General features: G+C 44.3%; 2 protein-coding genes and 1 long non-coding RNA gene across 3 annotated transcripts; 2 read left to right on the top strand and 1 right to left on the bottom strand.

The window, feature by feature from the left end:
• The first annotated feature begins 12,703 nt into the window (after positions 1-12,703).
• Positions 12,704-20,360, top strand: GPX7 (glutathione peroxidase 7). The gene is made up of 3 exons (XM_027537243.1): positions 12,704-12,932; positions 17,676-17,937; positions 19,661-20,360. The coding sequence occupies exons 1-3, from the start codon at positions 12,798-12,800 to the stop codon at positions 19,822-19,824; spliced, it is 561 nt and encodes a 186-aa protein (XP_027393044.1). The 5' UTR covers positions 12,704-12,797; the 3' UTR covers positions 19,825-20,360.
• Positions 20,361-30,493: 10,133 nt separating this feature from the next.
• On the bottom strand, positions 30,494-32,751 carry LOC113890516. The gene is made up of 2 exons (XR_003510514.1): positions 32,189-32,751; positions 30,494-30,886 (listed from the first exon to the last, which is right to left on the bottom strand). It is a non-coding gene; the product is annotated as an uncharacterized LOC113890516 (long non-coding RNA).
• Positions 32,752-35,296: 2,545 nt separating this feature from the next.
• On the top strand, positions 35,297-66,482 carry SHISAL2A (shisa like 2A). Its single transcript, XM_027537242.1, has 3 exons — positions 35,297-35,765; positions 52,198-52,337; positions 66,211-66,482. Exons 1-3 carry the CDS (start codon positions 35,584-35,586, stop codon positions 66,453-66,455), a joined length of 567 nt encoding a protein of 188 aa, XP_027393043.1. The 5' UTR covers positions 35,297-35,583; the 3' UTR covers positions 66,456-66,482.
• The last annotated feature ends 5,037 nt before the right edge of the window (positions 66,483-71,519 follow it).

Here is a 71,519-nt window from a genome sequence, read left to right as displayed (position 1 = left end):
GAGAGTGAAAAAGTTGGCTTAAAGCTCAACATTCAGAAAATTAAGATCATGGCATCCAGTCCTATCACCTCATGGTGATGGGGAATAGATGGGGAAACACTGAAAACAGTGTCAGACTTTATTTTTCTGGGCTCCAAAATCACTGCAGATGGTGACTGCAGCCATGAAATTAAAAGACGCTTACTCCTTGGAAAGAAAGTTATGACCAACCTAGACAGCATATTGAAAAGCAGAGACATTACTTTGCCAACAAAGGTCCATCTATTCAAGGGTGTGGTTTTTCCAGTGGTCATGTATGGATGTGAGTGTTGGACTGTGAAGAAAGCTGAGTGCCGAAGAATTGATGCTGTTGAACTGTGGTGTTAGAGAAGACTCTTGAGACTCCCTTGGACTGCAAGGAGATGCAACCAGTCCATCCTAAAGGAGATCAGTTCTGGGTGTTCATTGGAAGGACTGATACTAAAGCTGAAACTCCAATACTTTGGCCACCTGATGCAAAGAGCTGACTCATTTGAAAAGACTCTGATGCTGGGAAAGATTGAGGGCAGGAGGAGAAGGGGGCGACAGAAGGTGAGATGGTTGGATGGCATCACCAACTCGATGGACATGGGTTTGGGTGGACTCCGGGAGTTGGTGATGGACAGGGAGGCCTGGCGTGCTGTGGTTCACGGGATCGCAAAGAGTTGGACACAACTGAGTGACTGAACTGAACATAGCAGAAACATAGTTTACCTTATACTTTAGATCACACATACCTGTTTCACAATATTATACTAATCCTTACTATGGGGGACACACTCAATATTTTCTATTCTTTTTTTTGTTTTGTTTTTATGCTGTTCTGAGCCACTGCTGCTGCTGCTGCTAAGTTGCTTCAGTTGTGTCCGACTCTGTGCAACCCCACAGACGGCAGCCCACCAGGCTCCGCTGTCCTTGGAATTCTCCAGGCAAGAACACTGGAGTGGGTTGCCATTTCCTTCTCCAATGCATGAAAGTGAAAAGTGAAAGTGAAGTCACTCAGTTGTATCCGACTCTTAGCGACCCCATGGACTGCAGCCTACCAGGCTCCTCTGTCCATGGGATTTTCCAGGCAAGAGTACTGGAGTGGGTTGCCATTGCCTTCTCACTAAATTGATTCTATGACCTACTAATGATTTGAAATACATAGTTTGAAAAACAAGTCCCTAGGCAACATATATACCACAACCCTAACAAAATTGCACAAAATGTGAAGTTGTCATACTCTTTAATGCCCGTATCAGGTTCCATGCTGCAGGTCAAAGACACAGGTTTGAATCAGACACAGTCCTGCACTCAAAGCATTCACAGCCTCCTCAAGGAAACAGGTGGGTAGGCAAAGACAGCCAGCAGTGGTTCTCAATCCTGGTTGCATCTTAGAATAACTCAGAAGATTTGTTTTTAAAGTACTAATTAGTGTTGAGTCTCTATTCCCAGACTTTCTGATTCAGTTGGTATGTGATGGGGCCTGGATATTTGTATTTGTATTTTTTATTTTTTTGTTATTTATACATGCACATATATTGATAACAGGGAGTATTATGAGGGAAAAACACATTGGAAACTCTCTTACTTTTTGGGCTCCAGAGTTGAAACAGGAGGGAGGGAGGCAGTGCACAGCCATAGGATATGATGTTAACTAATGAGAATCAACTAGGTAGATCCATGCTGGTGGAATAATAGACTTCCTGTGGACCCTGAAACTCATTATACACTCATTGTTTAATTTTGGTATGCTTTTAGCTAGTTTTTGTTAAAATATAATCACTTTACAATGTTGTGTTAGTTTCTACTGTATAGCAAAATGAATCAGCTATACATATACATACATCCCCCTTTTTTTTGGACTTCCTTCCCATTCAGATCACCCCATCCATTAAATAGCATTCTTTGTGCTTTACAGTATGCTCTCAATAGTTATCTATTTTACCTGTAATATTGATAATGTATATGTATCAATCCCAATCTCCCAATTCCTCCCATTCCCCTGGATATTGGTATTTTTTAAAAGCTCCACAAGTGATTCTAAGGCAACTGGTCTGAGGATCAGAGCAATAAAGTATAAGCGCTACATTAAAGGGAAGCACAATACAGGAGCATCAAACTATCTAAAGGTATTGAGAAAAGCCTCAAAGAGAAGTTGTTTTTTGAGCTGACTTTTGCACTGAATACCTTCTATTTGATCCTTTAGATCCACGGTCTGCTCAGTACACTGAAACTGTGCAAAGTCAATGGGTTCCTTTGCTCACTGGCTTCAGCTTAGGTATGGGCCAACACCCTAGCACGAGATTGGTGAGAGGGCAGGCAGGTAGTAATTCCCTGGCTACGTCCTGGTAAGTTTGCCTAGGGCTGGCTATGACCCTCCTTTGAAGGTAATTCCACTCTCAAGATGGCTTGATGAATAGGACTCTTCAGATTCCATAATCTCTCCCCTTTATCCCTACCCATTCAGGTCAAGGGGTATGAACAGCCCAGATAGCTTCCTGAACTATCCCTTGTCTTCCTCTATACCCCACCCACATGTTTGAAATTAGTCCCCTTGTGAATAAGTTCAGTTCAGTTCAGTCCAGTCGCTCAGTCGTATCCAACTCTTTCCAACCCCATGAATCCCAGCACGCCAGGCCTCCCTGTCCATCACCAACTCCCGGAATCCACCCAAACCCATGTCCATCCAGTCGGTGATGCCATCTCATCCTCTGTTGTCCTCTTCTCCTGCCCACAATCTTTCCCAGCATCAGAGTCTTTTCAAATGAGTCAGCTCTTCGCATCAGGTGGCTAAAGTATTGAAGTTTCAGCTTCAACATCAGTCCTTCCAAAGAAAACCCAGAACTGATCTCCTTTAAGATGGACTGGTTGCATCTCCTTGCAGTCCAAGGGACTCTCAAGAGTCTTCTCTAACACCACAGTTGAACAGCATCAATTCTCCGGCACTCAGCTTTCTTCACAGTCCAACGTTCACATCCATACATGACCACTGGAAAAACTGTAGCTTTGACCATACATGACCACTGGAAAAACCGTAGACGGACCTTTGTTGGCAAAATAATGTCTCTGCTTTTTAATATGCTGTCTAGGTTGGTCATAACTTTCATTCCAAGGAGTAAGCGTCTTTTAATTTTATGGCTGCAATCACCATCTGCAGTGATTTTGGAGCCCAGAAAAAAATGCTTCCTAAGGCCCACTTGACTTCACATTTCAGGATGTCTGGCTCTACGTCAGTGATCACACCATCGTGATTATCTGGGTCGTGAATATCTTTTTTGTACAGTTCTTCTGTGTATCTTGCCACCTCTTCTTAATATCTTCTGCTTCTGTTAGGTCCATACCATTTCTGTCCTTTATTGTTCCCATCTTTGCATGAAATGTTTCCTTGGTATCTCTAAGTTTCTTGAAGAGATCTCTAGTCTTTCCCATTCTATGGTTTTCCTCTATTTTTTTTGCATTGATCGGTGAGGAAGGCTTTCTTATCTCTTCTTGCTATTCTTTGGAACTCTGTATTTAAATGGATATATCTTTCCTTTTCTCCTTTGCTTTTCACTTCTCTTCTTTTCACAGCTATTTGTAAGGCCTCCCCAGACAGCCATTTTGCTTTTTTACATTTCTTTTTCTTGGGGATGGTCTTGATTCCTGTCTCCTGTACAATGTCACGAACCTCCATCCATAGTTCATCAGGCAGTCTGTCTATCAGATGTAGTACCTTAAATCTATTTCTCACTTCCACTGTATAGTCATAAGGGATTTGATTTAGGTTATACCTGAATGGTCTAGTGGTTTTCTCCACTTTCTTCAATTTCATCTGAATTTGGCAATAAGGTGTTCATGATCCGAGCCACAGTCAGCTAGTTGATCAGAGGGCAGACAGACTGAAACTACAGTCACAGACAACTAGCCAATCTGATCACACGGACCACAGCCTGTCTAACTCAATGAAACTAAGCCATGCCAGGCGGGGCCACCCAAGATGGCCGGGTCATAGTGGAGCAGTCTGACAGAATGTGGTCCACTGGAGAAAGGAATGGCAAACCACTTCAGTATTCTTGCCTTGAGAACCCCATGAACAGTATGAAAAGGCAAAAAGATAGGACACTGAAAGAGGAACTCTCCAGGTCAGTAGGTACCCAATATGCTACTGGAGATCAGTGCAGAAATAACTCAAGAAAGAGTGAAGGGATGGAGCCAAAGCAAAAACAATACCCATTTGTGAATGGGATTGGTGATAGAAGCAGGGTTCAATGCAATATTGCATAGGAACCTGGAATGTTAGGTCCATGAATCAAGGCAAATTGGAAGTGGTTAAACAGATGACAAGAGTGAACGTCAACATTCTAGGAATCAGTGAACTAAAATGGACTGGAATGGGTGAATTTAACTCAGATGACCATTATATCTACTACTGCAGGCAGAAATCCCTTAGAAGAAATGGAGTAGCCATCATAGTCAACAAAAGAGTCCTAAATGCAGTACTCGGATGCAGTCTCAAAAATGACAGAATGATCTCTGTTCGTTTCCAAGGCAAACCATTCAATATCACGGTAATCCAAGACTATGCCCCAACCAGTAATGCTGAAGAAGCTGAAGTTGAACAGTTCTATGAAGACCTACAAGACTTTTTAGAACTAACACCCAAGAAAGATGCACTTTTCATTATAGGGGACTGGAATGCAAAAGTAGGAAGTCAAGAAACACCTGGAGTAACAGGCAAATTTGGCCTTGGAGTACAGAATGAAGCAGGGCAAAGGCTAATAGAGTTCTGCCAAGAGAATGCACTGGTCATAGCAAACACCCTCTTCCAACAACACAAGAGAAGACTCTATACATGGACATCATCAGATGGTTGACACCAAAATCAGATTGATTATATTCTTTGCAGCCAAAGATGGAGAAGCTCTATATAGTCAACAAAAACAAGACCGGGAGCTGACTGTGGCTCGGATCATGAACTTCTTGTGAATAAACCTTTGTCTAATTATCCTAATCTGAGTGTGTCATCTGTTTCCTTTTGAGACTGATAAAGCCTAGAAGTAGGATGGGAGCTTGCTCTAAGGATAAGGAAGGGGGGAAAAAACATACTCAAGCAGAGGGAGCAGCATGAGCAATGAAAAAGAGGTATGAAAATATTATATTTTTGTTTAATTCCCTTTATTGGTGAAGGACATATTGTTAAATGCAATGTTCCGTTCTCAGTCCTATTCTTACTAGATTCATCAGCAGCATTTAAGCAATTTACTGCTCTCTCTCTCTTGGGAGAAATGTGTCACTTGACCTCCATGACACTGAGCTCTTTTGGTTTTTATTCTTCCCCTGGCTAGGGCTTCCCAGGTGGTGCAGTGGTAAAGAATCTGCATGTAATACAGGAAATGTAGATTCATGAGGGTTTGATCCCTGAGTGGGGAAGATCCCCTGGAGAAGGAAATGGCACCCCACTCCAGTGTTCTTGCCTGGAAAATCCCATGGACAGAGAAACCTGGAGGGCCACAGTCCATGGGGTCTCAAAAGGGTTGGACACTACTTAGCAACTAAACAATAACTTCCTCTGGCTATTCTTTCTCAGTTTTCTCTTCTGGTTCTCTCCTATTTTCCTGATGTCTTCATCTCCCTGAAGGTGAATCTTGGAGTCCCAAGGACTATCTTCGGTTCTCTTGTCTATACTAACTCTCCATCATCATCCAGTAAGTTTCTATCTTTGACCTAGATCTCTCCTCCAAATTCAGGCTTATATATCCAACCTAACTAGAGATAGGAGTGGTATCTGGAGTTGACCCCTTATACCAATTGTTACATTTTCAGGAATTTTTTCAGCCTCTTGTCAAACCTTCTTGAAAAGGGTGTAAGAGTCGTACGATCTGAACAGGTATCAGAGTATTAAGTTTAATACATGCTAAGTCACTTCAGTCGTGTCCAACTCTGTGCAACCCCATAGATGGCAGCCCACCAGGCTCCCCCATCCCTGGGATTCTCCAGGCAAGAACACTGGAGTGGGTTGCCATTTCCTTCTCCAGTGCAGGAAAGTGAAAAGTGAAAGTGAAGTCGCTCAGTCATGTCCGACTCTTAGCGACCCCATGGACTGCAGCCTACCCGGCTCCTCCATCCATGGGATTTTCCAGGCAAGAGTACTGGAGTGGGGTGCCATTGCCTTCTCCGAGTATTAAACATAGTCATTACTAAAAATTTAAATTATGTACATTTTAAAAATAAAATAAGTTATATTAAAAATTAAAATTAATCATTCTAATTATTTCAGTATATTTTATTATTTTTTATACTCTTGGGGTTATTTTCATCTATTCTCCTTGTATTATGGAAATACTATATAATAGTGTGCTACTCTTGCATCCCTTCCTAACTCCATGTTCAGTGACATCAAGTTGGTAGCTTGAAATCAACCATGGTGAGAGTATTATGCAACAGAAATTGACAAATGCTACCAATGAGAGTTTGGTTTATTGTTCTGTTGACTGCCAAGACTTAAGAGTGACAGAAAGGGCTTCCCTGGTGGATCAGTGGGAAAGAATCTGCCTGCCAATGTAGAAGACACAGATTCGATCCATGGTCCAAGAAGATCCAACATGCTGTGGAGCAACTAAGCCCCTGCACCACAACTATTGAGCCTGCACTCTAGAGCCCAGAAGCTGCAACTACTGAGACCATGTGCTACAGCCACTGAAGCCCACACGATCTAGAGCCCATGCTCCACAACAAGAGATGCTACGGCAACGAGAAGTCCTTGCACTGCAACTAGAGAGCAGCCCACTCTCTGCAACTACAGAAAAGCCTGCACAGCAATGAAAACCCAACACAGCTAAAAATAAATATTTTTTAAGTGATAGGAAAATATTAATAATGCAAAATAAATTTACAGTGTATTGTGTCTGGCTATTACATTGTAAATAACTTTAAAACTTGAGGAAATATTCTTCTACTATTGGAAAACTATTAACCCATTCAGCATAGAAGTCATTTATGTCTTTGTAGTGAATTCCAATACGTCTTTATTGTTTCACTTTCATCTCAGTTCAGTTCAGTTCAGTTCAGTCACTCAGTCGTGTCTGACTCTTTGCGACTCCATGAATCACAGCACGCCAGGCCTCCCTGTCCATGACCAACTCCCAGAGTTCACTCAAACTCATGTCCATCGAGTCGGTGATGCCATCCAGCCATCTCATCCTCTGTCGTCCCCTTCTCCTCCTGTCCCCAATCCCTCCCAGCATCAGGGTCTTTTCCAATGAGTCAACTCTTCGCCATCAGGTGGCCAAAGTATTGGAGTTTCAGCTTTAGTATCAGTCCTTCCAAAGAACACCCAGGACGGATCACCTTTCGAATGGGCTGGTTGGATCTCCCTGCAGTCCAAGGGACTCTCAAGAGTCTTCTCCAACACCACAGTTCAAAAGCATCAATTCTTCGGCACTCAGCTTTCTTCAGTCCAACTCTCACATCCATACATGACTACTGGAAAAACCATAGCCTTGACTAGACGGACCTTTGTTGGCAAAGTAATGTCTCTGCTTTTCAATATGCTATCTAGGTTGGTCATAACTTTCCTTTCAAGGAGTAAGCATCTTTTAATTTCATGCCTGCAATCACTATCTGCAGTGATTTTGGAGCCCCCAAAAATAAAGTCTGACACTGTTTCCACTGTTTCCCATCTATTTCCCATGAAGTGATAGGACCAGATGCCATGATCTTCGTTTTCTGAATGTTGAGCTTTAAGCCAACTTTTTCACTCTCCTCTTTCACTTTCATCAAGAGGCTTTTTAGTTCCTCTTCACTTTCTGCCATAAGGGTGGTGTCATCTGCATATCTGAGGTTACTGATATTTCTCCCAGCAATCTTGATTCCAGCTTGTGCTTCTTCCAGCCCAGCATTTCTCTTGATGTACTCTGCATATAATGCAAATGAAAATATCAGCAAACATTCATCCTAGAACTATACTCATTCAGCCATTAGTTGGCTACCAATACAGTTTGGCAAAAATTGAAAAAGCATTCTGTAAGTATAAATTGGCCATGTGGGATTTACAATAAGGAGTATTGTATATTTTATTATTATTTGTGAATTATTTGCTATGCATCATTTATAGCAGAAAACGTTATAACAAACTGATATGGGATATACACACACACACACACTTACACAGCTTTATTCCCTAGAGAGCCAGTTGTTAAACATTTACCAGCATACCACTACTAACAGGCAACTCAAACTTAACATGTCCAAAACTGAACTTTTGATTTCCCATTCCAAACCAGTTGTCCCTGCAGAATGATGATGTTTTCATTTCAATTAATAGCAACTTCACCCTTCCAGTGCCTCTGACCAAAAACTTTAAAATCATCCTTGACTCTTTTGTTCCTCTCAAACCTTACATCCAACCTGTCAAGAAATCCTTTTGCCTCTACTTTCAAAATACATTCAGAATCTGGACTACATCCCCCTGCTTCTGCTGCCATCACTTTGGTCTAAGACTCTGTGTTGCCCCCCTCCCCTCTTGGATGACTGCAGTAGCCTTCTGACTAGTCTCTTTATTTCAATACTGCAGTCAGACTGATTCTGTTAAAATAGAAATGTCATTCCTGTGCTTAAAACTCTTCAATGGCTTCCCACCTCACTCAGATTCCAAGCCTATGTCTTTATAGTGGCTATTAAGTCTCTGCCCCACTCCCATCCCATTACCTCTCTAACCCCATGCCCTGTTATTCCTCCCCTCCCTCACTCCACTGCAGCTACACTAGCCTCCTTGCTGTTTTCCAAACACATCATTTCCTGCCTCAAAGCCTTTTATTGTTTTCTCTACCTGGAATGTGACTTTTCTTCAAGTTTTCTCTTTTGTTTGCTCTCTTTTTTCCAATCTTTGCCCAAACCACTTTTCCAGTGAGGATTCCTGATCTTTGAAATAACGTTGCCATCCCTTCCCACCACCACCATATTCTCTATCCCTCTCTCTTGCTTGTCACCATCTAATGTACTGTATGTTCCATATTATAAATTTTAATTATTATCCTTTCCTGCTCCCATTAGAATGTAAGTTCAAGAATTTTTTAATCTGTTTTATTAACTACTATATTCCTGGCCATGAAATTAATGTCTTGTACATAGTAGGTATTCAACAATTTGTTGAACAAACAAAACATTAATAAGTATTCTGGGCTGTGCTATGCTAAGTCACTTAGTCATGTCTGACTCTTTTCGACCCCATGGATGGGGCCCACCAGGCTCCTCTGTCCATGGGGATTCTCCAGGTAAGAATACTGGAGTGGGTTTCCATGCCCTCCTCCAGGGGAATCTTCCCAACCCAGGGATCAAACCCAGGACTCCTGCATTGCAGATGGATTCTTTACCAGCTGAGCTACCAGGGAAACCCAGTAAGTATTCTAAATACCCATAAAAAGCCTCTTTGAGCTTATTATAGGAAAGAGGAGTATGGGGGATCCAGGATTGAGTCCTCTACTCCTCCAGATGCTCAGCTGAGAGTAAGGGTACATTTGTCTGTGCCTGGAGGTCTCATGTTTGTGTCAATGGACTACCTAGAAACAGCTGTGCTCTTTCAGAAACACCAAAAATTTATATAGTGGACTGAAAATAAAATGATAAAATATATGCGTGTGTGCTAAGTTGCTTCAGTCATGTCTGACTCTTTGCAACTCTATGGACTGTAGCCTGCCAGGCTCCTCTGTCCATGGAATTCTCCAGGCAAGAGTGGGTTGCCTTGCCTTCCTCCAGGGGACCTTCCTAACCCAGGGTGCCATGCCCTCCTCCAGGGGATCTTCCCAACCCAGGGATCAAACCCACATCTCTTATGTCTCCTGCAAGGGCAGGCAGATTCTTTACGACTAGCACCAGCTGGGAAACCTGACAAAATATATACTGTTGGCTAAAATCAACATTTTTAGATTTTATAGATTCCAGTATAGACAAGTAGTAAAAAGTCACCGGAACATTTAAGAAAAATGAGTATTTACTGAATAGCCAGCTTGTGCCAGGGGGGCACAAAGATGATCTGGGTATGATGGGGTGATAGACCATGGAAACAGACAACTACACAATATTATCATCAGCTCACTAACAGGAAAATGTCCTAAGTACAAAGGCAACAGAGAGGACAGGATGATTAAGTGCAGTCACAGAGGAGGATGTTATCTGAGCTGGGTTCTAAAGCATGAACAGGAAGGAGGGAAATGCCCAGTGAGAAATTTACAAGCAAAATTTACAAATTCACTACAATTTTTCCCCTCTCTGCTTACTAGAAATGCCTAGGTATCTGGATTGTAACAGGGAATAGGTTGGCCAAGCTTGCAAAACTCCCAAGTTTTGTGGGGCATAATTTGAGAACTCCTGGTGATTGGGACATGCAAGGAAAGGCTGAGTGAAAGGGACAGATGGCAGGAAGTGAGACCAAAAGATTCACAAGGGCAGGGCAGAGAAGAGGGGACCATTTTGTTCCACAGGACCCATCACAGCCTCAAGCTCCCACAAGACATGGGGAAGGAGGAGTATGAAGGCAGGAGTACATTATTTTTGCCTTGGCCCTTGCCTAGAGCAGCCGTTTTCCTGTTCTCCACACCTCCTTAAAATGTCTGCTTCTGAAGAGAGAAGCTGCCCTGGTGTACAGAAAGAGCTCATGTTCTGAATCTGAAGGCCCGGGTTTGAGTCCTATCAACTGTATAACCTTATGCCCAGCTTCAAAACCTTTGCTAGCCATACTCTAGAGCATGAAGTCCAAGCTCCTTGGCTTGGCTCTCAAGACTCTTCTTCTTCTGGTCCTTGATGACCCCTCCAGCCTCATCTATCGCTTACCCCTTCTCACCTAACAGCCAAGTACTTCTTCTGGATTCTGTGTCTTCACAGACAGTTACCTCGGTTGACATCTTTCCCCTCCTCCTTCCCAAGCTGGAGAATTCCCATTCCTTTTTGAAGACACGATCCTGGTGTTAACCACCTCCAGGAGGCTTTCCCTGGTGGCTAGGTTAGCGATGGTCTCAAAACCCCAGAATTTTCTCTATTGCAGCGTGTGGAGCACATCTGCTCTTGCCCCTTCCTATCCAGAGGGCTCTTTCTGCAACATAGGACTCACCGGCTCTCCCCTGCTTAAAAAAAAAAAAAAGCAGCAGCAGCAGCTTAGGGGAATTCCCTAGCGGATCAGTGGTTAGGGCTCTTTGGCTTTCACTGCTGAGCTCTCGGGTTCAGTCCCTGGTCAGGGAACAAAAAATACCAAAACCCACGGGGCCTGAGAAAAAGAAGCTTTATTTCTTGGCTTAAGTATCATAATCTTCTCTGTGGCCTGTCGGGACTGTGCGACCTCAGGCCTACCTGCCTCTCTGTCTTTTCTTCTTATCCTTTGCATGAAAGGCACCTACAGCAGTACCTGCTATAGAACCGGAAGAAGCGTTTGTTGAATGACTGTAGAAGTGCTTAGTCCATATCGCATTACATGAAAGCTCTAGTTTTCTCCCACCAGCCCGTGAGCCCCTGGAGAGTGTCAGCATCCAGGACCATGCTTGGCACTTAGTGGGGCACCATAAGGGTTTTCCAAGTTTGGGAGACACTGTGACATGCTTCCCAGAAGCCCCATCAGGGAAGATTTGGAACACCAGCTGTTGGGAATGCTGTCAGTGAAGAGTCTTTAACTGTCAGCCACGCACCACAGACACCTTGGCTCCTGTCAGACCTCTTCCCAGATGGCCCCACACCCCATGAGAGATGAAGGCAGGGATATAAAGGCCTGGTCTGGTCATCTTCGCTCACCTGGGGACAACTCTGACGGGCCATTCTAGCTCCAGAGCCCCTGCGGGGTCAGCCATGACTGTCCTTGAGCCTGCATGGAGCTCTGCGCTTCTGCCGACTCAGCTTCCTCGCCTCCCTCCACAGGTGTTCATCCCAAGGGCACTCCCCCACAAACACCCTGAACTGCAAATCTCCATCTCAGAATCTGCTTCCCAGGAATCCAACCTGAAATTGGGCCTCTGTCTTGTCTTCTTTCAGAGAAGGCAATGGCACCCCACTCCAGTACTCTTGCCAGGAAAATCCCATGGATGCAGGAGCCTGGTAGGCTGCAGTCCATAGGGCCGTGACAAGTTGGACACAACTGAGAGACTTCACTTTCACTTTTCACTTTCATGCATTGGAGAAGGAAATGGCAACCCACTCCAGTGTTCTTGTCTGGAGAATCCCAGGGACAGGGGAGCCTGGTGGGCTGCCGTCTATGGGGTCGCACAGAGTCAGACACGTCTGAAGCAACTTAGCAGCAGCAGCAGCAGCTTGTCTTCTTTGTCCCATCACTTTTAGGGAATGTTCATTCATCCACCCAAAGTTCACAGACACCATTCAAAACGTTTCACATCCATTTTTCTATTGCTATCATCCTGTCCTGTCTAGGTGGGTCAGGAAGGGAACGGATGAAAAATTGGGGCCCAGAAAGGTGAAGCGACCAGCCAAAGGCACTAATCAGAAGGGGAGCTCCCAGATGAAGTTTTTCCACTCCCTTTCCCTGCATCCTGGAACAAGAGGAAACCTCATTGAAACGAATTCGGATCTCAGTGGTCAGAACCCTGAAACCACGGCCCTGGGGTCGGGGAAGGGGCGCGGAGCCCAGCACTCCTGCAGTACAGATGGGGAGACCGAGGTCCAGAGCCCGGCGCTCCACCGCCCTCGGGGAAGAAGGGGGCGCGTCCTGCCTGGAGGGCCGCGTGGCGCCGGGGCCGCCCCCTCCTGCCTCCCGCCCCCGCTGCGCCCGTGCCCCCTGCCCTGCCTCTGCCCTCGCCACGCCGCCTGCTGCGGAGCGAGTCATGGTGGCGGCACGGGCGGCGGCGTGGCTGCTCCTGGCTGCGGCGGCCTGCGCGCCGCGGGAGCAGGACTTCTACGACTTCAAGGCCGTCAACATCCGGGGCAAGTTGGTGTCGCTGGAGAAGTACCGAGGCTCGGTGAGTGTCCGCCCGCCGGGCCTCGGCGCCGCCCCGCTGGACCCTGGCCCTGGAGCCGGGCGCCCAGGACCCTGCCGGATGGGGCTCCGTGGGGCTCGGGTCGTTCGGTCACCCAGCCCTGGCTCCCCGCCCCCACCCCGGCATCCCCCCCGGGCGTGGCGCCCCCAGATCCTCGGCCGGGTCTGTCCCATGACTACGTGGCACGGCCCGGCGTGCGCGGTGAAACCCGAAACTCTCGCTGCTCGCGCCGATTTCCCTCCCAGCGCTTTTGGGCAGCGGGGCGCAGCCTGTCACGCACAGGTTTAAAAATTAACAGTAGCAGCCTTTGTCTCTCCCATCCCCAGTTTCCGCGACCGGAACAAAGGGAGTTGGCTATATTAAGTGCATTGAGAACACTGTGGAAATGAAAGCTCGGTGCGGAGGAAGTTATCACTTCAGATGCACCGGGACCTTACACATCGTCTTTTAGAGCAGCGGTCCCCAACCTTTTTAGCACCAGGGACTGGTTTCATTAATGACAATTTTTTCAGAGGGTGGGGAGGGTGGGGTGGTTTCAGGATGATTCAAATGCATTACATTTATTGTGAACTTTATTTCTATTATTATTACATCAGCTCCACCTCAGGTCATCAGGCAATAGAGCCCAGAGGAGAGTACAGAGTTTAGAGTACTCTCTAAAACTTGGAGAGCCCAGTTTTGGAGAGTACACTAAGACCCAGAGATGGAGGGTCACACAGCGCTAGAAAGCAGGGAGCCTGGAGGAGAACCACTCACCCATCCGTGGTCTCCTCTAGGCAAACTTTTAAGATGGCAGCTCAGATTGAGATGGAAGAGTCATCCAGTCTAATTGCTACCTCCTTACAGAGGGGGCATCTCAGCTCGGAGAGGACTTGAGAGAGGAATTGTGCCTGGGTGAGTCTTTGAAACAAGAGTGAGTTTTAGCAAAACCAAGAAGAGCATTTCAGGCAAAGAGAACTGTCAGTGCCAAGTGGAAGTCACTCAGTCGGTCTCTTTGCCACCCCATGGACTGTAGCCTGCCAGGTTTCTTTGCCCATGGAATTCTCTAGGCCAGAATACTGGAGTGGGTAGTCATTCCCTATTCCAGGGGATCGTCCCAACCCAGGGATTGAACCCAGGTCTCTTGCATTGCAGGCGGATTCTTTACCATCTAAGCCACCAGGGAAGCAAGGCTCAGAAATAAACAGCAAGAAGGATGATGAGGGGTAGTGAAGTCCTCAAGCCGTTGTGCTTGAAGGAATATAAAGCATCTGCTGAAAGATGAGGCTGAAGAGGGTAGGGAGTGATCAAAAGGAGCCTTAAACACTTTATTCAGAGACCTAAATGTTTCACTGTGTGAAACAAAGAGCCCTCCAAGTTCATTTCTCAAGGTAGACTTGGGGCTGTGTGTGGAAAGGATAAGGAGTTGGTCTCTAATGGACAGGTAGCCCAGCCTCCAGGTTTGGATGAACCACACAAGAAAATGGCTGTTAGCAATCTTCCAAGAGCAAGGCCATCTTCAATGAAAAAAGTACTCTCTACCCCTTGAAATTCTCAATTATACTGGGAGTCCTGGGGACAGTAGCCCTTGTCCAGGTTCCCCCCCTCCCCAAGGTACTGTGAGGTTCAAATGACGTGCAGTGTGGAAACCCTTGGTAGAGTGCCATGTACTTGTGTTTCTTGGGCCCCAGCAGAAATCTCATCCAGGACTCAGGGAAACAGCCAGTCAGAGCAGGACCCATTCCCACTCGGGCCTTCCCTTCCCTCTAGTGCAGCTCATCAGAGAGAGCCCCAGGTTTAACACTTGACCAGCTCTGCTACTCATTAACTCATTTATTATTGACCACCTACTATATACTAAGTACCATGCCAGCCCTGAGGGTACAGGGGATGCAACGGTGAACAAAGTGGCCAAGTTTCAATTTAAATAGAGCTTATATGAGGTCGAGAGGAGACAGACAAGAAAAGAACAGAGATACGAACAATGTAATTTCTAATAGTAAAAGGTACTAAGGCAAAAAGAGACACAGACTGTTTGTTTTTAGAAGTAATAAGGCATCCAGGATGTGAGGAACAGAAATCCTGGAAAAAAATTACCCAGAAAGTGGTTCCAGAATTCTGAATGTTTTCATCCTCTAGGTCATTGGTAAATCCTAAAAAGCACTGGAGTGAGAGGCCTAGAATTCAATCAGAAAGAAATTTAAAAACAAAAACAAAAAATCCAGAAAGTCACCCAGCTGCTAAGAGGTAGTTAGAATTTGAGGCCAGGCAATCCAGTTCCAGAGCCCATGTCTTAATCTCCAGCTTTAGAGGGAAACCAGGAACAGTCAGGCCAGGAAGCTGTAAATGATACTATGAATTAACCCAAGTTTGCTCTGATCCTTTGGCAGTATGGTCAGTCCTTCACCTGCAAACAGCTACTGGCTCATTATGTATATTTTACTACAGGTTTTTTTTTTGTTGTTTTTTAATTAGGAAAAAAACAAAACAAAACAAAACACCGGCTTCCTTACTGCCTGCCGCAGGGAGACATAGCCATACGTGCCCTGGAGACATAGCCATGGGCAAAGTTGAATGGCTTGTGTCCTCAGGCACAAACTGGGAGACAGTCCTTTAGACCAGTGTGGAGTGTAGATGAGTGCATGACACTCAGGAATTCCCTGGCCTGTGCTGTGAGGTTATGTACGTGTAGGCCTGAGTGTAGTGTATGTGTGCTGCTTAGTCGCTCAGTCATGTCTGACTCTTTGCAGCCCCATGGACTGTAGCCTGCCAGGCTCTTCTGTCCAAGGGGGTTTTCCAGGCAAGAATATACTGGAGTGGGTTGCCATGCCCTCCTCCTGGGGATCTTCCCAATCCAGGGATCACACCCAGGTCTCCCGCTTTGTAGGCGGATTCTTTACCATCTGAGCCACTAGGGAAACCCCCCCAGTGTGAATGGTTTATTTATTTTGCATACACCTATGAGTTTGCATCTGTACTTATATATGTATATATATAAATTAACTGTGTGTATTTGGGTGTATCTGTGTTTTCGAAATTCCCAGGTGGTTCAGTAGTCAAAAACCTGCCTGCCAGTGCTGGAGACAGGTTCAATCCCTGAGTTGGAAAGATCCCCTGGAAGAGGAAATGGCAACTCACTCCAGTATTCTTGCCTGGGAAAGTCCCATGGACAGAGGAGCCTGGTGGGCTATAGTCTGTGGGGTCACAAAGAATTGGACATGACTGAGCACATAGGCATGTCTGTGTTTTGGTCACTTTAAAGATAAGCTTTTTGGATTCAGGCATGGAAATAGAGTAGGATTTCCCTCTTTCTAAAAGTATGGGCAGACACACAAGATGTAGGTTATACAAGCTTTAATGCTCTCAGCGCCCAGGGATCCAGCAGAGAAGAAAGAGGAAGACCTCCACCTAGTGAAGGGAGCTAAAGGGGTCTCACAATATGGCATACGATGACAAAATGGCCACAGGCTGGGGCCCCAAGAAATGGGTGAGGGAGTTACAGCTCAATGGTTCTCAGCATCCAGCCCAGTGGTTCTCAGCTGGTGGTGATCTTTCTCCCCAGGGGACTTTCAGGAATGTCTGGGGGAGACTTTTTGATTAGTAAGACTAGGCGGCTAGTGGGTAGAGGCCAAGGATATGGCTAAACATTCTACAGTGAACAGGGCAGCTACCTCACAACACAGATTACCCAGCCCCAAATGTCAGTAGTGCTGAGGTTTAGAAACCCTGCCCAGCCTGAGCATGTCTAGTGCCCTGAGCTGCCCCTGGCTCTCTATGGAGCCAACTGGTATAATCCTTCCACTTGTATTAAAAGGTGGCCAGATTGATAGGACTTGGCTGCCCAGATACAGGGTAAGATTTTAAATCCTGCAATAATATGTAACCAGAAGCTGAAAAATATAGCACATTGGTGCCAAAATTGTAATTGCAGTCATATAATCGAGTTCCATCAGCCAGCTTTATATTTATCACCTGAAGGCAATGAATAAATGTGTTATAAGGCAATTATTATTTAAAGGTTAGTCTAGTGACAGAAGGAAGTGGTGTTTTTTTTGCTGGAAGGAGAAGGGCAAAAAAGGATTGCCCTGAGGTTCTTGAGATCCTTTTATCAGGAAAACCATGTCTGTCTATGTACCCATTGCATAGGCGATCATTTATATGTGCACATTTACTCATTCACTTAGCACATACATTCTAAGACTTTTCCATGTTTCAGCCCCAGTGAAGTGAACGTAGCTCCTGCCCTCAGCAGGTTCACATTCTAGAAGGGAGACCAACAGGTATATAGAATAGAATGATGACTCCAGTATAGAATGATGACTGCTAGTTGACTGAGCCAGAAATTAAAGCCAGGTCTGCCTTCTTTGTCTCCTATATCACCTCCTGATGGGAGTTCGCCAGTATGTGTGCCTCTCTCTGTGATGGTGTTCTTTCTGTGTTTGTGGGCATGAGTAGTGAGTGCTAAAGTATCTTTGTGTCCTAGGCCATAGGCAGACCCACTGATGTCTATTGTGTGCTTATTCTGAGTGTTTATGTTTCTGTAAGCCCCTGCATGTCTGATTTCATTTGTGCCTGTGTGTATGTGTTTGTGTATATGTGAGAGCATCATTTACATGTGTATACGTTGTGTTCCTGCATATATGAGAGAATGCTTTCGTTGTTGAGGGGCCACACATGTGGGCATGTCAGAGCATGTGCCTCTTCTCTGGGTTGTGTATGTGTTTGGGTTTTGTCTTTGCTGCCCAGGTGTCCCTGGTGGTGAACGTGGCTAGCGAGTGTGGCTTCACAGACCAGCACTATCGGGCCCTGCAGCAGCTGCAGCGGGACCTGGGGCCCCACCACTTCAATGTGCTTGCCTTCCCCTGCAACCAGTTTGGCCAGCAGGAGCCCGACAGCAACAAGGAGATCGAGAGCTTTGCCCGCCGCACATACAGTGTCTCTTTCCCCATGTTTAGCAAGATTGCAGTCACCGGCACTGGTGCCCACCCTGCCTTCAAGTACCTGACTGGTGAGTCCCCCAGCTGGCTGGGCAGCAGAAGCCACTGGCTGGCTGGGTGACCTGGGGCCCCTTCTAGATGCCCGCAGCTGGGTTGATGGTCTATTCTAGCACAAATCTTTGAGGATGAACTGAAGAATATTCCTGCCTAAGAGTATCTCCACCCTTAATGCCTTGCAGTTTCCCCCAGAGTCACTCTGCAGGCCTGTCTCCACTCCTGTTACCATCCACAGGGGCTCCTAGAAGGAAACTGCACTCTCAGATTTTAGCTTCAAACAGGGGACACCACATTCCTGGAGAAGGCTGACAGGTATCTCCTGTCCTGAGTTAGAGGCAGTCAGTCTGTAGACCACAGGAGGTAAACCTTCTAAGCTAAAATACCAGCTCTTGGGAATTCCCTGGCAGTCCAGTGGTTAGGACTCAGCACTTCTACTGCCTTCCAGGGCTTGGATTCAATGCCTTGTCAGGGAGCTGAGCTCTCTCAAGCTGTCAGCATGGCAAAAAAAAAAAAAGCCCCAAAATAACAAAAAAAAGAAAAGATCTTGGTATTTGAGAAACAGATCCCTTCCCAGAATCCTGAGAACCACAAAATGGGGTCATTAGCCAATCTTGTCATTAAGTCCTGTTTCCTTTCTCAGGCTTTTCCCTTCCTTTGGGGGCTCCATTCTTGCCTTCTCCCACCTCCCACTCCATGCTTCTGGTTGCTTTCATATCCCTCACTGCCCTCCCCCAGAACCCATTTACCTGGAAGAGTAAATGACAAACAGCAGTGTTGCAAACCAAAGGTCCCTTCTTGAGGCAATTTGAATTTTGCTCTGTGGGTGAGTCCTAATATTTCCCACCCCCCACCCCCGCCCCGTGTGTTTTTATTAGTTCCTTCCCAGTTCCCATAGTTATAGATCAAACCTGGCCATGTTTTAGAAGCACCTGGGGAGCTCTTTAAAATACATTAGCCTGAGACCTACTGAAGCAGGACCCAAGAATCTGTTTAATTATAAGCCCCCGCTCCACCACCACCACCATGATTCAGATGCAACCAGTCCAAGGACTAACATATGGGAACCATTAAGATTAAATCAGGGACTTCCCTGGTGGTTCAGTGGTTAAGACTTCCCTTTACAGTGCAGGGAGTGCTAGTTCGATCCCTGGTGGGAGAAGCTAAAAGTCCACATGCCTCGTGGCCAAAAAACCAAAACATGAAACAGTGTTATAATAAATTAAATAAAATACTCCTAAAAAAAGGATTAAATCAGAGAGTAGGTTACAGACTATGCAGTAGTTTGAGGTCATTAAAACTTTTTGGTTTTTTGTGGCCACACCATGCAGCATGCGGAATCCTAGTTCCCCAACCAGGGATTGAACCCGTGCCCCCGGTAGTGAAAGCAGAATCTTAACCACTAGACTGCCAGGGAAGTCTCTGAGATCATTAATAAAGGAAGATCAGATATTGCCTTATCAGGCACTTGACAGAATTCTAAAGCAATGGTTCTCGACCTTGGCACCACATTGGAATCTCCTGGAAAACTTTTAGAGAATATTGATGCCTGAGTCTTACCCCCAGGGATTCTTCCTTAAGTAGTCTGTGGGTATGGACTGGACATCAGGACCTTTAAAAGTTCTGCAGTTCATTCTAACTAATAGAACCAGTGCTTCAAGGGAGAGATAGATACCGCTAATGGAGTTCCAGGAGACGGGACACAGAGAAGCACACTTTGCTCTCCTTCCTTTTCTCTAGAGACTTCTGGGAAGGAGCCTACCTGGAACTTCTGGAAGTACCTGGTGGCCCCAGATGGAAAGGTGATAGGAGCTTGGGACCCAACTGTGTCGGTGGAGGAAATCAGGCCCCAGATTACAGCGCTTGTGAGGAAACTCATCCTGAAGAAGCGAGAAGACTTATAACCACTTTCCCTCCTCACCCCCATCCCCTCCCCTGACCGTGCATGAGTGACCAAAGCAGACTGAAATGGTGCTACAAAGGGAGAGACCACTGACTCTCCTCCACTCTTGTCCCCCCACCCCATCACTCCTACTGGGGGAAAATTCTAATAGCTTGATTATTTGAATCTTAGAGCAACCTCTAGGAACTCCTGACCAGTGAGAGTTCTTGACCAATGACTCACCAGCCGATAAGAACCTCTAGCCCATGAGAATGTGTGGCAAATAGAAGCATTTCAAGCAATAATCTCCTACCTATAAAGCAGGGCCAATTCCTACCTCACAGGGCTGTTGTGAGGATGAGGAAGAAAAGCCTATGAAAGTGCCAAGGGCAGTGCCAGCTAACCAGGAGGCATTCAATAAATGGTTTTTGCATATGTACCAAAAAATAAGTTGTGATCAATAAAAACTTGAACTCAACATGAATTTAGAGCCATGAGAATCCAGGCCAAACATTTGTAGCTGTTACTGTTTTCATGTGTGTTTTTTTTTTTTTAATTACAAAAGTAATACAATTCATTGTAAAATAATACAAGATGATACAAAATAAAAAATGAAAGTATCTCCCTCATTTTCTGTACTCTTGGTCCCTGGAGGTAAACTTTTAGCAATTTGGTACAAAGTCTTCTCAAACTTATTTTAATCAAACCAATCATTATTGCCTGATAAGAAATTCACTGACCAAAAATACACTTCAATTACAGGCAAAGAATATGAATAGGTAATTCACTGAAATATAGAGATGGATAATGAAGATATGAAAAGATGTTCAGCTTCATTCAAGTTGGAAAGATTTTGTTAAATGATAATACCTGCTGTTGGTAAGGATGTGGGAAAATCGGCATTCACATAAGCTGTTGGCGGGACAAACTGGTACAGGGTTTTAGAGGATGACTTGTCAGTATCTTTTAAAACAAAATGTCTACACGCTTTGCTCCATCATTTCTCCTTTGAAAAGACTCCCAAACAGTGCAAATATGTATGTAAAATAATATATATGCACATTGTTCATTATAGTGAAAACTTTATGCAACCTTGTGTCCATCAGTATGGTTTTATAGCAAATTATGACACAAAACCAAATGATCCACTAGTACAGTTGTTCAGATAAATTAATTTCTGTGCTGAAAGTTGTCCAAAAGTGAAAAAAGGCAAGTTATAATGAACACGTGCATGCACACAAAACATCCAGCATAAACAAGAATAATATTTGTATTAAAAATGTCAATGTTAAGCGTGAGAGAGAGGGAGGGAGGGATGTAGACAAAACTGTTAATTGTTGTTGCCTGTGAGGGCATGGGGTGGGATAACAGGAGTCATTCACTTTCTTTGTTAGGTATTTTTTTAATGTTTACATTTTGTATGTAAAATATGTATTTCACTTTTATATAAATCTAAAAAAGAGGTATCTAAAAACTGAGGTGATGAGCAAAGTCACTGATCTATAATTTATTGACCAATGAGGATTTTATATCCACTTCTTCCAAAGTCACTCTTCTAGAAGCAGGAGACTCAGATTCAAGTTCTGGTTGTACCCTTGACTCACAGACTGAGCAAATGGTTCCTTCTGCTGTCTTCCATTTTCCCATTGGACAGAGAAAGGGTTGATCTGTGCTCACAATCCTCAAAGCCTACTTTAATATTCCTTCCCCAAAGCTCCTAGAGTAAATGAAGGCTTTCTGTGGGCTGACCACAAACCACCCTGTGGGGGCCTCCAGCCTGTCCTTGCACATTGTTCCCCATGCTCTGGCTTGCCACGTGATCATTTCTGTAGAGACACGGGCACACATACACACACACACACAGGGAAACCCAGCTGTCACAGAAATGTTTGTGATGAACATCTCAGAACCACATTCTCAATGGACATCTCTGACCTCACCCTGCTTGACCTGTCAGCCACATCTGACGTTGCTGACCTCACTGCTCCTCTTCCTGACACATTCTCTTCCCTCAGCTTTCCTGCCCCTGCCTTCTCTTGGTTTCCCCCATCTCTCCCGGTGCACCTTCCTTCTGGGTATTTGTTGGTAACTCTTCCTCCGCTGCCCACTCCTTCCTGTTGGTCTTCCTTGGGCTTCTAGGCTGGTCCCTTTCTCACTTCATATGCTCTGCCACAGCCATCTCATTTTTTCTCAAGATCTTGACCACCATCCACACCCTGATGATACCTAAATCTCTTCTTTGTATCTACGCTGGACTCATATCCACTTGCCTGTTGGGGCATGACCAGAGACACCTCAATTCAGTGTCTCCAGAACTAAGCTCATCACCTCTCCCTGACACACCTCTCTCCCTTCACAGCCTTCACAAACCCCTTAAGCCCTTCCTTTCACACATCACTCACAGTCTCATTCTTTATGTAACTGCCTTCCCTTCTCTCCTCAGCACAGTGCTTGGCCCTTAGTAGGTTAAACTTAATTGTATGGGAAGCATTTTGAGCACTGGCTCCATTCCATCTCTGCCTAGACCCTATCTGGAAAACCACAGATGAGCCAACAGTTTCCCACAGAAGTTTAGAGTCCAGCTGGGGATTTTGCAGTCCCTACTAGACCTTCTCAATAACCTCAGATATGCAGATGACACCACCCTTATGGCAGAAAGTGAAGAGGAACTAAAAAGTCTCTTGATGAAAGTGAAAGTGGAGAGTGAAAAAGTTGGCTTAAAGCTCAACATTCAGAAAACGAAGATCATGGCATCTGGTCCCATCACTTCATGGGAAATAGATGGGGAAACAGTGGAAACAGTGTCAAACTTTATTTTTCTGGGCTCCAAAATCACTGCAGATGGTGATTGCAGCCATGAAATTAAAAGACGCTTACTCCTTGGAAGGAAAGTTATGACCAACCTAGATAGCATATTCAAAAGCAGAGACATTACTTTGCCAACAAAGGTTCATCTAGTCAAGGCTATGGTTTTTCCTGTGGTCATGTATGGATGTGAGAGTTGGACTGTGAAGAAGGCTGAGCGCCGCAGAATTGATGCTTTTGAACTGTGGTGTTGGAGAAGACTCTTGAGAGTCCCTTGGACTGCAAGGAGATCCAACCAGTCCATTCTGAAGGAGATCAGCCCTGGGATTTCTTTGGAAGGAATGATACTAAAGCTGAAACTCCAGTACTTTGGCCACCTCATGCGAAGAGTTGACTCATTGGAAAAGACTCTGATGCTGAGAGGGATTGGGGGCAAGAGGAGAAGGGGATGACAGAGGATGAGATGGCTGGATGGCATCACTGACTCGATGGACGTGAGTCTCAGTGAACTCCGGGAGTTGGTGATGGACAGGGAGGCCTGGCGTGCTGCGATTCATGGGGTCGCAAAGAGTCGGACACGACTGAGCGACTGATCTGATCTGATCTGATCTGACTAGACCTTCATTCCTAGGTTTTGTCAGCTTTCTGCTGTTCCCAAGCCCCCTCCAATGGGCAAGGGTTCCCCTAGGAAAAATCTCACTTTAAGTTAACAACTCTTACCTCAGTCATTGGTTAAGCAATATCTGTTAACAACTTAGTTTTAAATTAATTCCTTGGTTATCAGCTAACACTTACATAGTTAATATTTGATTTTCTACTAATGCCTTCATTATCTTCTAACACTTTACTTGTAAGCCAAATACTGTATTTATTAGGTTGTATCTTAGCACTTCACAGTTTAGTTGGAGAAGGATTCATTTCTGGCTGTGGATACAGTAAGGGCCTCTGTCTTTTCACCCTCAGATGATTCTCATTCACTATCAACTGGTCCAGGTTTCAGAGAAAGAGTGGACCCATCCTGACTGCTTTTTAATCTCTCTGAGCTGGGCTAGAGTGTGGAGGGAGGAAAGCATGTGTCAGGGGATTTTCTATAAAATTATGGTTGGAAGAGACATTTGTTCATCAACAAATACTTCTTGGGCATTGCCTATGTGTCAAGTTCTGCATTAGGTTTTAGGGGTACATCAGTGAACAAAACACCCATGTCCCAGCTGTCATGGTGCTAAGAGGATAAAAGAAAATCCAAACATTAAATAAATAATTACACCAGTTATTATACAATTGCAATTATGATAAGCACCAGGAAGAAGTACAAGAAACTGTGACCATGTATAATACTGCAATGGGTGGGGTGGTCATTTCCTTCCACAGGGGATCTTCCCAACCCAGGGATCAAATCCAGGTCTCCTGCATTACAGGCAGATTCTTTACCATCTGAGACACCCCTACCTCTGCAGCTGGGCCCATAGTAAGTATTCAAAAGGCATATATTGACTGATTAGACTTCATTGTCATCATCTATGTCTATTTTTGAATGTCCTAGAGACTGTCTCAACCCCTGCCTCAGCTGGGTTCCCCCTAAAAGTCTCAAATCCTCCCATGAGAGACGTGACCAGTCTCAGGTAGATGGGAAAGCCTGGTCAGAAGGCCTTTCCCCTAATATCTTAGAATATGAGTGCTCCCCTCTGAGCACATGACCAATTGCACCCTGCTCTTCATTCTCCAGAGGGGGTCCCAGGGCTACTGTCATCCCTGGTATTAGGAACAGTTGCATGAGACATATTTTAAAAATTACTAATTTTTCATATGATATTCAAATTTAACTAGCCATCTTGCATTTTATCTGGCAATGCTAATCCAGGATTGAATACCACACAATAGGAAGTTGAACTATATAGCCTTCTGATCTGCCTTGTAACTCCCAATGAAAGCAGACTCAGGATTAAAGTCCAAAAATTGAATATACAGTTAACTGGCTAATCAATATAACAAATAACAATATCCCCTTACTAGCTGTGTAACACTGGCACAGTCACTTAATCTCCCTGAACCTCCATTGTTTCATCTAGCCAATAAAAGAAAACCAAGATTTTACCTAATAAGTGCTGGACGCAGTGTTAGACACTTCTGTGTGTGTGCTGTCTCCCCTGGAATATTCAGACAAACTAGTGCGTGAAAAAGCACTTTCTAAGTGGAAGTGGGCTGTAAAATATGAAATAGTATTAGCATTCGTGTAATAGCTATCTGCAGCTGATTTTCTTTACTGAAAACTTGAAGGGAAAGAAGTTTCCCTGGCTTGCTCTTATTGTAGAGAAAAAACACTGGGATCTAGTGCCTAGGGCAATGATTCTTAACTAAGGGTGATTTTGCTCACAGGGGACATTTAGCAATGTTTGCAGACAGTTTTGGTTGTCAAACTGGGTGATGGGTACTGCTGGCATCTGGTGAGTAGAGCCAAGGATGCTGCTAAACATCCCATAGTACACAGGACTGTCCCCTACAGCAAAGAACTACCTGGCTTAAAATGTCATCTGGTTGAGAAATCATGGTCTGGAGTACTGAAAAACAGAATTTATATCCCAGCTCTGCCACTCAGCAGCTGGCTGACTCGTGGACTTTACTTCTCTGGGCCTCAGTGTCCTCTTCTGAGACCTTGGGGATATTAATAGCCCTGGCCTCATAGGCCTATTATGATGAAAATGAAAATACGCCCATAAATCACTGTAGTACCTGATACCTAGTAAACATTCAGTAAATCATAGTTCTTCTTACAGTTATTTGGATAGTGCTGTCCCCATTTAAGGGCATCCAAAGTGGCATTAGAGGTAAAGAACTGGCCTGCCAGTGCAGGAGATGTAAGAGATGCCAGTTTGATCCCCGGGTTGGGAAGATCTCCTGGAGGAGAACATGGCAACTCACTCTAGTATTCTTGCCAGGAGAATCCATGCAGAGAGGAGCCTGTGGGCTATGGTCCATAGGGTCACAAAGAGTTGGACACAACTGAAGCAATTTAGCACGCACGCACACATATCCCCATTTAAAAGATAGGAAAATGAGACTCAGAAATAGGAACAGACTTGCCTAAGGTCAAGAGAAAAAGCAGTTCTACTCACGGGGTTGACAAACATCACCAAGAATCTTCTGTTGACAAAGGCTGCAGTTTTCTTGTGTGTGGTCCTAAGATGAGACACCAACCTTGCTCTCAGGAAAGTGGAAGGCAAAGGAGAACTTTTACTGAGTGCTCACATACCTATATCTAATATCTTAAGATAGGTATTATTATTTCCATTTTTACAGATGAGACTATGTGAGAAGTCTAAAATCTCCCTGCAAGTCAATTGCCAAGTAGCAACTGAAATCCAGGCTTGGACTTCTCTGGAGGTCCAGCGGTTAAGACTTTGACTTTCAATAATAGGGGATGTAGATTCAATCCCTGGTTGGGAAGCTAAGGTCCCACATGTCTCATAGCAAAAAAAAAAAAAAAAAAAGGAAGAAATATTGAAACAAATTCAATAAAGACTTAAAAAATATTTTTTAAAATAAACTCACTGTCCTTATTAATGACCAACTTTAAAAAAAGAAATTCAGGCTGACGTGATACCAAAGTCCTTGCCCTCTCCCTCTATTCTCTGCTTTCTAGGCCCTGGTAACACTCCAGCAGGGATGGGGAGGGTCTAAGTTGGAGACTTTTATTTTGGGAGAAAGCCATTCACTCCAGGGTACAGCAGTCTTGAAGTAAATTGCAGAGGTGGCTAATCTCAGGCTGAAAAATAACTGTGAATATGAAAAATGCTTGAAAACAAATAGAGTTCTGGACTCATGTCAAAACCAAAGAAGGATGTAGACAAAGGCAGGGTTTGTTTCCTTGAACTTTGGGGACTGGAATGCTATGCTAAGTCACTTCAGTCGTGTCCGACTCTGTGTGACGCCATAGATGGCAGCCACCAGGCTCCCCCGTCCCTAGGATTCTCCAGGCAAGAACACTGGAGTGGGTTGCCATTTCCTTCTCCAATGCATGAAAGTGAAAAGTGAAAGCGAAGTCACTCCCATGGACTGCAGCCTACCAGGCTCCTCCATCCATGGGATTTTCCAGGCAAGAGTACTGGAGTGGGGTGCCATTAAGGCCCAAGACAAATCCTCAGTCAGTCGATCAGTCAGTTCAGTTGCTCAGTCCCGTTCAGTTCAGTCGCTCAGTCGTGTCCACTCTTTGCGATCCCATGAATCGCAGCACACCAGGCCTCCCTGTCCATCACCAACTCCCGAACTTCGCTCAGACTCACGTCCATCGAGTCAGTGATGCCATCCAGCCATCTCATCCTCTGTTGTCCCATTCTCCTCCTGCCTCCAATCCTTCCCAGCATCAGAGTCTTTTCAAATGAGTCAGTTCTTCACATCAGGTGACCAATGTATTGGAATTTCAGCTTCAGCATCAGTCCTTCCAATGAATATTCAGGACTGATCTCCTTTAGCATGGACTGGTTGGATCTCTCAAGAGTCTCTCTTGGGGACTGAAGGGACTCTCAAGAGTCTTTTCCAACACCACAGTTCAAAAGCATCAATTCTTTGGCACTCAGCTTTCTTTACAGTCCAACTTGACTCACATCCATACATGACTACTGGAAAAACCATAGCCTTGACTAGACAGACCTTTGCTGGAAAAGTAATGTCTCTGCTTTTTAATATGCTGTCTAGGTTTGTCATAACTTTCCTTCCAAAGAACAAGCATCTTTTAATTTCATGGCTGCAATCACCATCTGCAGTGATTTGGAGCCCAAGAAAAAAAAGTCTGCCACTGTTTCCACTGTTTCCCCATCTATTTGCCATGAAGTGTTGGGACCAGATGCCATGATCTTCGTTTTCTGAATATTGAGCTTTAAGCCAACTTTTTCACTCTTCTCTTTCACTTTCATCAAGAGGCTTTTGAGTTCCTCTTCACTTTCTGCCATAAGGGTGTGTCATCTGCATATCTGAGGTTATTGATATTTCTCCCAGCAATCTTGATTCCAGCTTGTGCTTCTTCCAGCCCAGCGTTTCTCATGATGTACTCTCCATATAAGTTAAATAAGCAGGGTGACAATATACAGCCAAATCGTAGTTTCTACCATTCCTAGCTGGGTCCTTGGGTGAGACAAACCTTGCTGAGACTCAATATCTTTATGTATAAAATACCCATATATAGAATCATTTGTTCTCTTATTAAGGGGAATGTATTAATTCTTCCTCTCCCTTTAACCCATATGGCTATGCAGATTTTGAAGGTGGCCAGCAGAAGGAACAAGAAGGAGTTGAAATCTAGCCTGAATTCTTATTTACCCAGCTTTACCTTTGGAATAGAGCTATATCAGGCCAGAGGAAGGGGTACTTTTTTTTTTTTCATTTGCACAAAAGCACATAAAAAACCAGGTGGCACAAAATAGCACCCCTGCCATTGAGAACCAGGCCTTAGACTGAGTGTGGTGAAACCAGACCGGAAGCAGGTACAGTTTCTATCCTAGAGGAGCCTATAGTCTGAAGCTGTGGTTCCTAAGTGATATGATGGCACAGGGAAGTGCTCAATGAATGGCAGACAGAACGGCAGATACTGCAAAAAAAAAAAAAAAGAATGGTACTCTGAGTATTGGTCACAGAAGGGTTTTCTGGGGGACAGGGTAGGGGTGGTCTTCAAGATGGACCCTGGAGAGTATAGAGGAATAAGATAAGCAGAAGAAGGGAACAACACAGGCAAAACTTGGGAAAGGAGGCTCCTTTCCCAGGTCAGACTGGCTGAAACAGAGGCTTCCTGTAGGAGAGAAGAGGCAGGTATAGTTGGAGAGGTATGGACAGTTTCATATTTTAGAGGTCAGACTAGAACCACTGGGGCTGCTTAAACAGCTCAGGTCAAGCCTTCAGAGGATCTCTCTGTTGATAAGTGTGTGATGGGAGAGAATCAAAATGCAGAGAAAAAAGAATCATATAACTCCGCCTCAAAAGTCAAATGAATTATCTTCTACATTATACCAGAAATCCTAGAGAGTATAACAAAACAAGGGGGAAAGAAAAAGCACCAACTGTGAAGGAAAAGTAAAACTGCCTTTAAAATATATTGCTTGTGAGGAAATTTTTTCATGTTAACATAAAAAAAATCCTAAGCAGCCTATAGAAATGCTGGAACTAATAGGTGAATTTAACAAGATCCCAGAATACAAGATGAATATATGAAAATAATTTGTGTTTCTATAAATTAGCAACAAACAATTAGAAAATCACATTTTCAAAAAATATCATTTACAATGCATCAAAAATAAGAAAAAGGGAAAAGTTTTACAAAATGTGTACAAGACCTGTACATAGAATAGTATAAAGCACTGCTGAGAGAAATTAAGAACAAAATAAATGAAGAGATATATACCATGTTCATGGATAGGGAAACTCAATATTAAGATGTTAATTCTCTTCAAATTGATCTATTGATTCAACGTAACCCTAAGCAAAATCCAAGCAGGATTTTAGGGGGGCAGAAATCAATGAGTTGATTCTAAAATTGATATGGAAATGCAAAGGACTCAGAAGAACTAAAACAATTTTGAAAAATAAGGACAAAGTTAGAGGATTTATGCTACCTGATTTCAAGACCCACTTAGAAAGCTACAGTAAGTAAGACAGAGTGGAACTGGCATAAGGATAGATTCAGATAAGATCAATGAAATAGAATAGAGGATCCAGAAATAAATCCATGCATACATGATTAATTGAGATTTACCAAAGGTGTTAATTCAATAGAGAAAAGATAGAGAAGTTCCCAGGTGGTCTAATGGTTAGGATTTGGTGCTTACAGTGCGGATGCCTGAGTTCTGATCAGAGAACTGTTCTGATTAGAGAACTGTCTGATGTGCCAAGGATGCATGCATGCTAAGTTGCTTCAGTCACGTCCAGCTCTTTGTGACCCTATGGACTGTAGCCTGCCCGGCTCCTCTGTCCACGGGATTCTCCAGGCAAGAATACTGGAGTGGTTGCCATTCTCTTCTCCAGGGGATCTTCCCAATCCAGGGATCGCAGCCCTGTCTCCGTATGTCCTGCATTGGCAGGCAAGTTCTTTAACACTAGCATCACTGGGAAGCCCAAAGTTAAACATACATCTATTCTATTACCTCAAAATTCCACTTTTAGGATTCACCCAAGGTATATGAAAGCGTAGGCACCCGTAAAAGGCATATATGCAAAAATTTTATAGCAACTTTATTCACAATAGTCCCAAGCTGGAAACAACTAAAATGCCCAAGAACTGTTGAATGGACAAATTGCAGTTTTTCATATAAAGAGTATATTTCCATGTACTTGGCAATAAAAAGGAAGGAACTACTGTTACATGCAGCAATTTCTGTTTATCGCAAAGGCGTTGCGGTGAGCAAAAGAGATCAGACACAAAAGAGGGCATAGTATCTGATTCTATTGAGACAAAAATTCAAAAACAGATAGAACTAATCTATAGGGAGGGCAAGCAGGTTGTCTCAGGCAAGGCTAGGGGTAGGGAGGAGGGTTGATTGTACCCCAAGGAATGGTGACAGGTGACAGAAATGTTCTGTATCTTGACTGCAGTGGTGGTTCCATGAGTATAAACTCACCAAGATGCACACTTGAAATGTGTGTATTCTATTGTTTGTAAAATATACCTCAGTAAAATTGATTATTTTTAAAAATCTCAAGAGAAACAGCATTGTATAGTAATAAAAGAAATTGGAAGGAATCTAAATGTTAAAGAAAATGGATAATAAGCCATCATATATTCAGTAACTGGGGAACTATACAGCAGTGAAAATGAATGAACCAGATTGAGCATACACGTAAGTATGGACAAAGCTCAAAAACATAAGATGGAGTAAAAAAAAGGCAGACTCCAGAAGAATACATTAATGTGATGTTATTTACTTGAGATATAATCACATGTAAAGAAATTCTATACATTGTTCAAAGATCCACAGGTACATGATAAATGCATGAATAAGAACATTGAAATGATAAACAACAAATTCAGGAGAATAGTTGTGAGTGGAAGCGGTTTCTTACCAGTAGAGAGTGCATGGGTGGTTCTTGTATTATTCTTTATGTTGTTTGTGTGCTTTAAAGATTTCACAGGAAAACAAACAACAAACTAACAAAAACCTAAACCCAAAGACCACCTCCAGCTCAAAGAGCGTCTAGCTGGTATCAGGAGATCTGAGCTTTGGTCCAATTTGTCCTTGGACTTCATGTTCCAACCTGGCAAAGTCACTTCTTTCAAGATGAGAGGCAGGAGCCTCACACTGGAAAAAAAGGGTAAGAATCCATCGTGGGCATCAGAAAAGTGGTCGTGCCTAGAACCGGCACTCAAAGGGAATTAAGGCACCCTTTCTTTTTATATATATATGAATTTATTTATTTTAATTGGAGTCTAATTACTTTACAATATTGTATTGGTTTTGCCATACATCGACATGAATCTGCCACAGGTGTACAAGTGTTCCCCATCCTGAACCCCCCTCCCACCTCCCTGCCCATACCATCCCTCTGGGTCATCCCAGTGCACCCGCCTGGAGCATCCTGTATCCAGCATTGAACCTGGACTGGCGATTCGTTTCACATATGTTAATATACATGTTTCAATGTCATTCTCCCAAATCATCCCACCCTTGCCCTCTCGGCATCCTTTCTTTACCTCTCCAATGTAGTGACCTGCAAGCTGAAGGGGAGCCGGGTAGTGGACGGGGGAGCCCTGGGGGAGGGGTGTCGGGCCGGCACAGCTGGAGGCAGTAGGGCTAGAGGATAGGGGCTGCTCTGCGGTGTCCGGAGTCCAGGGACTCGGAGTGGACCACCCAGAGAGCAGGATCAAACCCTCATCTCGGGTTGTGTTCGGGTCCTCAGCCTGCTTGTGGACTAACAGCAAGGGGCATGTCTTTCCAGACCCCTGAGGATCCGGAGCAAGGCTGGTAGGTCTGGAAAGCATTGTTTAGAGAACCACGCCCAAGAGGCTTCCAGTTACTGCGTGGTTGGCCTGGTGCCGTCAACTAACTACTGCCCTAAGGCAGAGAGGGAAAGTGACCAGTCTAAGGTCACACCGCAGGTGATTGAAACTTGATACTTGTATATCCTTGGGCAAGTTACTTCACCTCTCTGGGTCCAGTTTTCCTATGAGTAGAGTGGGTAAAAAGTTGTGTGTGTATGTATGTGTGTGTATCTGGAAGACTCCATACCAAAGTATCAGTGGATATTTCTACAAGGTGAGGTTATGGGTGACTGTTATTTTTAATGTGGTTTATCCTTATTTTCTAATTTGTTGTTTCATAATGAATACATATGTATCTAGTTATTTTTATGAAGAGAGTAACAGCACAGAACTGTAAGCATTGAAGGAGACTGCTGCTGCTGCTGCTGCTGCTGCTGCTGCATTGAATCAGTTGTGTCCGACTCTGTGCGACCCCATAGAGGGCAGCCCACCAGGCTCCCCCATCCCTGGGATTCTCCAGGCAAGAACACTGGAGTGGGTTGAGACTAGCACAATTCCTAGTTCACAGTGTGTTCTCCATAAATGTGAGTTCTCCCTGCTCACTCTTCCCTCTTACACTTACCTGCCCTTCTGGTTGGAGACTCTGGCCCCCAGACCTCAGGTTGGGAAGAAGGTGCGGTGGTACAGAATTCTATTTACTACCTGTGTAGCTTTGGATAAATCACTTGACCTCTCTGAGTCTCAGTTACCTTGTCTGCAGAATGGGGAGAAAAACAAAGGAAGTTTTCAAGGACTATGTGACATACAAGGTGGGAAACTGCCTGGCATACAGTAGGTCTGCAGTAAGTGTCTGTAGGAAGGAACATGATGCACATGATAAGGAACGAGCATTACAGTAGGTTCTAGACCTACTGTAGAGGTCAAAGATCCTAGCATAGATTCCAAAGAGCCCAAGGGGTCCACAGATAGCGCTCAGCCTGGGAGAGGTCCATGAACTTGGATGGAAAAAAGTGACATCCTTGTTTTCACTGCCTCTAAGTCAAATTTAGCATTTCCTTCTATCATGCACATAAGCAGCATCACGTAGTATTAGCAGAACCTGTGACTTTGTCACCAGTGGTGTGTGTGTGCTCAGTCGCTTCAGTCATGTCGAACTCTTTGTAACCCTATGAACGCTGGCCTGCCAGGCTCCACTGTCCATGAAATTCTCCAGGCAAGAACACTGGAGTGGGTTGCCATGCCCTCCTCCAGGAGATCTTCCTGACCTAGGGATCGAACCCACATCTCTTGCATCTCCTGCTTTGCAGATTCTTTATCATCTGAGCCACCAGGGAAGCCCTGTCACCAACAGAAATCATAGTTATTTTTGTATTGCATTACAGTAGCAATATCTTGAAGTATTGTTTTTATAGTCATTTACCACCTCAAAAGTAATAATAGTTAATAAATAAATCTCTATATCTTATTATTTAATATGTTAAAAAAGAACTAATTCACAAAATAACTATTTTGATAATGATTCTATATAATTGGTATACTTTGTAATTCTAATTTACTTTTTGTAGTTAAAAATATTCTTCTGAATAGGGGACCATAGTCTTCATCAGTGCCAAAGAGGACTGTTGGCTAGACAGACATGGTACTAGTCCCTCCTGGGCCATTGGCTGCTTTGTGACATTGGGCTTGTTATCTCTCTCAGGGGCATAATCATCCCTACCTGGCTCACTCCACAGGGTTGCTGGAGAAACTAATTCTTGGCAGGAAAGGGCTTTGGAAACTGTTGGCAGCTTCCCAATTTGCCAAAAGCCAGAGCAGAGTGCTTTGTATCTCACAGCTGAATCCCATGTCTTCAGGAGACCTTGCTCCTTTCCATAGGATTCCAAATCCTTCCTCTTTAATCTCTACCTGATAAAGAGGCCAAAGCGCACCTCCCTTAGAGTATGTCATCCAGTTCCCAGTTTGCAGAGATTCACAGGAGGAATTTTCTGGAGGATAAAACAATTCCTTCCACTTTTCATATTTGACCTTACAGTGGCCCTTGAAGATACTACCCCCTCAAAACTTCTCCCTTCTCTTTCAGATGGTGATCCTTCTGTGGCCATGGTCCCTGCATTTCCCCTTTCCCTGCCCTGTCCTAGATCATCTGTCTGGCTCGCATTCTATACTGTGTTTCTGGGCAGACCCAGATCTGATTTCTCTCAGGGGGCCCAGTGCCCAGGTCAAGGGCATGGCACACATCAGCATCTGAGGAGCTGGCCTGGATGAAGAAACGGAACCTGAAGCACAGAGAGGAAAAAAGCAGAGAAGGAGTAGCTAGGGCTTGAGATCCCCTGATGCCCATTATTTATCCCATTCACACTGACAGCAAGAGATAGAGGAACTAGGGACTCCCAAGGCATCACATCAGCTATTTCCTACTCTCCCCACTGCTGTAAGAAATCAGGAGAGCTAAAGATTTTGTAATCGTGTGTGAGTCCCTGCTCATCAGAACAATGGAAGGTGTCAGATTCAGTGGCTTTCAAACCTTCTTGACCTGACTCAAAATGAGAAATCCTTTTTACATTGTGATCTGGACCACAATACATACAGACATATGTAACTGAAACATTTTATGAAAGACTACTTAGCTTTACTATTTGCACTATACTTTTTCTATTCCATTAATTTTTTTTTCTTAATGCTAGCTGTAACTCATCCACTGATTACATGATTCACAGGTCCTTTTCAGCCTAAGCACTCTGTGATTGACTGAATAGGAATTATTGACAACTCAAGTCCAACAGTCCCTAGTCCTGGTTCAGTGTAACTGGGCCAAAATGTGCACCTTAACTTAGAGCCTGGGTCTCCCCAGTGAACCCTGACCGGACAGACAGATAATCTGCAAAAGCTTCCTACAGCTCCTTCAGACTGTAGGAAGGAGCTTCTTCTGATCCTAATAAGAACACTAACCTTGTGATCTGGGAAAGTTATGTGAGAATGGTCAGGCCTATTGGCTTTGCTCTTGGGTAGGTGGAGTTACCATCTGAACATCCACTAGCCTCCTTATCCTAGGCCAGTGTGGGAGAGAGAGTGTTTGATCAGGGGAGTGTGAACACGTCAGTGCATGAGGTAGCTGCTCAGGGAAAGGAAGTTGCAGGCAAGGAAGCCAAAGGATGACAACATGTAAAAGTCACTGAAAAAGAGGCGCTGTGGGAACCCCAGAAAGATCAAGGGCTTGGGAACAAGAAAGACCCAGGTTAAAATCCCATGGGTTTAAGAGCTCAGGAAAATGACTCTCATCTGACCCTTAGCTCTCATTTATAAAATAAGTTTGAAAATCCCTGGTTCTCTGAGTTGTTGTGAAGGTTAAGTGAGATCGTGCATTAATCATACCTGTACTGACCCTACTGTGGGGTCGATGTCAGGTCCCTCGTCCGTGTCCTACAGTAGCCTGGCACTGCCCGGGGATTCCCAGTGACACTCACAGTGCGTACCTAGCACCATGGATGGTGCTCAGCACAGGTGTGGAATCCAAGCCGGTGACTTCGATTCCCGCTTTGCCACCCTGCACATGGGCTGTCTCTCTGAGCACCCAGCGCCCGAGTGCGTCCACCAGGAACGGAGTGGGGCTGGTGGGAGCCGCGCGCAGAGACGAGAGGCTGCTCCCTCCTCCCGGCTCCGCAGGTCGCCCCCCGCCCCTTGCTCAGGCGCGATCCCCCGCCCGCCTTCCCGCCCCTCTCCACTCCCACCTCTCCTCGGCCCTCCTCCTTCCTTCCTCCCTCTCCCTCCTCCGTCCCCTCTCTTGGCAAGACTTGTCCGCGTACCCGATTGCCTCTCGATCCTCTCTAGAATCTCGGGGGCTCTAGGTCTCTCACCGCTCCGTCTGCGCCCATCTGTGTGCCTCTCCGTCTCTGTGTCAGTTTCTGTCTCTCTGCTTATCTCTGCCTCTCTGTGTGTCTCTTTCTCGGGCTCATTGCTGTCTCTGTCCGTCAGTCCGTCTGGGGACCCGGGGTGGCGGCGGGCGGCGCGCAGGCCGCGATGAGCGGCGCCTGCACGAGCTACGTGAGCGCCGAGCAGGAGGTGGTGCGTGGCTTCAGCTGCCCGCGGCCGGGGGGCGAGGCGGCCGCCGTCTTCTGCTGCGGCTTCCGCGACCACAAGTACTGCTGCGACGACCCGCACAGCTTCTTCCCCTACGAGCACAGCTACATGTGGTGGCTCAGGTACCGGCCCTGGCCCTCACCCCACCTAGAACCCCGCTCCCGTCCTAGCCCCCTTGCTCCATCTTCGGCCCAACCGCGTGCTAAACCCTCAATCCTCATCCAGTGCCCACCCCAAAGTCAGCACCGACCCCCACCCCACCTTTACCCCCTCAGGCTCTCACCAACCCAGATCCCCCCTGCAGCCGCTTCTCCGCTCCATTCCCCCATTTTACTGTTAATGCTAAGTCACTTCAGTGTGTCCGACTCTGTGCGACCCCATAGATGGCAGCCCACCAGGCTCCCCGGTCCCTGGGATTCTCCAGGCAAGAGTACTGGAGTGGGGTGCCATTGCCTTCTCCATCACCCCCCGCCATTTTAACCCAACCGTTATTCAGATCCATCCTTGAACCTTATCCCAACTCCACCCTGGAAAAGCTTCATTTCATCCCCACTCCAGATGTCCTCATCCACCACCCTCAACCCAAATTACACAACAACCCCCACCCTAACAGCAAACTCCCATCACGCAGCGTTCACAGGATAACTCCTCCTTTATCTGTGTGCCCAGCAAGGTCCCCTTCCTGATATCATCACCAGCCTCATTCCTGACCTTACCCACTCCCCAGTACTGATCCAAGCTCTTACTCTACCAGCAGCCCTGATCTCCTCCTTCATCCTCCCTGCAACCCCACCTCAGCTCTCCTTCCCCACCCTGACTCCAAACATTATCTAGACCTCACTCACAAGCCTTAATACTTCATTAGATGCTATTCTCCAACTCAATCCAAGACTCAGCCCAACCTCAGTCCTTTTGTTCCCGCTCATATTTAGTCATTCTTTCAGCCACCCTTGCCTGTGAACTTAGCATGTCAGGTCCTGTGGTGAGTTCTGAGTGAAGGCAGATGACCAGAGATTCAGAGTTGCCTTCAAGTTCATCATTAAACAATGACATAATGCCACAGCAGAAGCCAGATCAGTGTATTTGCGGTGAACCCCCGCCCACAGGACCCCAGTCTCCTCACTTGTTCAGAGAAGGAGATGATAAGACCAGTGCTGACATTCCTGGAACCTAAGTGTGGAGCTGAGAGGGCAATAGATCAATAGATCTCAGTCTCTCTGGGTCTCCAAAGGCCTCACCCAGAAAACAGGACTTGATCCTGAGTGCTCTAGAAAACAGGCATCAGCAAAAATGGGGTGGGCCATCTCTGTAGACATTGATCTTCCTGTCCCTTGGAGGTATGTGACTGGAGGCTGCACGCCTTCTGGATGTAAAAGGACAGCCTGCCTTAAACCCTCTCTGAGCCACTGTCTTTTCACTTATCAGATGGGGATGATGATGCTGACTAGGGCAAGGGCCAAATGAGATCAAGATCAAGGTAAAATCAGCTTGGCATATGCCACTAACAATTACAGATATCATTGCTTTTTATAGACAGCTCGGTTTGTAATTTCAAAGGATTTTCAGATGGCCAGGTTTTCAAATCCTGCACATTTGGCTGCTGTCGCTTGCAGAATTATATTCATATATTCTCTGTTTATCCATATTTTCATTCGTTGATTATAGCTTTTTCTTTGTGCCAGGTGCTATGCTAGGCACAGTTCAGTTGCGAAGTTGTGTCCAACTGTTTGCGACCTCGTGGACTACAACACACCAGGCTTCCCTGTCCTTCACTATCTCCCTGAGTGTGTCCTTCACTATCTCCCTCAGGTCCACTGAGTTGAGGATGCCATCTAACCATTTCATCCTCTGTCACCCCCTTCTCCTCCTGCCCTCAGCCTTTCCCAGCATCAGTGTCTTTTCCAGTGAGCTGGCTCTTCACATCAGGTGGCCAAAGTAATGGAGTTTCAGCTTCAGCATCAGCCCTTCCAATGAATGTTCAGGGCTGATTTCCTCTAGGATTGACAGGTTGGATCTCCTTGCAGTCCAAGGAACTCTCAAGAGTCTTCTCCAACATCACAGTTCAAAAGCATCAATTCTTTGGCACTCAGCCTTCTTTATAGTCCAATTCTCACATCCATACGTGACTACTGGAAAAACCATCAGTTCAGTTCAGTTCAGTTCAGTTGCTCAGTCGTGTCTGACTCTTTGCGACCCCATGGACTGCAGCATGCCAGGTCTCCCTGTCTATCACCAACTCCCAGAGTTTATTCAAACTCATGTCCATTGAGTCGGTGATGCCATCCAACCATCTCATCCTCTGTCATCCCCTTCTCCCCCCGCCTTCAATCTTTCCCAGCATCAGGGTCTTTTCCAATGAGTCAGTTCTTCGCATCCAGTGGCCAAAGTATTGGAGTCTCAGCTTCAGCATCAGTCCTTCCAATGAATATTAAGGACTGATTTCCTTTAGGATGGACTGGTTGAATCTCCTTGCAGTCCAAGGGACTCTCAAGAGTCTTCTCCAACACCACAGTTCAAAAGCGTCAATTCTTTGGCACTCAGCTTTCTTTATAGTCCAACTCTCACATCCATACATGACTACTGGAAAAACCATAGCTTTGACTATATAGACCTTTGTTGACAAAGTGATGTCTCTGCTTTTTAGTATGCTGTCTAGGTTTGTCATAGCTTTCCTTCCAAAGAACAAGCGTCTTTTAATTTCATGCCTGCAGTCACCATCAGCAGTGATTTTGGAGCCTAAGAAAATAAAATCTGTCACTGTTTGCACTTTTTCCCCAACTGGTTGCCATAAAGTGAAGGGACCAGATGCCATGATCTTAGATTTTTGAATGTTGAGTTTTAAGCCAGGTTTTTCACTCCCCTCTTTCACCCTCATCAGGAGGCTCTTTAGTTTCTCTTCACTTTCTGTCATTAGGGTGATGTCATATCTCAAGTTATTGATATTTCTTCCAGCAATCTTGATTCCAGGTTGTGATTCATCCAGCCTGGCATTTTGCATGATGTATTCTGCATATAAATTAAATAAGCAGGGTGACGATATACAGCCTTGAGGTACTCCTTTCCCAATTTTGAAGCAGTCTGTTGTTCCATGTCCTGTTCTAACTGTTGCTTCTTGACCCACATACAGGTTTCTCAAGAGACAGTGGTCTGTTATTCCCATCTGTTGAAGAATTTTCCACAGTTTGTTGTGATCCACATAGTCAAAGGCTTCAGTGTAGTCAATGAAGCACATGTTTTTCTGGGATTCTCTTGCTTTCTCTATGACCCAGTGGATGTTGGCAATTTGATCTCTGGTTTCTCTGCCTTTTCTAAATCCAGCTTTTACATCTGGAAGTTCTAGGTTCAAGTACTGCTAAAGCCTAGCTTGAAAGATTTTGAGCACTACCTTGCTAGCAAGTGAAATGAGTACAATTACATGGTAGTTTGAACATTTTTTGGTATTGCCCTTCTTTGAGATTGGAATGAAAATTGAGCTTTTCCAGTCCTGTGGCCACTGCTGAGTTTTCCAAATTTTCTGACATATTGAGTGCAGCACTTTCACAACATCATCTTTTAGGATTTGAAATATCTCATGAATTCCATCACCTCCACTAGCTTTGTTCGTAGTGATGCTTCCTAAGGCCCACTTGACTTCACACTTCAAGATGTCTGGCTCTAGGTGAGTGATCACACCATTGTGGTTATCCTGGTCATTAAGACCTTTTCTATATAGTTCTTCTGTGTATTCTTGCCACTGCTTCTTAATCTCTTCTGCTTCTGTTAAGTCCTTGCCATTTCTGTGCTCTATTGAGCCCATCTTTGCATGAAACATTCCCTTTCTCCAGTCTTCTTGAAGAAATCCCTAGTCTTTCCCATTCTATTGTTTTCCTTTCTTTTCATTATTCACATAAGAAGGCTTTCTTATCGTTCCTTGCAGTTCTCTGGAACTCTGTATTTAGTTGGGTATATCTTTCCCTTTCTCCTTTGCCTTTTGCTTCTCTTCTTTTCTCAGCTATTGTAAGGCTTTCTCAGACAACCACTTTGCCTTCTTGCATTTCTTTTTCTTGGGGATGGTTTTGGTCACCAACTCCTGTACAGTGTTATGAACCTCCATCCATAGGTTCTCAGGTATTCTGTCTACCAGATCTAATGCCTTGAATCTATTCATTTCCTCTACTGTATAATTATAAGGGATTTGATTTAGGTCATACCTGAATGACCTAGTAGTTTTCCTTATTTTCTTCAATTTAAGTCTGAAATTTGCCGTAAGAATCTGATGATCTGAGTCACGGTAAGCTCCAGGTCTTGTTTTTGCTGACTGTATAGAGCTTCTCCATCTTTGACTACAAAGAATATAATCGATCTGATTTCAGTATTGACTATCTGGTGATGTCCATATGCAGAGTTGTCTCTTGTGTTGTTGGAAGAGGGTGTTTGCTATGACCAGTGTGTTCTCTTGACAATATTCTGTTAGCCTTTACCCTGCTTAATTTTTGTTCTCCAAGGCCAAACTTGCCTGTTACTCCAGGTATTTATTGGCTTCCTACTTTTGCATTCCAATCCCTATGATGAAAAGGACATTTTTTTGTGTGTTAGTTCCAGAGGTCTTGTAGGTCTTCATAGAACTGTTCAGCCTCTTCAGCATCAGTGGTTGGAGCATGCTGCTGCTAAGTCACTTCAGTTGTGTCCGACTCTGTGTGACCCCATAGACGGCCTCCTACAAGGCTCCTCTGTCCCTGGGATTCTCCAGGCAAGAACACTGGAGTGGGATGCCATTGCCTTCTCTGGTTGGAGCCAGAGAAGGTGCCATTTCCTTCTCCAGTGCATGAAAGTGAAAAGTGAAAGTGAAATTGCTCAGCTCAGTTGTGTCCGACTCTGAGTGACCTCATGGACTGCAGCCTACCAGGCTCCTCCGTCCATGGGATTTTTCCAGGCAAGAGTACTGGAGTGGGGTGCCATTGCCTTCTCTGGTTGGAGCGTAAACTTGGATTACTATGGTGTCGAATGGTTTGCCTTGAAAACAAACCGAGGTCATTCTGTCATTTCTGAGATTGCACCCAAGTACTTCATTTAAGACTCTTTTGTTGACTATGAGAGACACTCCATTTCCTCTAAGAGATTCTTGCCCACAGTAGTAGATATAATGGTCATCTGAATTGAATTCGTCCATTTCCACCCATTTTAGTCCACTGATTACTAAAATGTCAATATTCACTCTTGCCATCTCCTGTTTGACCACATCAAATTGACTTTGATTCATGGACCTAACATTCCAGGTTCCTTTGCAGTATTGTTCTTTACAACACAGGACTTTACTTTCACCGCCAGACATAACTACATCGACATCCATAAAACGGACAGGTCAGGATGGACAGTTCTGACAAAATGTGGTCCACTGAAGGAAAGTATGGCAAACCACCCCAGCATTCTTTCCTGGAGAACCCCATGAACAGTATGAAAAGACAAAAAGATATGACACCAGAAGATGAGCCCCCCAGGTCAGTAGGTGTCCAATATACTACTGGGGAAGAGTGGAGAAATAGCTCCAGAAAGAGAGCTGGGCCAAAGTGGTAACAATGCTCAGTTGTGGATGTGTCTGGTGGTAAAAGAACATTACTTCACACCATTTTAGGGCTAGTTGCATTTACACAATCACAGCTCTTCCACATCTCTCCATTTTACAGATGAGGAAACTTGTAAGAGGTTAAGTTACTATCTTAGATTACCTTAGTGAGAAGAAGTGTCAGAACTAGGATGAAAACTCAGGCCTGTCTGGTCCCAAGCCCTGACTTGACCTGCTCCACAAATGTCTAAGGCTAAATGACTCTCATAACCTGCTCAGATCATGAACTACTTATTGCCAAATTCATGCTTAAATCAAAGAAAGTGGGGGAAACCACTAGACCATTCAAGTATGACATAAATCAAAACCCTTATGATTATACAGTGGAAGTGAGAAATAGATTTAAGGTACTAGATCTGATAGAGTGCCTGATGAACTATGGAATGAGGTTCGTGACATTGTACAGGAGACAGGGATCAAGACCATCCCCAAGAAAAAGAAATACAAAAAAAGCAAAATAGCTGTCTCAGGAGGCCTTACAAATAGCTGTGAAAAGAAGAGAAGCAAAAAGCAAAGGAGAAAAGGAAAGATATACCTATTTGAATGCAGAGTTCCAAAGAATAGCAAGGAGAGATAAGAAACCTTCCTCAGTGATCAATGCAAATAAATAGAGGAAAACAATAGAATGGGAAAGACTAGAGATCTCTTCAAGAAAATTAAAGATACCAAGGGAACATTTCATGCAAAGATGGGCTCAATAAAGGACAGAAATGGTATGGACCTAACAGAAGCAGAAGATACTAAGAAGAGGTGGTAAGAATACACAGAATTGTACAAAAAAGACCTGCACGACCCAGATAATCACAGTGGTGTGGTCACTCAGCTAGAGCCAGACATCCTGGAATATGAAATCAAGTGGGCCTTAGGAAGCATCACTATGAATAAAGCTAGTGAAGGTGATGGAATTCCAGTTGAGCTATTTCAAATCCTGAAAGATGATGCTGTGAAAGTACTGCACTCAATATGTCAGCACATTTGGAAAACTCAGCAGTGGCCACAGGACTGGAAAAGGTCAGTTTTCATTCCAATCCCAAAGAAAGGCAATGCCAAAGAATGCTCAAACTACTGCACAATTGCACTCAGATCAGATCAGACGTTCAGTCATGTCCGACTCTTTGCGACCCCATGAATCGCAGCACGCCAGGCCTCCCTGTCCATCACCAACTCCCGGAGTTCACTCAGACTATTGTCCATCGAGTCAGTGATGCCATCCAGCCATCTCATCCTCTGTCGTCCCCTTCTCCTCCTGCCCCCAATCCCTCCCAGCATCAGAGTCTTTTCCAATGAGTCAACTCTTCGCATGAGGTGGCCAAAGTACTGGAGTTTCAGCTTTAGCATCATTTCTTCCAAAGAAATCCCAGGGCTGATCTCCTTTAGAATGGACAGGTTGGATCTCCTTGCAGTCCAAGGGACTCTCAAGAGTCTTCTCCAACACCAGAGTTCAAAAGCATCAATTCTTCAGCGCTCTGCCTTCTTCACAGTCCAACTCTCACATCCATACATGACCACAGGAAAAACCATAGCCTTGACTAGACAGACCTTTGTTGGCAAAGTAATGTCTCTGCTTTCGAATATGCTATCTAGGTTGGTCATAACTTTCCTTCCAAGGAGTAAGTGTCTTTTAATTTCATGGCTGCAATCACCATCTGCAGTGATTTTGGAGCCCAGAAAAATAAAGTCTGACGCTGTTTCCACTGTTTCCCCATCTATTTCCCATGAAGTGATGGGACCGGATGCCATGATCTTTGTTTTCTGAATGTTGAGCTTTAATCCAACTTTTTCACTCTCCACTTTCACTTTCATCAAGAGGCTTTTTAGTTCCTCTTCACTTTCTGCCATAAGGGTGGTGTCATCTGCATATCTGAGGTTATTGATAATCTCCCGGCAATCTTGATTCCAGCTTGTGTTTCTTCCAGTCCAGCGTTTCTCATGATGTACTCTGCATATAAGTTAAATAAGCAGGGTGACAATATACAGCCTTGACGTACTCCTTTTCCTATTTGGAACCAGTCTGTTGTTCCATGTCCAGTTCTAACTGTTGCTTCCTGACCTTCATACAGGTTTCTCAAGAGGCAGATCAGGTGGTCTGGTATTTCCATCTCTTTCAGAATTTTCCACAGTTTATTGTGATCCACATAGTCAAAGGCTTTGGCATAGTCAATAAAGCAGAAATAGATGTTTTTCTGGAACTCTCTTGCTTTTTCCATGTTCCAGCAGATGTTGGCAATTTGATCTCTGGTTCCTCTGCCTTTTCTAAAACCAGCTTGAATATCAGGAAGTTCACGGTTCACATATTGCTGAAGCCTGGCTTGGAGAATTTTGAGCATTACTTTACTAGCGTGTGAGATGAGTGCAATTGTGTGGTAGTTTGAGCATTCTTTGGCATTGCCTTTCTTTGGGATTGGAATGAAAACTGACCTTTTCCAGTCCTGTGGCCACTGCTGAGTTTTCCAAATGTGCTGACATATTGAGTGCAGCATTTTCACAGCATCATCTTTCAGGATTTGAATAGCTCAACTGGAATTCCATCACCTCCACTAGCTTTGTTCGTAGTGATGCTTTCTAAGGCCCACTTGACTTCACATTCCAGGATGTCTAGCTCTAGATGAGTGATCACACCATCATGATTATCTGGGTCGTGAAGATCATTTTTGTACAGTTCTTCTGTGTATTCTTGCCATCTCTTCTTAATATCTTCTGCTTCTGTTAGGTCCATACCATTTCTGTCCTTTATCGAGCCCATCTTTGCATGAAATGTTCCTTTGGTATCTCTAATTTTCTTGAAGAGATCTCTAGTCTTTCCCATTCTGTTGTTTTCCTCTATTTCTTTGCATTGATCACTGAAGAAGGCTATCTCTTCTTGCTATTCTTTGGAACTCTGCATTCAGATGTTTATATCTTTCCTTTCCCCTTTGCTTTTCGTTTCTCTTCTTTTCACAGCTATTTGTAAGGCCTCCCCAGACAGCCATTTTGCTTTTTTGCATTTCTTTTCCATGGAGATGGTCTTGATCCCTGTCTCCTGTACAATGTCACGAACCTCATTCCATAGCTCATCAGGCACTCTATGTACCAGATCTAGGCCCTTAAATCTATTTCTCAATTCCACTGTATAATCATAAGGGATTTGATTTAGGTCATACATGAATGGTCTAGTGGTTTTCCCTACTTTCTTCTATTTAAGTCTCAATTTGGCAATAAGGAGTTCATGGTCTGAGCCACAGTCAGCTCCTGCACTCATCTCACACGCTACTAAAGTAATGCTCAAAATTCTCAAAGCCAGGCTTTAGCAATACGTGAACCGTGAACTTCCAGATGTTCAAGCTGATTTTTGAAAAAGCAGAGGAACCAGGGATCAAATTGCCAACATCCGCTGGATCATGAAAAAAGCAAGAGAGTTCCAGAAAAACATCTATTTCTGCTTTATTGACTATGCCAAAGCCTTTGACTGTGTGGATCACAATAAACTGTGGAAAATTCTGAAAGAGATGGGAATACCAAACCACCTGACCTGCCTCTTGAGAAACCTGTATGCAGGTCAGGAATCAACAGTTAGAAGTGGACATGGAACAACAGACTGGTTCCAAATAGGAAAAGGAGTACGTCAAGGCTGTATATTGTCACCCTGCTTATTTAACTTATATGCAGAGTACATCATGAGAAACACTGGACTGGAAGAAACACAAGCTGGAATCAAGATTGCCGGGAGATTATCAATAACCTCAGATATGCAGATGACACCACCCTTATGGCAGAAAGTGAAGAGGAACTCAAAAGCCTCTTGATGAAAGTGAAAGTGGAGAGTGAAAAAGTTGGCTTAAAGCTCAACATTCAGAAAACGAAGATCATGGCATCTGGTCCCATCACTTCATGGGAAATAGATGGGGAAACAGTGGAAACAGTGGCTGACTTTATTTTGGGGGGCTCCAAAATCAGTGCAGATAGTGATTGCAGCCATGAAATTAAAAGACGCTTACCCCTTGGAAGGAAAGTTATGACCAACCTAGACAGCATATTCAAAAGCAGAGACATTACTTTGCCAATAAATGTCCATCTAGTGAAGGCTATGGTTTTTCCAGTAGTCATATGCAGATGTGAGAGTTGGACTCTAAAGACAGCTGTGCGCAGAATTGATGCTTTTGAACTGTGGTGTTGGAGAAGACTCTTGAGAGTCCCTTGGACTGCAAGGAGATCTAACCAGTCCATCCTAAAGGAAATCAGTCCTGGGTGTTCATTGGAAGGACTGTTGAAGCTGAAACTCCAATATTTTGGCCACCTGATGTGAAGAGTTGACTTATTTGAAAAGACCCTGATGTTGGGAAAGATTGAAGGCAGGAGGAGAAGGGGACAACAGAGGATTAGATGGTTAGACGCCATCACCAACTCTATGGACATGAGTTTGAGTGAACTCCAGGAGTTGATGATGGACAGGGAGGCCTGGCGTGTTGTGGTTCATGGGGTCGCAAAGAGTCGGACATGACTGAACGACTGAACTGAACTGAACCTGCTCTTCTCAGATCAGTTGAAAAGTCACTGGCTGACCCTCTGTTGTCTTCTGGGCACCGTTGTGGCACTTGGGGATACAGAATGAGTAAACCCTTCAGCATGTAGTCAGAATCCCATTCCACTCCTACCACCCGATTCCCCATACACCCCTATGGTTCCTCTCCTTGCCTGGGACCCTCTTGAGGTATGGAGTGCTTTAATGGCTCAGACAGTGAGGTAGAAGGTTGCATGAAGTGAGCTATGAGGTCACATTGCACATCAGTGTCCTTCAGAGTTTATGACCCCAAGGGCAGCCTGTAGGGCTGACTTTTCCTGGGTGCATGTTAAGTCGCTTCAGTCGTTTCTGACTTTTTGTGACTCTATATCCTATAGCCTGCCAGGCTCCTCTGCCCGTGGGATTCTCCTGGTAAGAATACTGGAGTGGGTTGCCATGCCCTTCTCCAGGGGATCTTCCCAACCCAGGGGTCAAACCCATGTTTTCTGTGGCTCCTACACTGCAGGTGGATTCTTTTACCAGTGATCCACAAGGGAAGCCCCCTAGGCTTGGCTAGAATGTGATTCACAAACATCACAGACAATTTCAAAGTGGAGAAGGGAAACTGAAGTCCTCAGGACATTTAGGTGATCAGTGTACTCCAGACCCTGAAATAACCCTTCTGGCATGTTCCTGTCGAGCCCCACCATTGCAGGGTGGAGACCTTGTTTTGCTCTGGACTCCATTTGGCCCTTTTCATGAAAGCTGGCCTTTAAAAAATTTGCAGATGAACTGTTTCCTTGGATAGTGCTAGAGGAGAATTGCTGTTTTAAAAGCATGTCTCAGGAAATGAAGACTCCCTGTGGGGAAGCAGCTGGTGTTATCACATGTCCGATAGACTTTCCAAACACCCGTAATCAGTAGTTTCTGGTTTTGATTAAGATGTGAGCCCAAGGGCTGCAGCCTTGCTGAAGGGCAGAACTGGCATTCAGGCACTGTAGATACATTATCTCATTTAATCTGTATGGACACCTGGTGAGATAGTGAATTTTATGAATGAAGGAAAATGAAGATCAAAAGGTGAAGGAGTTTTCAACTTATATGTGAGAGAGCCAGGATTCAAACTTAGAACTGCCTGACTCAAAAACCTTAACAAATGTTAGATCACCCCTCCAGTTCTTTCCCAGAAGTCACAGTGGGTTACCTATCTTTCAGAGTTGTAGGTTTGTGAAATTCTAGAAGGCTAGTGGCTCTTCAGGCCAGTTACCCATCATCAGCAAGAATCTTTAACTTCATTGAAAGGTGGATTCATCCAGGTCTTGTGCAAACCTGTCTGATAATAAAAAACTCACCACCTCTTGAGGCAGTACATTCACCATGGGACAACTTTGATCATTTGAAGTTCATTTTTTGAACTTATATTTTTTTGGTCACTTCATATGTTATGTGAGATCTCCTTTCCTTGACCAAGGATTGAACCCAGGCAATGACAGCAAAAGCCCAGAATCCTAACCATTAGACCACCAGGGAACTCCCTGGAGTTCATCTTATACTAAGGACAGATTTTGCCCCCTTGGACTCTCCCATGTTGTTCCCAGCTCTGTCCTTGAAACTGGTTCCCCTGTCCCCTGGAAGACGTTCAGTGCAGTACCTACTACCTGACTGTCTGCTGATCTGGAACGCATCCCCCCAACTCTCTCACCCACTCCTCAAAGGATCCTACTTTTACAGGCTTTTTCCAGCCAGGTACCCATAGATGTCCCTTGTAAAGGGTATGGTCCCAACCTGAGCACGAATCTTCCAGATCAGTCAGTCAGTTCAGTCACTCAGTCGTGTCTGATTCTTTGCAACTCCAGGGACTGCAGCACACCAGGCCTCCCTGTGTCTATCACCACCTCCCAGAGTTTACTCAAACTCGTGTCCATTGAGTCGGTGATGCCATCCAACTATCTCATCTTCTGTTATCCCCTTCTCCCACCTTCAATCTTTCCCAGCATCAGGGTCTTTTCCAATGAGTCAGTTCTTCGCATCCAGTGGCCAAAGTATTGGAGTCTCAGCTTCAGCATTAGTCCTTCCAATGAATATTCAGGACTGATTTCCTTTAGGATGGACTAGTTTGATCTCCTTGCAGTCCAAGGGACTCTCAAAAGTCTTCTCCAACACCACAGTTCAAAAGCATCAATTCTTTGGCACTCAGCTTTCTTTATAGTCCAACTCTCACATCCATACATGACTACTGGAAAAACCATAGCTTTGACTAGATGGACCTTTGTTGGCAAAGTAATGTCTCTGCTTTTTAGTATGCTTTCTAGGTTTGTCATAGCTTTCCTTCCAAAGAACAAGCGTCTTTTAATTTCATGCCTGCAGTCACCATCAGCAGTGATTTTGGAACCCCAAAAAATAGTCTGTCACTGTTTCCACTGTTTCCCCATTTATTTGCCATGAAGGATGAGACCAGATGCCATGATTTTAGTTTTCTGAGAGTTTCAAGCCAACTTTTTCATTGTCCTCTTTCACTTTCATCAAGAGGCTCTTTATTTTTTTTTAATTTTATTTAATTTTATTTTTTTTTGTATTAGTTTTGCCAAATATCAAAATGAATCCACCACAGGTATACATGTATTAGTTTTTCTTCACTTTCTGCCATAAGGCTGGTGTCATCTGCATATCTGAGGTTATCGATATTTCTCCCAGCAATCTTGATTCCAGCTTGTGCTTCATCAAGTCCAGCATTTCTCATGATGTACTCTGCATATAAGTTAAATAAGCAGGGTGACAATATACAGCCTTGACGTACTCCTTTCCCAATTTGGAACCAGTCTGTTGTTCCATGTCCAGTTCTTACTGTTGCTTCCTGACCTTTGTACAGATTTCTCAGGAAGCAGGTAAGGTGGTCTGGTATTCTCATCTCTTTCAGAATTTTCCACACAGGGTGTAATTCTCTTTAAGAATTTCTTTGTTGTGATCCACACAGTCAAAGGCTTTGGCATAGTCAATAAAGCAGAAATAAATGTTTTTCTGGAACTCTCTTGCTTTTTTGATGATCCAACAGATGTTGGCAATTTGATCTCTGGTTCCTCTGCCTTTTCTAAATCCAGTTAACATCTGGAAGTTCACAGTTCATGTACTGTTGAAGCCTGGCTTGGAGAATTTTGAGCATTACTTTACTAGCATGTGAGATGAGTGCAGTTGTGCGGTAGTTTGAGCATTCTTTGGCATTGCCTTTCTTTGGGATTGGAATGAAAACTGACCTTTTCCAGTCCTGTGGCCACTGCTGAGTTTTCCAAATGTGCTGACATATAGAGTGCAGCACTTTCACAGCATCGTCTTTTAGGATTTGGAATAGCTCAACTGGAATTCCATCACCCCCACTCGCTTTGTTCATAGTGATGCTTCCTAGGGCCACTTGACTTTGTGTTCCAGGATATCTGACTTTAGGTGAGTGATCACACCATCTTGATTATCTGTATTGTGAAGATCTTTTTTGTATAGTACTTCTGTGTATTCTTGCCACCTCTTCTTAATATCTTCTACTTCTGTTAGATCCATACCATTTCTGTCCTTTATTGTGCCCATCTTTGCATGAAATGTTCCCTTGGTATCTTTAATTTTCTTGAAGAGATCTCTAGTCTTTCCTATTCTATTGTTTTCCTCTATTTTTTGCATTGATCACTGAGGAAGGCTTTCTTATCTCTCCTTGCTATTCTTTGAAACTCTGCGTTCAAATGGGTATATCTTTCCTTTGCTCCTTTGCCTTTTGCTTCTCTTCTTTTCATAGCTGTTTGTAAGGCCTCCTCAGACAACCATTTTGCCTTTTTGCATTTTTTTTCTCTTGGGGATGGTCTTCACGAACCTCCATCTATAGTTCTTCAGGCACTCTGTCTATCATCAGATCTAATCCCTAGAATCTGTTTATCACTTCCACTGTATAGTTGTAAGGGATTTGATTTAGGTCATACATGAATGGTTAGTGGTTTCCCTACTTTCTTCAACTGAAGTCCAAATTTGCCAATAAGGAGTTCATGATCTGAGCCACAGATAACAGCCTTATAAACAGTGAGTAGATTAAAAAAAAAAGAAATAATATTTAATTAAAATACTAAACTAAAAAGTATTAAACTAATACTAAAGAACTACAAACTACTACATGCTCAGTGTGGGAAAAAAATAGAAAGGGCAGGAGAAACAGAAAAGAAAAGCAATCATGGGAGATCCCCAGTGTCTTAGCTTGGGTTCCCTAGAAGACTGGGAAACAAAGGACTTTAAGGCAAGCAGTTTACATGACAAACGATCCTAGAAAATACTGGTACAGGGTGGGAAGTGAGATGGGAAAGGGAAGGAGTTAATGGCGGTGTGCTACCAAGCAAGTCACCACCAAGGGCCACCAGCCTTGAAACTGCTATCCTGTGTCAGCCACTGCACACGCGTCTCAGAGTCATCCCACCTCAGGGCCGGGAAGCTGGGTGTTTACATGTCAGTTTTTTTCAGTCATTGGCTACATGCTGGAGGGAGAAGGGAGGCATCCATTTTCCTATACTTTTGACCTGTTCAGTGTGCAGAGATTCTTCTGGGCCCAAGAAAGCTTTCAGGCAAAGAGATACATATGCTGGCATTGAAACCCTGGCCAGAATATTCCAGAATTGTAAGATCCAGTGGGACATGGACAGGACATCCATAGCCTGTGCTATACCCAGAGACAGCCCATTAGCATTTAGTGTATTTCCATCCATCCTCACCTTGTTATGTTATATATGTACATGTTATTTTATGTATTTAAGTTAGGGCTACACTATATATTTAATATTGGGTCCTGCCTTTTTCACTTCACATTAACTCATCAGAATTTATCTTTGATCTTAAATTTTATTTGAAAACATGTTTTTTAATGGCTCTATACTATTCCATTGTAGGGATAGCCAATAATTTATTTAGCCCTGGGAAAGCAGACTCTCCAAAGCTCTAAGGTGTTTCTGTTTACTGGAAGATAACCATCAGCTAGCTGGGAGTGAAATCTAGCAGAAATGGCAAAGGCAGGAATCTGAGACTGGGGTCAGGGTCCGGCTAGGGAAGGCAGAAAAGCTGCAGAAGGAGTCGTAGGCAGAAAGGGCACACAGTCAAGCCTAGTCCTACCACTGGGAGAACATCCCACAGTGTCTGACACAAATTAGGTACTCAATAATCATTGCTAAGTGCGTGCTATGTGCTAGCCTCGTACAAAGGCAGAACAGAGCCAGTTAAACATGGTCTCAGTATGCCTTCAGAGAACGCATGAGGAATATGTTGAACTACTGTGTGCCAAGAATATTATAGATATCATTCACCCTCACTACCACCTGAGAGGTGCTGTGTTTTGATCATTCTCACTTTTCAGGCAAAGAAGCTGAGACTCAACAGGCTTAATAATTTCATCAAGATGTCATATCGAGTTAGTTACAGATCTGGGTCCTAAATTTACCAGGTGGGTCTGTGAGAGTTCCAAAGCTCTTTGCTCTTTCCCTACCACACTGGACTCCCTGACCAAGTGGAAAGTGCTAATGACCCCAAGTAAGGTGTCCTAGCTGGGTAGGCCTGGACTGGGAGAAGAAAAGAAAGAGAAAGGGGACCAAGGAAAGCACTGAGGAGGAGACATTGAGATGGGCCTTCAAGGACAGGTAAAATTCTGATGTGGGGAGATGATGGGAGGGATCATGTGAAACAGAAAGACAGTGGCTCCCTGAACAAGCCAGAAGGTAGTAGTCTGGAGACCAGATGACCAGGGCCTGACTTGGTGCAGAGGCAATGAGGCTGAGGGGTGAGGGACCAGCAGCAGAAAAGGGGTTTCAGATGTGGAGTCCACACTGCCGTGATGACCCACTAGAGACTGAGTCAGATATTACCTTGAGGGTGGAAGGACAGTTGATATTAAATTGAGGCTTGCTATGTGTCTTGATTTTTAAGAAATGGCAGTATGGGGAGGGCTCTTTAAGATCATCTTTAGGGACTTCTCTGGTGGTCCAGTGGCTAAGACTCTGCCCTCCCAATGCAGGGGGCGGGGTTTGCTCTTTGGATGGGGAACCAGATCCCTCATGCTGCAGTTAAGAGTTCACATGCCATAACTAAGACATGGAGCAGCCAAGTGAAGTATACATAAATAAAAAATAATTATTGACAAAGATCATCTCTAGCTTCTTGGGGTGGCAGCAGGTTGAGGAAAGGAGAGAAGAATAAAGGGAACACAAATTCAGTCTCAACTACATCATGGCACTGAATATGTGTATGGATAAAGCCACATCAAGTTATGTACGTGGTGAGGACTTGCCACACAGCTGATGCTCTTTCCCAGGCTTAGGCCCCAAAAGTCTGTTTAAGGGAAGCAGAGACAGAACAAAAGTTAAGACTGGCTGATTCCTATAACACCTACAGCATTTCTCCTGTAAAATGCTGCCTTCCAAGTCCTTTCCTGACACTCTGCTCCCTTGTGCTTTTCTGTCCCCAGTATTGGTGCTCTTGTGGGCCTGTCCATAGCAGCAGTGGTCCTCCTGGCCTTCATTGTCACTGCCTGTGTGCTTTGTTACCTGTTCATCAGCTCAAAACCCCACACAAAGTTGGACCCAGGCTTAAACTTACAGACTACAGGTAAGAAAGGGGCCACATGATTTCCTTGTATTCAGCAGGCTAGCACCTTTTCAGAGGGGAGATATTTGGAAATGATGTTTGGACTATTTGCCTCACGTGTGTTTCTGGAATATTAAGAAGCACCAGCACATTTTTCAGGAGGTTCATGATATGAACATTTCCATCACAAACTCTTCATGTGTTCATTGATAATCAAAATAATTCTATGTTTATTACAGGGAGATATTACTAAACATCCTACAATATAGAGGACAGCACTCTGCAATAGAGTTATCTGACCCAGAACTTCCCTGGTGGTTCAGCAGTTAAGACTCTATGCTTCCAGGGCAGGGGACACAGATTCTATCTCTGGTTAAGGAAGGTCCCACAGGCTGCATAACAAGGTCTAAAAAAAAGGGTTATCTGACCTAGAATGTCAATACTGTTGATGTTGAGAAACCTTAGAATAGAAGAAGACTCCAGAAAGAGACTAATTAAAATATAGTAACTTGAATAAAATGTTTAGTTTTTTAAATAAGAGAAATATTAGCAAATTTGCCTCCAACAAATGCAAATAACACAAAAGAGACTATGTATAAAGTTAAAAAAACAAGTGGTGGACTGCAAAGATATTGTAAATGCAGACGCATAGTCAACCCTTATTATTTGCAGATTCCATATTGGCGAATTTGCCTACTTGCTAGAATTAATTTGTAACCTCAAAAATCAATACTTTCAGTGTTTTTGAGGTCATTTGCAGACGTGGATGTGCACAGAGCAACAAAAACTTTGAGTTGCCCAGTCACACTGATGTTGCCCAGCGGAGGCTGCACAGGGCCACGCTTGCCTTTTTGTTTCAGCTCTCAGACTGTGAACAAGCGTCCTTTTCATGGTATATTTAGTGTCACATTTTTGCAGTTTTGTGTTTTTATTGGCACTTTCGCTATTGAAAATGGCCCCCAAATATAACGTTGAAGTGCTATCTAGTATTCCTCAACATAAAAAGGCTGTCATGTGCCTTATGGAAAAAATACATGTGTTCAATACACATGAGTTAAATGTTATCAGTTAGTAATATATATTAAATACAGTATCTTTAAGCAGAAACATACATAAAGCAAAGTTATGTACTGATTGGTTGACAATGTGACCAGAGGCTCACAGGAACCTAAATTTGTATTTCCCTACCCCACTCCAGTACTCTTGCCTGAAAAATCCCATGGATGGAGGAGCCTGGTGGGCTGCAGTCCATGGGGTCGCTAAGAGTCGGTCATGACTGAGCGACTTCACTTTCACTTTTCACTTTCATGCATTGGAGAAGGAAATGGCAACCCACACCAGTGTTCTTGTCTGCAGAATCCCAGGGACGGGGGAACCTGGTGGGCTGCCGTCTATGGGGTCGCACAGAGTCGGACACAACTGAAGTGACTTAGCAGCAGCAGCAAGGGGCAATTGATTCAGTATTTGCTAATTCAGTGTTAATGGTAAGTTAATAGAACAAAATAACAGTGAATAATGGGCTTCCCTGGTGGCTCAGCTGGTAAAGAATCCGCCTGCAATGCCGGAGACCTGGGTTCAATCCATGGGTTGGGAAGATCCCCTGGAGAAGGGAATGGCCACCCACTCAAGAATTCTGGCCTGGAGAAGTCCATGAACTATCCATTGGGTTGCAAAGAGTAGGACATGACTAAGCAACTTTCACTTTCACTTTCCTCATGGCTCAGTGGTAAATAATCTGCCTGCCAAGCAGGAAATGCAGGTTTGATCCCTGGGTTGGGAACATCCCCTGAAGAAGGAAGTGGCAACCCTCTACAGTATTCTTGCCTGGGAAATCCATAGACAGAGGGGTTGCAAACACTTGGACACAACTTAGTGACTGAGCATGCGTGCACAGTAAATAAGGAGAATCAACTGTATATAAAATAGAGACAAGACTGATATCCAGGATATATAAGTGCACCTTTAAACACATGAGAAATACATAATCTACCAAAAAATACAAATGCCCAACACACATAAAAAGATACTCTACCTTACTAATAATCAGGAGAATGCAATTTAAGAATGACATACCTTTTCAAAAAATGATTTAAAAAACAATTACATTGGCAAAAATAAAAAATGGATCACATTGATAGTGAGAAGGTTACATGGGGGAATGGGTAATCTCATATACCACTGGTAACAATAAATTGGCGAAACCACTTGTAGAGCATTTTGGCACTATCCATTTAAACTGAAAATGTATATAGCCTATTAGTGATTCCACTTCTAATTATCTGCCTTAGAGACACAGTTGCACTAGGAGAGGACTTGTAAAGATGGATACCATGACAGTTTGTCACACTGGAAAGAAACTAAATGTCCATCAACATAGAAGGAATGAAAAATAATACTGTCCTTAAAAGGAATGCATTATCTCTAAATAGACAATTTCATTTGCTCCTCATAATAACCAGGCAGTGTATGGATCTTATTAAAATCTATTTTACAGATGTGGAGACTAAGGCCCACATACCTAGTGAGTGAATGTTAGAGCCAACTCCATCTCCACCTTCCTTCCTCTCCTTATCCCTGTGCTGAGGAAGGGAAGTCCCTACTTGATGCCAGACTCTGTTTGAAACTTTACATGCACTATCTTGTCTAATTTTCCAAACCACCCCAGTGAGGTAGGTATTATTATCGCCCATCTTACAGATGTGAAAACAGTGTTTCAATTGCCCACGGGGTCACAGTTTGTAAACTGCAGAGTTGTAATTCAAATGTGTGTGTTTTTCTGCCTCCAAAGTCCTATTTCTACCTCACCAGGCCGGGTGTGTAGGGTGCTTATACCCTGCTCCCCTCATCTCCCCCTACCCTATCACCTGCAGCCTTTCTAAATCAATGGAACACAGCTCACCTGGCAGTCCTGTGAATGAAGACGATCCTCCTGCTTTTCACTGCTCAGCCACCAGCTAGATTTTTTGATTATTCAATAACCAGGGTTTGATACAGCTTGTGTTCTTGCTTTTTGCTTCTTACTTTTAAAATGGAAAATGCACTTTCTGTTTATTAAATAACAGCTTTCAGCTCTCTCTCTGTCTTTTGCCCAAACTCAGCTCTTAGTTCCTTCCTTTCTTCTTCATGAAGTGCTGTCCTCTCCTTCCTCTGAACCTGCAGCATCAACCCAACATTTGGGTTGATCAAACCCAGCATCAACGTTTACAGGCCACTCCCTTACACTCAGAGCCTTCTGCCTCACACAGACTTTCATCTGTTTTTGTCTCCTTCTACAGTAGGACCTGTAGAGAGATGGTATGTGCATGCACGCGTGCTAAGTTGCTTCAGTCATGTCCAACTCTGTGCGACCCTATGGGCTGTAGCCTGCCAGGCTCCTCTGTCCATGGGGATTCTCCAGGCAAGAATACTGGGGTGGGTTGCCATGCCCTCCTCCAGGGGGATCTTCCCTACCCGGGGATTGAACCTGAGTCTCTTATGTCTCTTGCATTCACAGGTTCTTTACCACTAGCGCCACCTGGGAAGCCCATAGAGAGATCATTAGCCCCATTTTACAGGAGAGGAAATCAAGGCTCAGCCACGAGAAGGCAATTGGCCCAAGTCTACACAGCTAGTGGGCTTGTCATTTGGGGATGTCAACCCCGATTTCCCTACTCTAAAACCCACAATCACTACACACTGTACCTTGGGTCCTAATCTCTGAGCCTGGGGGCAAGGGTGGGGTGGGGAGTTCCTTGACAAGAGCAGAGTGAAAATAGAACAGTTTCTGAAGATAGGCTCCTTTTGCTGCCCAGGTATTCTCTACTGTCCCATCAACCCTATCCCACCCATCCCTCAAACTCGGGATGCAATGAAGACCATAGCTTTCTCATTCTTGTACTTTGTGAGGAACTAGCTTGATCAGAGGCTGACCAAGCACCTACTTTTGTGCTAGGCACTATGCCAAGGTGCCTAGCACATTATCCCATTTAACCTGTTCAGCTACTTTAGGTTATTATCAACTCTATTTTACTGATGGGGTAAGTGAGGTAAGTATTCTAACCTAGGTACCTTTAATAAGAGATAAAAAATGGGAGGTGGGGAGACTCATCCTCCTCTGAAAAATGTTGGTGGGGATATCATTAATCTGTCATTTTCACTAACTCATCTCTCACCTCTCTCATTCATTGCTGGTCTGAATACAGTTAACAATCACCTCAGAGAACTATTGGGCATTAATTGGCTTGTGGCTCTAATGCTCAGTCGTGTCTGACTCTTTGCCACCACATGAACTGTAGCCCACCAGGCTCCTCTGTCCATGGAATTCCTCCAGGCAAGAATACTGGAGTGGGTTGCCGTTTCCTACTTGAGAAGATGTTCTCGACCCAGGTATTGAACCCGTTCCCGGGTATCTTGGGTCTCTCGCATTGGCAGGTGAAGTCTTTACCACTAGCACCACCTGGGAAGTCCCTCTAACTCTTAGGGCTCCTGGGAATCGAGCCTGATGTTCTCAGTTTATCAATGGGTTGCTGAGGCCCAGAAAGTGTCAGTGATATGCCCAAGGTCACCCAGCCAATTGGCCAAGACTTTGCCTCCAGGGCCAAAGATCTTTTCCTATAGCAGGCCCTCTGACCTTCCAGGAAGTGTTCCACTTCCTCAGAGCCCACTGCTTTTTACTTAACCACACTTGGAGAGGTGGTACCTATGACCCAAACAAGCCTCAGAGATGAGTCAAGGCTGACTCATCTCCAATCAGGGAGAAAACCTGAGAACTCCTTTCCTGCTGGTCACGACAGGCTAAGACCCCAGGCAATGGGGGGACTGGCCAAAAGGTCCCTGAAAAAAAGATGGGAAAGCACAACCCTGCTGGGATGTCAGAGAACATGGCTCTGATTCCGGCTTTGTTACTCTCACTGTGTGGCCTTAGGCGAGTCACTTCTCCCTGGACCTTAATTTACTCTGTAAAATGTGTACAATAATACCCACTAAGAAAGCAATAAAACTAGAGATGAAGCTTACATTGGAGCTTGGTTTCTAATACATGGTGGCTTTTAAAAATGAGTAACCCTCATTTTTATTATCGTTAGGCATTTAGATGTTTACATGTTAGTCGCCTCAGACTGTTGATATGTCAAAGATAGGAATCATGTCTTAAAGGCCTTTGTGTCCCCAGCACCTAGCAGAGTTCCTAACCTATACTAAGGGTAGATTTGCTCTGTGGAAAGAGCCCAAGCTTTGGAATCAAGTAGAATTGAAAGTGTATCCTGGATCCGGTACTAATAGCTGTGCCAGTGGTAACCTTCTCTGTCTGTGTTTGTCTATAACATGAAATAACACTCACCTCAGAGAATCGTTAGAAGAATCGAATAAGATGCTTGTGCCAGCGTGTTTTAGCCAAACATGAATCTTCTTATTGTAACTTGAAAATTGAATCTTTTATATGTGCCTTAGGCATCCTCCTTTCCTCTTGGCTAGCACCTTTATAAGATGGTTCTTCCTCCCCCAGGCTTCAGGCGCCACTGAGGGACTTTAAGAACTTTCATTATATATCAGCCAGATGAAGAGGCAGAAACAGTGTGCTCAAGAGTTGGACCACTGGCTATTTTGCTGGTTTCCCTGGAAGGGGATTGAAGAGTTGTGGATTTGAAGACCCTGGGATACTCATGTGAGGGAATCCGTGGCATCTGGGAAAGAGAATCATGTAAAAAAACTTGTGGGCATATTGGGCCCACAAGTTCAGTGTGAACCTGCATTTTGATGTATCTGCCAAAAAAAAAATGAGTGAAATCTCAGGTCGTGTTAACAGAATTATAGAGTCTGGAAGCAAGAGAATGGTGGTCCTTCTTTACCCCCAATTGAATTAGAACATATCGGCCATCACATCTCAGAGGTAACATTTTAGCATCCACTCCACAGGTGCACAACTTTGGTTCCAAATATATCACTCAAGCGTCCCCAAATATAGCAATGAGAATTCTTGAGCAATTTCCAATATTTCAAAGGTTTTACTGGGACCAAGTTTCTTTGTTTTGAGCTAGAATTGTATTAGGCTAAGGAGGGTACTTAGCATGGGCTCTTTCCTGCTAATGAGAACTCTTTGATTAACAGAAAATGGTCATGGGGAGTGGAAAGGCTAGTACCTAATAAAGGCAGTCCATTAAAGAGACTGAATTCTTTACAATTTGGAATTCAAGGGAAAACAAATAGAAAAATGAGGCCAGTCCTACTTTCTACCCCATTTGATACAACAGTAACTGAGATCCAGAGAGAAGGGGTTAGCGGGGCACCCCACTCCAGTACTCTTGCCTAGAAAATCCTATGGACAGAGGAGCCTGGTAGGCTGCAGTCCAAGGGGTCGCTAAGAGTCAGAAACTTGAACGACCTCACTTTCACTTTTCACTTTCATGCATTGGAGAAGGAAATGGCAACCCACTCCAGCATTCTTGCCTGGAGAATCCCAGGGACGGGGGAGCCTGGTGGGCTGCCGTCTATGGGGTCGCACAGAGTTGGACATGACTGAAGTGACTTAGCAGCAGCAGTGTAATAATTTAATATCAAGATGAGGATTTAAGCCAAGGTTTTATAACTCCTAAAAGCCCAAGGATTCCTCCCAACCCCTGACTGCCTGCGGCTCAGATCAGATCAGAGATTAGATCAAATCAGTCGCTCAGTCGTGTCCGACTCTTTACGATCCCATGAATCGCAGCACGCCAGGCCTCCCTGTCCATCACCAACTCCCGGAGTTCACTCAGACTCACGTCCATCGAGTCAGTGATGCCATCCAGCCATCTCATCCTCTGTCGTCCCCTTTTCTTCCTGCCCCCAATCCCTCCCAGCATCAGAGTCTTTTCCAATGAGTCAACTCTTCGCATGAGGTGGCCAAAGTACTGGAGTTTCAGCTTTAGCATCATTCCTTCCAAAGAAATCCCAGGGCTGATCTCCTTCAGAATGGACTGGTTGGATCTCCTTGCAGCCCAGAGCCCCACAATTTAAGAATAACCTTGACTAATCAGTCAGAAGGTGATCAGAGGTGAGTGACCAACTTGGTCTGAGAACCAGATTATGTGTATATGGGCTAAGAGCTGGGGACATTTGCCCCTGAGCAAAGAAGGCTCAGGGCTCACACCCCAGGACCCCAGGCCTCTGCAAGGTTGTCCTGGGGCATGAAGAAGAGACATTTTATGAGATGTCAGAGAACAGAGTTAAATCAGTGGGAGAAGCCATAGGGAGGCAGGTGTTGATTCAAAAAAGCTAGGTCTTTCTTAGACTAAGACCTGAAATTCTTTTGTAAAGTGCACCCTCTAAGTTACATGAGGGCTATATTTGGTTCACCAGTTTGTAACTCTCCATTTAAAAAGCACCCCTAAGCCTGGAAGGTAACCAGGAAAAGGCTAAATGTGGGATTCATTGAAGGAGATTCTTGCATTGAATAGAAAATTGAACTAAATCCTTGTGCCAAATGGAATGCCTTAAAATGCAAGCTTAAATAACAAAAAATCCCAAAGAATCTACAAAACACACAGAGACACACTAAACAACCTCCTAAACCTAACAAGTGCACTTAGCAAGCTCACAGTACGTAAGGTCAGAAGCAAATATCAATTGTATTTATATATGTATCAGTGACAAACAACTAGAGACTAAATTTTAAATATAGGGACTTCCCGGGAGGTCCACTGGTTAAGAATCCACCTGCCAATCCAGGGGACAACAGGAGTTCAATTGCTGCTCTGGGAAGATTCCACATGCCTCGAGGCACCTGAGCTCTAATGCCACAGCTACTGAGCCTGTTCCCCAAAGCCTATGCTCCACAACAAGAGAGGCTGCAGTGATGAGAACCCTGCTCACTGCAAGGAGAGAGTAGCTCTCACTTGCCACAGCTAGAGAAGGGCTGCGTGCAGCAACAAAGACCCAGCCAAATAAATAAATATTTTCTAAAAAGACAGACCTTTAAAAAATAAAATATCATCTATAGTTACTCTAAAAAATGAAATAATGAGGTGTAAAGCTAACAAACATGTATAGGATCTATACAATAAAAACTACGAAATGCTAGTGAAGGAAATCAAAGAAGACCTAAATAAATGGAGAGATACACTATGTCATGGGCTTCCCTGGTGGCTCCGTGGTAAAGAATCTGCCTCCCAGTGCAGGAGACACAGGTTTGATACCTGGATCAGGAAGACCCTCTGAGGGAGGAAATGGCAACCCACTGCAGCATTCTTGCCTGGAGAATTCCACAGACAGAGGAATCTGGCGGGCTACAGTCCACAGGGTCTCAAAGAGTCAGACATGACTGAGCCACACACACACACACCCACACACACACACTATGTCATGAATTGGAAGACTCAACATAGTAAAGATTAAAAACCATAGCAGCTCTTTGGTATATATAGACAAGCTGATTCTAAAATTTATATGGAAAGACAAAGGAAATAGAGTAGCTAAAATAATATTGAAAGAGATAAAGTTGGAGGAAATCACCCTACTTGATTTTAACACATTATAGAGCAACAATACTGAGGACAGTGTGGTACTGGAGGAGGGACAGACACCTAGATATGATAAAACTGACTGAGTGGCATTTCAGGGTCCTTCATATCCCAGTGCAGAAAAGAATTAAGCAAGAGGCAAAATGATAGATAAGAAAGGATTTATTAGAATAGGAAGCTTGTGAGGTTTACAAGCCAGCAGGTGAGAAATGCCTCGCCCCAAGAACCCACTGGGCTACAGTTTTATAATCAAAGGAGAAGTGGGGAGGGGGAGAAGAACTTTGTCTTTCTTGAGTAGATGTCATACTCCCATCATCATCTTCTCCTCCTTTGGGCAGGGGAGTTTTTTGTCTGCACATGGTCAAGCTTAGGTCTACAAATTACTGTTTTTTATGTGTGCAGAAAGCATGTCCTAGGGATCATTAACTCACTGAGCTCACTGGGCAGGATGTGGTTCTCATGCCACCATTGTTTTATTGTTTGGGGGCATGTCTCGTCCTTCTGTTGCATGGTTCTGTTGCTAAGCAAGACTGCTTGGTTTTGTGGTTAAGCAAACCCACTTTTTGAGTAATCATTAACTTACAGGGGTCTCCCATATTTTTAAAATCCACCATGTAATTTTTGTGGTTAAGCAAACCTGCTTTCTTGAGTGATCATTAACTTATAGGTGTCTCTCATATATTTTCTACTTACAATCCCCTAGTGAGATTAACTATTTAATCATCTACTTTGTTCCTATCAAAGATATAGACCCACATCCTATGTATGTCCAAAAGATTTTTTACAAAGTATAAAAGCAATGCAATGGGAGAAGAATAGTCTTTTCAATATATAATGTTGAAACAATTAGACTTCCACAGGTTAAAAAAACACCTTTTACATAACCTCATACTTTATATAAAAATTAACCCAAAATAAATCATGGACCAAAATGTAACCTATACAACTATAAAACTTTTAGAAGAAAACAGGAGAAGATCTTCATGACCCGGGGTTAGGCAAAGCCATCAAAAGCACAAAAAAATACATTAGTCATTGATCTAGATCAAAACTCAAAATGTTTGTGCTGATAAAGACTCTATTAAGAAGAAGGAAAGAAGACCCTCTAACTGGGAAATAATGTTCACATATCTGACAAAGGTCTTTTACCCAGAACATATAAAGAGTCCCCTGAACTCAACATTAAGAAAACAAACAGGGCTTCTCTGGTGGCTCAGTGGTAAAGAATCTATCTGCCTGCCAATTCAGGACACCGGTTCAATCCCAGATCCAGGAAGATCCCACATGCTGCAGAGCAACTAGGTGTGCACACGAGTGTGCACATCACAACTACTGAGCTGTGCTCTAAAGCCTGGGAAACACAACTACTGAGCCCACCTGCCGCAGCGACTGAAGCCTGCCTGCCCCAGAGCCTGTGCTCCACAAGGAACACCACAGCGGTGAGAAGCCCACGCACCATAACTAGAAAGTAGCCTCTGCTCATCACAGATAGAGAAGAGCCCACACAGCAACAAAGATCCAGCACAGCCAAAAATAATTTCATTAATTAAAATTAAAAACAAAAAAAATAAGAAAACAAACAATGCTTTTAGAAAATGAGCATAATACTTGAACTGATACTTTACTGAAGAGGAGATACAGAGAGCAAATAAGCACATGAAAATATGTTTCATCTTCATTAGCCATTAAGGAAACACATATTAAAGCCACAATGAGATACTACTTATCGCCTATCAGAATATTAAAGTAAAAATACTGATAATTCCAAGGGAGGATGGAGCAACTGGATCTCTTACACATTTTTGGTGGGAATTAAAATGATATATAGCCACTTTGGAAGACAGTGTTTTCATAAAGTTAATCATCCTCACTATAAGTATTAGTTTCCTATGACCACTGTATCAAATTACCACAAACTTGATGGCTTAATATAGTAGATATGTATTCTCTCTCAGTTCTCAGGGCTGGAAATTCAAAATCAGTTTTGCTGGGCAGAAATCAATGACTCCACAGGAGAGTCTGTGCCTTGACTCTTCCAGTTTCTGGTGACTGCCAGCATTCCTTTGCTTGTAACTCACTGTAGTCTCTCCCTCTGTCTTTACATCACCATCTGTGAGTGTCTATCTCCCTCTGCCTTTCTTCTATAAGGGCACGTGTGATGGCATTTAGGGCCCATCTAGATAATTGAGCATAATCTCATCTCAAAGTCCTTAATTTCATCACATCTGCAAAAACCATAGAAGTTAACAGTTACAGGTTCCAGAAATTGGGACCTGATATATTTGGGGGTCACCATTCAGTCCACTATACCATTCAAAACAATATTATTATTATTATCCTAGAGAAATGAAAATGTATGTCTGTCCAAAAACCTATACACAACTGCTCATAACAGCTTTGTTTTTAATAGACAAAAGCTAGAAATAAGCCAAAGGTTCTTTAGTGGGCAAATGGTACAACCATATAATGGAATATATGCAGCCATAAAAACAAATGAACTATCAATACACATAACAGCTTGAATGGATTGCAAGGGTATTAAACAGAGTGAAAAAAGCCCATCTCACAAGGTTGTACAGTGTATAATTCATCTGCGTAACATTTCTTAAATGACAACGTTATGTATGGAGAAGGGGTTAGTGGTTACCAGCGTTAGATTTAGGAGGAAGTTCTGACGTAAAGAGGTAGCATAAGGAAATTTTTCTTCATGGTGATGGGACAGTTCTTTGTCTTGATTGTGGCAGTGATAATATAAAACTGTACATATGATAGGGCTTCCCAGGTGGCGCTCGTGGTGAAGAACAGCCTGCCAACACAGGAGACATAAAAGAAGCAGGTTCAATGGTTGAATCAGTAAGATCTCCTGGAGGAGGGCATGGCCACCAACCCACTCCAATAATCTTGCCTGGAGAGTCCCATGGACAGAGAAGCCTGGCAGGCTACAGTCCACAGGGTCACAAAGAGTTGGACATGACTGAAGTGACTTAGCATGCATTCACACACGCATACATGTGATAAACTTTCATAGTACTAAACACCCAAAAAAAGTCCATATTAAAAAAATGGGTAAAATTGAATAGGATTTGTAGTTTAGTCAGTTGTAGTATGTTAATGTCAGTCTCCTAGTTTTGAAATTACTCTATGATTATATAAGATATTATCATGGGGGAAAACTAGGTGAAGGGTACAATGGAACTCAACTGTTTTGTAACTTTTTGTGAGTCTTAAATCATCAAAAATAGAGAGTTCAAAACAAAAAAGAAAATTTATTGGCTCTGTAAATGAGAAGTCCAAAAGTATGGTGAGCTTTAGGAATGGTCTAAGTGGAAGTTCAGTGTCCTCAGGCTACGGCTCCATCCTCCGAGATTCTCACAACTCTGCCCTCTTGTGTTAGCTTTCTCCTCAGACTGATTTTTTCCCATGGTAGTAAGTTGGCTTTCAGAAGTCCCTGGGACTGTGTTCTTTTTGTTCCCATCTAACTAGGGGAAGAAAGAAGGAGCGCTCTCTTCATCCCTCCCCTGGGGAAGGAGGAGGCCTGACTCTGATTGGACCACCTCAGGTCATGTGCCCAATCACTACATCCAGGGAAATGCTATGCACTGATTGCCCATCCTGTAGCAAAGGAACAGGATTACTTGACAGGCTCATATCAATCAGGCCCCTCTGCTGGAGCTGAGATGGGATCAATCCCAACCAAACATAATTGCTGGGTGGAAAGAGGGTGGAATGGATATTGCATAGCCAACTCCAGTGTCCCATACAGCGTCCTTCTTCAAATTCCCTCTTTCCTTGTTTTCAGAGGCACCTTTCATCCTTGATCTCTTCCATCAATGGGTTTTAAAGCATAGGAGTTTTCTAGATAAACAAGGTATAAAATGCCATTCCAGACAGAAGGAACAGTAAAAGCAGAGACTCAGAGATATGAAGGAATGGACCCATTCAGGGAACAATAAAATTCTGGTGTAGTAAAGCATTGAGTTCTTCCGAGAAGAGTAGTAGTGAAAAGCTAGAGAAGGATTGGGGCCCATACCTAAAGAACCTTGAATGCCACCTCGAGTATCACAGGTCATGGGAAGACATTGAGTGCTTTTGAGAAAGAGTAGTACATGGACTCACTTAACCTTAGAAAGATCTCTCTGGAAGATGGCCCAACCAAAGGCTGTCTTTTGGTCTGGGCAGAAGAAAATGAAAAGCAGATCTAGTGTGGTGCTGAAAAGCAGATCTAGTGTGGTGCCTTGAGGATGGAGAGAATGGGTGGGTACAGCAGATAGTGATATGGTAGAATTAACAGGACCTGGAGTGAATTGCTTGACCTTGGAAATGGGTAGGGAGAGAAGGTGTGAGAGCTAACACTTGATACACTTGATTTCTAGCTTGAACACTTGATACACTTTTAATTCAAAAAAGGCAAGAGTACTTCATTCTGTCAAATGCTCCTAGTAAGTCAAAGGAGACAATGATTTATAAGTAACCATAGGATTTAGTGACAAAAAGTTTTAAGTTGTGTTACAGGCAGAAACCAAGTAGGTTGCAGCAGAATGTCGTGAATGGGAAGTGGGAAATAATATGGCCAAGTGAGCTTCCTATCAAGTCCAGGTATAAAAGGAGGAGAGGATCAAGCAGAAAGTGAAGAGAGTCATGAAATCTATTCTTAAAGCAAAGAACAATATGTATTTTTTAAATTACTGCACTTCCCTGCAGGCTAGCTGTGTAGTCAGCCTGAATCTTCATTTAATAAGTGAGTTTTTAATAGTAACTTTTAACTCAAAGAAATTAAGCCGTGCCCTGTGGGGCCACCCAAGACAGGCGAGTCATGGTGGTGAGGTCTGACAGAATGTGGTCCACTGGAGAAGGGAATGGAAAACCACTTCAGTATTCTTGCCTTGAGAACCCCATGAACAGTATGAAAAGGCAAAATGATAGGATACTGAAAGAGGAACTCCCCAGGTCACTAGGTGCCCAATATGCTATTGGACAGAGGATAAGATGGCTGGATGGCATAACAAACTTGATGGACGTGAGTCTGAGTGAACTCCGGGAGTTGGTGATGGACAGGGAGGCCTGGCGTGCTGCGATTCATGGGGTCGCAAAGAGTCACGACTGAGTGTCTGAACTGAACTGAACTGACCCTATGAGTTTATGGTGAAGATGAAGTCTTCATGTCTGCTAGCAATTGTTTATTGTCTGTCCCCTCCATTAAACTTTAAGCTCATGAGAAACATTAATAGCTCATAGTTCACAATGTGGAATATTATTAATGAATATTTTTTTAAATGAATGATTTGTTTAAATGAATGTTTAAGACTCTGAGCCCACCCCTGTCCAAGGTAAGCACTCAGGGAAGCTACATGTATAATATGATCCTGATGGAAAGGAAGGGCTTACAGGAGGAAGCCCCATGCCCTTGGCTTGCTGTTTTCCAGACCCTGATGAGGCACCCTCTGATTGCCAAGGTAGAAACACAGGCAACTCGGTGGAGGTGCGAGGAGTGAGCCCTCTCAGGCAGAGCCACCCCTTCCTGAACTCCTGGCTGGACTGCAATGAGGAGCAGGCTAAGGATCCCAAACGCCTCCTCCAGCACTGCTTCATGGCTACAGTGACCGCCAGTGACCTTCCAGGGAGCCCTGAGGAGGTTCCTGTCCACAGTCTACTATACCCAGCCCCATAAACATCCAATAAATGTCTCTCCACCATCCTCTTCTGGAGCCTCTTTTTGGTGTTTAAAAAAAAAAAAAAAAAAAGGTGGGAGTGGGGATAATCAAAGGGACTTTGGAACCTAACAGATAAATGAGTGCTTTTCCTTGCAAACCCACTCAGGTTCCACTGTGAACCCAGCTACAGTGCTCTACCTGGCCCACTGTGGGCCGAAGGGAGTTTAGACATGGGTCTCCAGTAAAATGGTCATGACAACTCCATGTGATCAGGGAGAAGTCTGGGGCTTGTGGAGATTCAGAGGAGCCCCTCACCTAAACCAGGGAGTCAGGGAATTCTGACTTAGTCTTCCTGCCATGGAGCAGATGTACTTAGGAAATCCAGGGAAGATGACTGGGACCCAGAAGCAGTGACTTCTGCCTCTCCAACAGCTCAGCATTGCTCCTGGAGTGAGTCCCTTGCCAAGGAACAGAATGAGAGGGAATAGAGCATACTCACTGGACTTCCCAGGCGGTGCCGGGGTAAAAAATCCACCTGCCTGTGCAGGAGAGACAAGAGATGCGGGTTTGACCCCTGAGTCAGGAAGATCCCCTGGAGAAGGGTATGGCAACCCACGCCAGTATTCTCGCATGGAAAATTCCATGGACAGAGGAGCCTGACGGGCTACAGCCCATGGGGTCACGAAGAGTTGGACATGACTAAGCATAGCATACAGAGTACATACACAGGACTCAGCCATGTTTAATATCGTTCAGCTCCTCAGGTGAATGAAAGAGTGAATAGTCAAGTGAGTGAGGGAATGAATGGTTAATAGACTCCACAGCATGGCTTTGGTAAAGTCCCCTAGTTTCTCTGAGCCTCAGTTCCCTTGCAGGGTTATGGTGAGTGTTGAGATGATGTATATGAACCCTATTCCTAAACTTGAAAGTGCTACAAAGACTTAAAAAGTTATAGGTGAGTATTTTGCAATGTAAGATAGTGATTAAGAGCAGGGACTTCTGAGCCAAATGCCTGGTTCAAATCCCGTCCCTGCCCTTACTTGCTTAGTAACATTTGTACCTAATCATCTGTACAAGCAGGGATAACAGTAATATTTACCTCATAACATTTGGGGGAGGACTAAATCACTTCATCCAAGTAATTAGAACAAGGTTGGCAAATGGAAAGCATTGCATTAGCTCTTTTTATTAGGTTTTAAAATATTATTAGTCTGACAGCAAAGGAATCTTAGGGTAGGATGCTACTGCCGCCCGTTCTCTCCCAGCTACGCTCCTTATCTTCATTTTGTCAGTGGCTTTAGGCTTTTCCTTGAGGGTGTAAGGCAAGGATGGGGAGACTCAGTAGCCACGGAAAGCGGTTCTTGACATTTTTGACATTGACATGATCTGCCGCTGGATTTGGCAACCGTGAAATGGTCACTCTTAGACATCTGTGCCTGGGGCCTGAACCAGCCAAGGACACACGACAGGTGGAAAGGCCAGGTGAGTCAACCTCAGAAGTGCCCCAGGCTGCACATCAGGAGATCTCAGTTCTGGCCTTGCTTTATTTGTGGTCTCCTGTGGCATGTGTATGTGTAATTTTCAGCACTCTAAAGCCAGCACCTTTTCGCCTTATTGTACTTTCCATGGTGTTTATCCTGTTCAGGTTACCAGAAACAACAGGGAATTATCCACAGCTTCTCTCCCCAGGGAGTCCATGTGACGGGTGAGGGGCACACAAAAGAGCAATGGACCCACAGTGACCCTTCATGCAGCTTGAGGGAGGAATAAGCGATGCCTGAGCTGAATCATCAGAGATGAGTCAGTTTCCAGGTAAGACAGAATCATTAGAAATTATGGCCAGAGTACAATCTGTTCAAAAACAGTGAGAAAAAGCCTAGCATAGCCTAAGCACTGCAAGTCATTTGTTGTGAGAGAGCTTAGGGTGTGTGTGTGTGCACACATGTGTGGCGGGAACGGGTGACAGGCAGGGGGTGTAGTCACTGACGGACTTTGTGACCTTTCACAGGACGGATCCTGTCTGTCTCCTTGGTATCCACATCAGGAACATCCTCAGAGATTTTTCCTCAGAGCACCTTCTGGCAGGTTAAAGGAAGAATCCTATAAGGACCTTACTTTTAGACTGCTCTTGGTCTGTTAGGGGGAGAGGATCTGTAAATTCTAAAAATTCAAATGGTCATCAGTGGCCTAAACAGTGGTCCTCAAACCTCAGCCAAGGTCAGAATCAGCTGGAGGGCTAGTTTAAAACACAGATCCTTGCCCCCCTTTCCCCACCCCCTCTGCCGTCAGAGTGTCTGATTGGGTAGGTCTGGATTAAGTCCTCAGAATTTGCATTCCTAATGAGTTCCAGGCAGTGCTGGTCTGGGACCACCCTTTGAGAATGACTGGCCAGGAAGAACAAAGAGAATTCAGAGCTGGGGAGGCTAGAAGGAGACCTCACACTGAGCAGGGCCCCAAGGCCTAGTGGAATCTCCCCAGCAGAGCCTGTGTGGATGGGGTGGGCATAGGTGGAAAAGATTTGTGCGCTGCCTTTGCTGAACTACACATCCCAGGCCCCCGTAAAGCTCCTCCCCCTTGCCCTTGTTCAGCATCTCGCATTTGAATTCAATCAGCCCCCAGAGCTGGCTCACACTGGTGTTGCCCTGCCTCAGTCCTGGGTTGGAAACACGCTGCCCAACCTGTGCAGCAGGAACCCCTCCCTCAGGGCAGCCGAAGAGGAAGGAAGCGGGGTGGGCTGACGCACAGACAGAAATAGTCTGAGGTCACCGCTGCTCTCAAGCACACATGGACCGGCTGGCAATTATTTCTCGTAAATTGCTTTCCTGGTTATGTTCAGAACACGTGTGTTTGCCTGCCTGGGAACAAACACTCAGAGGGCAAGGGGTGGAGGTAGCTTGCTGGGGAGAGGGCCCCAGATGGAGTGGAGCCCAAGTCTGAATCTTTGATCAAGAATTAGGAGGTACTGAATCTTACAACGTGGAAATATTAGAACCTTCCACTCGGTTTTACAGTACCCCTGTCAGGTGGTTTTCCAGCCTCCCCTAAACATGTACATTTGTTTGTTCCTTCAACATCACTGACAATGATTCTCTGCCAGAATCTGGGCTAAAGGAAGTCCCAGTTTCCATCCTCAAGGAGTTCATGGCTATGGTATCTACAGGAGATCCCTAACCCAGCCAACGGCTTCAGGGAAGGCTTCCTGGAGGAAGTGATCTGTAAATTAAGTCTTGAAGGAAAGGGAGTTTGTGGTACAAGATGGAGAATAGCATTCAAGGCAGAGGGAACTGAGACACAATGACCGAGGGCAGAGAGCAAATGATGATCTCAGGAAACAATCAGTAGTTGAGTTTGGTGGAGGCTACAATGTGGGAGATGGTAAGGGATGAAGCTAAAGGGGTATATGGGCCAAGTCCTGAAGCCTGGCCACATCAAGGGGCTTGGGCTTCATCCTGTGGGCAAGGGGGAGCCTTGGGATAGAATTTAAAGCATTGGAAGGAACTCGGTACCTTATGTGACAGCTTTTTATGTTCTTTGTGACACTGAAGTGAAATTTGCCACCCAGGAGCTCTGCTTTTGGGACTTCGTCAATAACTGTCCCTTTGGTTCCTGAAACGTCAGAAGTCTGACAGACAGTGATGGTTCTCTTGCCCATAAGAAATGGCTCAAACCTTGGACATCTCTCCTCTTGTTAGGAGGAGGTCATTCCACTGCCAATTGGGACACTGTTCCTCTTGGTCTGGGTCCAGTTAGCCCAGGGGCCAGAGTGCAGACAAACAAGGCCCAGGCCACAGGTCAGAGCCCAAGGGAAACGTGCCTTGCTCTATCCCAGAGATCTGGGAACACTTGCAAGGGTGTGAATGACTCCCTACATGCCTTCTACATACCTCATAAGGTCTAGGCTGCCCAGAGTGCATGATCCACGTAGGGAGTGTTGACTGAGGAGGTACTGTGGACCCACCATGTTGACAAGTTCTTAAGGAAACATGACGCAGTCCTGCCCTTAGGGATTTACTCACTAGAGATGAAAAGTAGGTTTGACCCATGAGACCCCTAGAGAGCAATAAGATTTTGAAAGCAAATGTCAAGCTGTGGGGTATAGGCCATGAGAGTTGCAGAGATTCTGAAACAGGAGGAAAGAAGTAGTCTGAACACCTTTATGGAGGATATGGGGATTGAATCTGACCCTGGTGGACCATGGCAATATTCAAAGGGTCTCAGTGAGGTAGGGGAAGTGTTCTGTAATGTCAACTTTGTATTTAAAGAGAGTCCCATTTGTGGCTCCAATGCTTTGGACAAGTAGACCATTCACCAGCCCCACCCCCAGCCATAGTCATTTAACAAACTACGTTTAATATGTTTGGGGTGCCTTGCCCTGAGCTCTAGGAACAAAGAAATCAATCAGTCATAACTCACATCCTTGGGGAGCTCTTAGGCTATTGGGGGAAGACTGATAGGTTAATACACAATTAGATGTATTTTGTTATTTCTCCAATGGTTGAAAGATGGCTTACCATTAAGATAGGTTATACAAATTTACATGGTATTACATTAGTGCAATGTAACTTTGCCACCCCTCCCATCAAGTAGTGGAAGGTATTTTCCCATCCTTTGTTTCTGTGCTGACTTTGCAACTTGCTTTGACAAACAGCAAGTGGCAGAAGTTACACTGTGCTATTTTGAGTCTAGGCCTCAAAAGACCTTGCAGCTTCCTCTCTCACCCTCTTGGAATGCAGTGTTACCATGTAAGGAAGCCTGGGCTGGCCTGCTGGTAGAAGAGACCATGTAGAACATATGTGAGCTCTCCACTGAGGCCCCCAGGCCAACTAGCTCCCAGCTGAACTACCAGTTAACTGCAGCTACTGAATGATCCCAGGTGAGATCAGCAGAAGAACCACCAGCTAAGCCCAGTCCAAAGCCAATTCATAGACTCATTAGCAAATATTAATAAATGGTTATTATTTTAAGCCACGTGTCTTGGTATAGTTTGTTACACAAGGGTAGATTAGTGATATAGTTCTTTTCACATATTTCATTACAATTGTGAATATACCTGTCTTCATTATTTGGTGAGCTCCTCCTTA

Source organism: Bos indicus x Bos taurus, chromosome 3, assembly GCF_003369695.1.
Source record: "Bos indicus x Bos taurus breed Angus x Brahman F1 hybrid chromosome 3, Bos_hybrid_MaternalHap_v2.0, whole genome shotgun sequence".
Classification (NCBI taxonomy): Eukaryota; Metazoa; Chordata; class Mammalia; order Artiodactyla; family Bovidae; genus Bos; species Bos indicus x Bos taurus.
This window is presented reverse-complemented; position numbering and strand designations above follow the sequence as displayed.

What these genes read in the sequence shown, in the direction of transcription:
- GPX7 (XM_027537243.1), top strand. Translation starts at nt 12,798, where the DNA reads ATGGTGGCGGCACGGGCGGCGGCGTGGCTGCTCCTGGCTGCGGCGGCC. An exon ending in TGGAGAAGTACCGAGGCTCG is followed by an intron (nt 12,933 to 17,675) that starts GTGAGTGTCCGC and finishes TTTGCTGCCCAG; the next exon opens with GTGTCCCTGGTGGTGAACGT. An exon ending in TGCCTTCAAGTACCTGACTG is followed by an intron (nt 17,938 to 19,660) that starts GTGAGTCCCCCA and finishes CCTTTTCTCTAG; the next exon opens with AGACTTCTGGGAAGGAGCCT.
- SHISAL2A (XM_027537242.1), top strand. Translation starts at nt 35,584, where the DNA reads ATGAGCGGCGCCTGCACGAGCTACGTGAGCGCCGAGCAGGAGGTGGTG. An exon ending in AGCTACATGTGGTGGCTCAG is followed by an intron (nt 35,766 to 52,197) that starts GTACCGGCCCTG and finishes TTCTGTCCCCAG; the next exon opens with TATTGGTGCTCTTGTGGGCC. An exon ending in CTTAAACTTACAGACTACAG is followed by an intron (nt 52,338 to 66,210) that starts GTAAGAAAGGGG and finishes GCTGTTTTCCAG; the next exon opens with ACCCTGATGAGGCACCCTCT.